This window comes from Actinia tenebrosa, unplaced genomic scaffold (assembly GCF_029948245.1).
Source record: "Actinia tenebrosa isolate PJP-AT-01 unplaced genomic scaffold, QUT_ActTen_1.0 PGA_scaffold3__52_contigs__length_22856419, whole genome shotgun sequence".
NCBI lineage: Eukaryota > Metazoa > Cnidaria > Anthozoa > Actiniaria > Actiniidae > Actinia > Actinia tenebrosa.
In genome coordinates this window covers 5,050,876-5,122,335 of record NW_028292580.1, presented here as the reverse complement: position 1 = coordinate 5,122,335, position 71,460 = coordinate 5,050,876, and the positions used below count along the sequence as shown (strand labels likewise).

The 71,460-nt window shown below is 43.7% G+C and overlaps 5 protein-coding genes across 5 annotated transcripts; 2 read left to right on the top strand and 3 right to left on the bottom strand.

The window, feature by feature from the left end:
* Positions 1 to 18,489: 18,489 nt before the first annotated feature.
* LOC148908140 (uncharacterized) lies at positions 18,490 to 20,828 on the top strand. Its single transcript, XM_089035449.1, has 2 exons — positions 18,490 to 20,183; positions 20,542 to 20,828. The coding sequence occupies exons 1-2, from the start codon at positions 18,561 to 18,563 to the stop codon at positions 20,710 to 20,712; spliced, it is 1,794 nt and encodes a 597-aa protein (XP_088891575.1). The 5' UTR covers positions 18,490 to 18,560; the 3' UTR covers positions 20,713 to 20,828.
* A 16-nt stretch (positions 20,829 to 20,844) lies between these two features.
* LOC148908139 (uncharacterized) lies at positions 20,845 to 22,664 on the bottom strand. The gene has a single exon (XM_089035450.1). The coding sequence runs from the start codon at positions 22,573 to 22,575 to the stop codon at positions 21,064 to 21,066; it is 1,512 nt and encodes a 503-aa protein (XP_088891576.1). The 5' UTR covers positions 22,576 to 22,664; the 3' UTR covers positions 20,845 to 21,063.
* Positions 22,665 to 25,348: 2,684 nt separating this feature from the next.
* LOC148908138 (uncharacterized) lies at positions 25,349 to 26,312 on the top strand. Its single transcript, XM_089035789.1, has 4 exons — positions 25,349 to 25,374; positions 25,467 to 25,537; positions 25,947 to 26,056; positions 26,148 to 26,312. Exons 1-4 carry the CDS (start codon positions 25,349 to 25,351, stop codon positions 26,310 to 26,312), a joined length of 372 nt encoding a protein of 123 aa, XP_088891915.1.
* A 3,143-nt stretch (positions 26,313 to 29,455) lies between these two features.
* On the bottom strand, positions 29,456 to 36,407 carry LOC148908137 (uncharacterized). Its single transcript, XM_089035788.1, has 2 exons — positions 36,237 to 36,407; positions 29,456 to 36,090 (listed from the first exon to the last, which is right to left on the bottom strand). Exon 2 carries the CDS (start codon positions 35,834 to 35,836, stop codon positions 29,456 to 29,458), a length of 6,381 nt encoding a protein of 2,126 aa, XP_088891914.1. The 5' UTR covers positions 35,837 to 36,090; positions 36,237 to 36,407.
* Positions 36,408 to 53,552: 17,145 nt separating this feature from the next.
* On the bottom strand, positions 53,553 to 56,652 carry LOC148908136 (uncharacterized). Its single transcript, XM_089035346.1, has one exon. It carries the CDS (start codon positions 56,427 to 56,429, stop codon positions 53,994 to 53,996), a length of 2,436 nt encoding a protein of 811 aa, XP_088891472.1. The 5' UTR covers positions 56,430 to 56,652; the 3' UTR covers positions 53,553 to 53,993.
* Between the last annotated feature and the right edge of the window lie 14,808 nt (positions 56,653 to 71,460).

Here is a 71,460-nt window from a genome sequence, read left to right as displayed (position 1 = left end):
ATAATACCCGTAGCAACAGCAGAAATAATACCACAGGCTGCCCCAACGCCGGCCAAAGGAACTCCAACAATTATTCCCGGCCCAGTAAACGAAGTAGCAACGCCGGAGCCCGTTAACACAACAGATATGGACCCTGAAGTTATCGCAATCTTATGTAGCGTAGTCCGGGCTCTGACGTACTTTTTTCTAACTTTTTCGTAGTGTTTTGTTTGCCCTTCCAAGTAAGCCAGGATTAAATTTGCTTTGTTGAGCCTGAAATTCTCCGCGTTTAGTTCGTTAGGTGTAGTATAGGGAACATCTGGGTACAACTGAGGTGCTGATGGTATAACATCCATTATATATACTAATGTACGACGCTTTTGGTAATGATATTGAGGAGCAGCCACATCACGATAATCGAGATTACTGGAATTGGAGGGCCTTTAGGAAGATGTTTCCGCATGCAGACCCTAGTAAGTTCGAAAGAAGACCCGATGGGATTTACTACCAAGGCTCCAGAATGTACAGCAATGCGGACTTGAGTCCTAAGCCTAAGATTTTGCCACCTGCAAAGCCTAACTTTCCTGCGAATTTGTTGTCAACAACGGAGGATTACCCATTTTACGACAATAAAGGCGGATCAAGCAAATTTGCTGAAATGGTGACTAACTTGGAAATTGACGTAGGTTCTGGAATGTTTAAGACGAAAGTTAGTGACATCTTTAGATTCACTAAGTTAAAGTTTACTTCCAAAAAGATGGTCGATAAATGGTTATCAGTAGGAGAAATGGGGCATTGGCCAATGCAATTGAACTTTGCTGTTTGGGCTGCAACCAAGGGGTGTGGGATAGCGGCCGACATGTTTGACATTTCGTTCTTGAGATTTCACGTAGCGTTTACGATGCGTAGGATATTGAAGGAGTTGGGTGTTCCACTACCAGGAGAAACGGCGTTTAGTGAATTGAGTAATGCGTATGATAAGACGGCATTTGAGCGCTTGAAGAACGAGTTTAAGCTTAAGGATCGAAGCTTTCGTTATAAGGACACCGGTAGGGATGGTATGGGAGTAGGTTACTACATTTGGGATGGTAAGCTTACGGAGGTATCGAAGAGAAACATACCGTATTTTAAGTTTGCCGACGATGGAGGTTCATCGTCTAAGAATAACCTACTTTATTACATACAAAATAAAGACGATTGTTGGGCGCCATTCTTTGCCGCAAAGGGTATTGGTTTGAAGAACCTTGCTAGGATTAACCGCAGTATAGAAGCATTCGTCTACTGCACCCTAGGAGCGCAGGTAAATACCCGCAGCCCCATCGTTGGTGCCCAGGGCGCCTCAGAGGAAACGCAACTAGAATTCCTAGCCCTGTTTGAGTCCGCAATAATAGAGAACGACATATCCAAGTCGGTGCAGAGATATCAATTAGCGGTGCAGCAATCTAAAGTGCGGCTGGTCTATGCTTTGAGTCCTGGTTGTTGGTTGATGCCTAGTAATTTGGTTATTAACACCCATTCCGTTGTGGGTTATAACAACAAACTGCAGCGAGCAACCAAAGACATGAAGTTTGGGGTGAATGATGTGAACTCTGACATGACCAAGGGCATTCCTCACTTCGTAGAGAAACCAAAAAAGGAACACGCAGAAAAACCCGAACCAAAGAAGAAGCCTCAAAAGAAGGTTATGCCAACCATACCCGAGGAATATGACCATAACCTACTAAAGGCCGGCGTAGCAGTTGCAAGCATTGGTCTAAGTTATTATATATGGCGATGAACAACCCCTACGTAGCTGGAGTAGATTGTGTCTATACGACTTACTCAGGCGAGAAAAAATACACCCAGGCATCTTGGGTTGATGTCACGGGCATGTCCGTGAATTTGAATTACTCAGGAAAGAAGTTAATCCTTTGCAGCATTTGCATTGGTACGAGCAGCCATGCCAACGTGGGCTTCAGGTTTCTGGATGACAACGGCATACTGCAACCCATACGCGTGAAGACGAACAACAGAGAGGCTACACATTTTTCAGTAGAGCCGCCCCCCACCAGCAACGAAAACTTATCGGTTTGGACTTTTCACATGGTTGCTGATTGTCATGGGTTAGTGAAGCTGCAAATGCGCGTAGATGACACCGGGAGCGTTTGCGTAAATAGTATGGAAAATCAAAGAAATGCGGTTTTTAATCACGCCACCATTAGCACTCTTACGGTATTAAGCTTATGAACCTGAAATATATGAACCCACATGTGAAGGAAGATTGGTTTCTTCATTACTTAGAGTATAAAAAATATACGGGGGGTGATAGTTGGCGCGACACTGGGTTGTGGGTTGAGGTTGGAGGCTTGGGATTGATTATTTGCACTATTAGCATTAACACGGGGAACAGTTGTAATGTTGGGTTTAGAATCCTAGACGAGACCAATACACCATTACCGCCTTATAGGATAAAAGATAACAAGAGGAACCCAGCCCATTTTTCGTTTGAACCCAACCCACGAAGCGGAGAAGACTTAACGCCCGTGACTTTTCATATGATAGCTAATTGTCAATATGCAAAGCTTCAAGTTCGCCCCAGCGATGCCGCCGGTGGCGTCTACCCCGGCATCCTCCGAATAAATAGGCAATATGAATGGGTGGACGACGCTTATAATCATAAGGCCATTAGCACCATGAGTGTGCTGCCGCTAGTTCCGCATTATCAAGGCGGTGCGAATACTATCTATACTTATCCCCAGTCGAGGATGCCTCGGGTGCCCGACGACGATAAGCCACCAGTAATACACAAGGATAAGATCAACCCCTCATCTTCTTCAGGAAGACCACCCCAATAGCGACGACCAAGACCCAAATGTTATTCCCCACGAACTTCAGCAGTTCGCCGCCGGTTCTTAATACCAGGCCAAGAACGCTACCGAGCAAGCCAGGAATGCTTGCTGCCATTTTTTTACCTAAGTCCGTTAGCCCATTGCCTAATTTTTTTCCCATCGCCTTTGCTCCTTTACCTACAGCATTAAGTGTGCTAAGGATTACACCTACCACGCTGGAAATGGCAATTGCGAATGCTAGCGGAACGCCATACTTTAAAAGACCTCTTAATACTTTTTCCTTGGTGGTAAGCCCCAGCTCCTTTTCCAATTTTTCCTTTTCCGCCTGCAATTCTGCGCGGCGTACCTCGAGGGCCTCCACTTCCTTTTGAGCTGCCTCCCTTTCCTCTTCGGGACGAGCCTGGTCCTCGATTATTTCCTGTTTTTCGGATATGTTTTTTTCCAGGTCTTCGATGGCCTGAGTCCTTTGCTGGATTTGCTCTTCTTTAATCTTGATTTCAGCAATCAACTTCCGCCGCTCTACTAAAGACCCCTCTATGGTGGTTTGTAATTTCCTAACTTCCTCCTGACTCATGTTTAGGTCTTTTAAGGCAAGCCTGAAGGCCTGTCGGTCTGTATCCCTTTCATCTAAAGCCTTTTCAGCTTCTCGTTTAATTTGCAGTATGCTTTCGTCTTTACTTTGACCCAGCCGCAGCAATTGCCTTTTATAGCTTAACTCCTTTTCCTTTAGCGTTTTTTCTAACACCCCCGTTGGAGCATGTGATTTCTTAGCCTCCTCCAAGGCTCTTTCTGCTTTATCCCGATCACGTAAAGCCTGATCTAAGTGTTTCGTCATTTCTTCCATTCTTACGTCTCGTTGACTAAACTTTTTCTCAGCATTAGCAAGTAGTCGACTTTGCTTTTCGTACGCCGCCTCTTTTTCTTCCAGCGCCTTTTGCAGCTCCTCGGCACGCTTTTCAATTTCAACCTTTTCGGTTAGGGCTCTCAACCTTTCTAGCATGCTTCTAGTAGCCTGCTGAAAGCCTTTTAATCTTAAGACGTCGCCCCTAACGTCACCATTCTCCTCAAAGAGGGGTTGCGGTTTCGTACAGCGGTCTTTGTCGGGAAATCTCAGGTCTTGGACGCTTATTAGGACTTTGTTTCCGCGTTCTGTGAGCCTTACCTCGTCAGCATCAAGGTGGGTGTAGCGCAGCTCTAGCTCCTGCTTTGCCCACTCTACGGTTTCCCGCTCGGCTGCTTCCGGCTCGTCTATGTTTTGAAGCTCTAAGTATTCGGGGATGGGTTTGCTTGGGTTTTTTGACTGCCACATGCGCCTTAAGGTGGCTTTGGCGCGTTCCCATCTACTACCATACTTATTTTCTAGGGCTGCGTCGTAAACTAGGGGGTCGGTTTCCGCGCCTTTAGTCCATGCGTCGAATTCATCGTCGTTAATATCGACTTGACCTTCTTCGGTAAGGGGATCGAAATCCGTTCCTTCTACTTCCATTATATATGATAAGCTCAAAGTTAAACCCAAACGTATTGCCTAAGCAAGTAGGTGGGCTAAAAGCAGAACGCACCTTTCATCGGGTCACATTCACGCCCAGCAGCGCAAAGCCTGGAGAAACCTTGTACGTGGGCGTGCCCCGTTTAACGGATAACCTAGTATTGGTACCCGGCACCCTGGCTTTAAGGTTTGACCTAGCGGTGCAGCCCAGCACCAAGGACAAGCGCTATACCGTCAATAACGTGGGCCCCAACCTTGTCTCTAAGATGAGAATCAAGTTCGCCGGGGAATCTCTCTTGGACTTGAACAGGTATGATTTGTACACCACGTATAAGGATCTGTGGCTAACGGCGTTCGACCGCGCGCAAAGGATAGAACAGGGAATTGGAAGCGTTATCCTTCGTAAGCTTCGCAGCGATACCAACCCGGCGCCTACGGACTCCAGCGCAGCAACCGCAGTAGCAGACGCGACGAGGGTAAAGACCGCTTATGGTAGCAAGTACGTTATCCCTTTGGATTTCGAAGTGATTACGAGCCATGGTGCGTACTACCCCAGGCAGTTATCCGAATTACAGTTTGAAGTAACCTTGGCGGACACTACGAACGTCATAGGAGGCATGGACACCGCAATCAGCGGTGCCGTCGATCCCTATTCTATCACCAACTTAGAGCTGCAGTACGAGACCGTGTACAGCGAAGATTTAGCACGTAGCGCCGGTATGGAATACAGCGCCGGGAAGGCATTCCTTTACGACCACGTGGTGATGTACAAGACGTTCAGCTTCTTGGATAAGACGGATGAGGTTATCAACCAAAGCATTAACCTCCCCCGAAGAAGTCTCACGGGGTTAATGCTGCTGTTTGCCAAACCCTACGAAGCCGGTAAGCGCGACTCCGAGGCCTTTCACAACCCCAACATTACTAACGTCGGCGTGAATATCAACGGAGTCCCAAACAAGGTTTACTCCCAAGGAATAAAACCTGAAGACGTCTACAGGGAGGCAATGCGTAAGTTTGGCGACCAGGTAAGTCCTGAGGAATTCTTTAATGATAAGTACGCGCTGTGGATCGACATGCGCACAACGAACGACGAAGACCTACATGGTCAGGGTTTACGTCTAGTAAACACCCAGGATGGTATAACATTGGAGATCAAGCGCACCAAGAACGCCAGTGCGAGCGACGGTGACAAAATAAACTGCTACGTTTTCGTGGTGTCTGACGCGCAGTTAAGCGTGGAAATGAATCAGCTAAAGAGCGTTGCCTATTAAAATATCCCTTACGTATAATATGCTTCGCGTATTCGAAAACAACGACACCAAACTGCAATGCATAGTGCAAGGCGACAAACTGTACTTCAAAGCAAAGGAGGTGGCTTTGGCGTTGGGCTATGAGCGCCCTAGAGATGCAATTAGAGCACACGTATCTGAGAAATACCAGAAAAGATGGGTCGATCTACAAGGGGCTTTGAATCGCCGCTCCCCTACTACGCAACCACATTCCGTGTTTATATCCGAGCCTGGGTTGTATGAACTGATATTCAGCTCCAAGCTACCCAAGGCTGTAGAGTTCCGCGATTGGGTCTTTGAAAAGGTTTTACCAGCATTGAGAAAGACTGGTAAGTATGAAATTGAACGGCGCTTCAACACCGCGAACAAGTTGGTATTTAAGATCGAAAATGAATTCGACCTGCATAAAAAGGTAGTGGACTACATTCGCAGGTTTTACCCCCAAATGCTCGTGACCCCTGGTCTAGGCGAACTGCAGGACGGCGACGGTAAACGCATAAAGTGCTGGCAGAAAGGATATCAACGGGGGCAACCCGACCTGCTTATCCTGAATGCGCACACCCATTACCGCGGCTTCTGCATCGAGCTGAAGACTCCAAAAGGCAACGGGGTATTATCCGAGGATCAACGCCGCCTCTTACAGAGGTATGAAGAAAACGGTTATAAGGTAATGATTAGCAGCCACTACGACGTCATTTGCAGGGAGATCACGGAGTATGCACAAGGAATTCGCCTGCCATGTAGGTGGTGCTGCAAGCGCTTTAAAAGCGCGCAGACTTTGGGAACGCATTTAAGGATATTCCATAGGTATAATGAACAAGGATAAATTTAACGAGTTAAAGTTCATACAAACGCACTGGCGCGATTTGGCGGTGGGGGAAATCTACGAGATAAAGAATTACGTGGTCTTTGAAGACATCGACCGCCTGCGTTTGGTCTTAAAGAATAAAAAAAGAATATACACCCTTTGGGCGCCCGATAGGATAAGGTACGCTATCGAAGGGCAGGACGTTACCCATGTTATGAGTCATGGTAAGAGGGATGGCAGGTGGGTATTCGACGTGGTCAAGTATGAGCCCGAGAGTCCTCTGCATAATTGAACTTCATACCTCAGCTTACTAGCGCGTCTGCTAAAGTCCGCTGCGCTTTAGGATCCGCGGAGCACCAATGCCCGACAAAGGATCCTTCGGGGAATACCTTGCCACAATGAAGGCAGGTGTATTTTTTCTCCTCACGAATTGCGGGGGTTTCAGGGATTATGCAGTCGCTTGGTAGTTCGCACGTAATACAGTCCATATATTGAAAGGGCGATTAGGAATCCTCCAAAGAATGCGGCTGCGTAGGCTAGCATATACCTTTAAAAGGGGTCCTTATTTTTATTGTTGTTTGGTTAAATGTTGATCCCTAACAAACAACAAGAAAAATAAGATCAGGATTTGAGACTCTTTGCACAAACCCTGCTTTACTATTAAAGGCCCCAAGAAATGCTATTGCGTATCATATATTTCAAAGAGTGTCTCAGAATGTTGACAATAAGGTTAAATCTTTGTTAAGGATGCCTGGAAACTATTTCAAAGAGTGTCTCAGAATGTTGACGTTTAGGTTAAATCTTTGTTAAGACAGTTGAAGATATGTTCCTCTTCTCTAACACAACCACAACGATCGCACTCCTGCCTCCAATACTCCCTTTTAGTCCACGGAACGCCTTCGGCGCGTTCAAAAGAGGGGAAAGTACGGACTATCTTCTTATGGTAATCTATGCGATTCCTTAAGTAATCCTCTTTATGCGGGCAGCGACACATCAAATCCGCACATTGGTAGCAATCCACGCCTTCCAAGTCGTAAGCGCGGGAGAGAAACCTATAATTCACTTCATGCGTTCTCCCGTGCGTCTGTAAACGTTGACGACTACTAAGTATCTTATTACAGAAACTACACTGTCTGGTTCGATTACAGACGCCCCTTTTCAGATGCTGCTGCATTTCGAAGGGGTTGTGGAATTCCTTATTACAGTCCTTACAAAGCCCACAAATGCTTTTATCCTGATGTTGTTGCATCTTTTGAACGGTGCTGAATTCCTTACCGCAATCCTTACAAACCTTACTAATTGGCTTCTTCGTGCAAACTCCATGCCGAACATGGTATTGCAGTCTTTGTTTGGTGCTGAACACCTATTTACACATCAAACAGTCCATATATACTTAACAGTATCTTAGCCTCCATTTAACATCCTTAACAAAGATTTAACCTTATTGTCAACATTCTGAGACACTTTTTAAATAGTTTCCACATATACTTAACAAAGATTTAACCTTATTGTCAACATTCTAAGACACTTTTTAAATAGTTTCCAGGCATCCTTAACAAAGATTTAACCTTATTGTTAACATTCTACGGGGGATATCGCATGAAGTCCTTAACGGACTCCTTAGCCCACGTTGCCATCGTTATCAGCGCGCCAAACCTTTCCGCGCGCTTCAGACCGCACATTTCATCGTACAACTCCTGCACGCGCTCTTTTAACCGGTCTATCTCCTCCCTTTGCATTTCTATGGTGTCTCTTTTATCTTTTGCGTCGGCGACAATTCTTTGCACTGCTTCCACTGGCTCCATATATATCAGGGAACAAGTTCCCTTCGAAAGAAGGGATATAATGAACCCAGACCACATGCCTTGTAACGCTTTGATAGTAGGACCTACTGGCTGCGGAAAGACCCAGTTCGTGGTAGAGCAGCTATTAGGACCCTTTAGATACCGTTTCGACTACATAGTGCTGCTCTGCCCCACCTACGTGAATAACCGCACCTGGACGGGCATAGGAGTGAACGATGACGACTTCTTTGTGGACATACTGGATCCTAACGAGTTATCCAGCCATCTTAAGTTCTGGCACAAACAATTCCCTAAAGATACGCAAACCTTGCTCATACTGGATGACATCGCCTGCGGGGACGACGTAAAAAGGAGCACCTCCGAATTAGTGAAGGTCGCCTTCAGCGGCAGACACGACAATATCAGCGTTTGGTTCCTCTCGCAGCAGCTTACCAGCGTCTCTAAACCCTTCAGGGAAAACATAGGCTCTCTCGTAGTATTTTATACTCCAAGTAAGTCTGACCTGGAAACCATCTTAAGCGACTACGGCGGTGAGATATCCAAGGAACAGTTACACGAATACATGCGGCACCTAAAAACGCACCAACATTCCAAGATGATCTTCTCTTTGAGGTTTCCGTGTTCCATAAAGATCGCAGATCTTTAAAGTCTTTGATTCCTAATGTATATGGACATTGAGCAGCTCTTAGATGAAGTCCCCACGCAGCTAGATGAAAGTAACCTCAAGGAACAACTTAACATCCTTGTGTCTTCGGGGAAGTGCAAAGAAATGATAGGCAATGAACTTACCCATGAGCAGGTTAACAAGTTGTCAGAAGAGGAGGTTAAGAAGTTCCATAAGAGGTATGAGGCCGCCCTTGCAAGTAAGACCACGGACGCCGTAGCAGATTCCGCCATCCGACGTGCGACTAAATTGCTTGGACTTGCGCGGCTTATAGACGACGTGGAGCAACTACGGAAGGACATAAGCGAGGACTATGTCATCGCACAAGAACTTAAAATAACCTGCGGCTGGTTGTCTTTGAAGTGCGGTAAGTTAATGGCAGTCGCCTCTGCGGCACTTCACGTAGCTCAGCATGTCGACTTGAAGGAGGTACTGGTGTCTTGGAAGGACTTCAAGAAGGACAGAGAAGTCGAAAAGGTCTTCCAGGCGGCACTTGCTGAGGTACCTGATCAAGTCGCCTCAAGTACCTAGTTAAGTCATCCCTAAGTACTTGGTCAGGTCGCGCCCAGGTTATTTCCAAGTCGTCCTTAAGTCATTCTCAAGTACTTATCAAGTCCTTCAAGTCCTTAGATATAAATGGAAGCAGAGCAGCCCCAAGAGGAGCAAAAGATTACCAAGGCTAAATCTCCAGGCAGAGTTGCCGCGGGAAAGAAGCTCGCGGAATGAACAGGAAGAACAAAGCCAAAAAAGAAGAAAAGGTGGAGGAAAAAGAAGAGGAATTCTTTATTAATCCGGGCTACGTCATTGGCGCGTTGGGCGTGGCCATTGCCGCTGGGAGCCTTTACTTTCAATGGCGGGCATCGCAAAAGGTGGAATTTAAGGCGCCTCCTGTCATACGCAGGGAAGAGGCCCCGGTAAGGAAATGTAGAATTCCAGAAATGGAGTAGATTTATCACCACGTACCGTGGCGACCTAGAATTCTTTTCACTATGTAATATAATGTCAACCAAATTGATTGACGCCGTCCAAGAAGCTGCTATCACAACCTCCATCATCGCCGGTATTGGCTGGGTAGGTAAGAAAGTCCTAAAGGAGGACCTTACTGAGGACCCTAGTAAAAACCTGAGTAACTTTGCTAAGATGACCGCTGCCGTATGCGGGGCTATCATGCTAAGAAATTACCTACAGAAGGAAAAGTACCTGCCAACGGTGTGAAAATCCCTGTGATTTTCTACTATATATGGCTAGCGTGGTCGCAGGTGGAGTTATTGCAGCTTTAGCATTCACTGGAGCTAATTATGGTGGTCAGTGTTTGGATAGATTAGTCAGAGGCGACAAAAGCGGAGAATTAGCCGCCGAAAGGAAGAGACACGACTTAGCGCTGGAGAAATATCAAAGGGACGTGGCGCCTTGGAATGAAAAAAGACAAGCTTACAGGGATTGGTTGGATAAGAACTACCAAGACAAAATGCAGGCGGATAAGAACTTCGAAAACACAGACTACGCCTTTAAGCTCTATGCGCAAGCACACCCCGCGGCATCGATGGGATTGAGAAAGCCCCAGTTTAAGGATTACTACCAGCCTTCTAAGAAACAAAAAGATAGTGAGTTGGTCTTCGTAGGAGTCGCAGGGCTGGCGGGAGGCGTAGCTTTGGCGTATCTGCTTTAAGGAAGGAAACTGTGTTTCCTGAAATATATGATTGTCTTTTTGGAAAGCGACAAGAATGACTTTACCACTTATTTGAATCCTCCCATCAAAGCCCATAAGGTTCGACTCATAAGTTGCTCTTTGTACAATTCTTGTCATAATCTAGTCAATAGCATGGTCACCGTACTTAAGGCGCCTGGCAAATATCAAGGTGAAATGCTACCCGATGGACATTACACGCCAATCACCTTTGCCAAGGAGCTCGCCAAACGCGGTTATACTCTCACCACGGGATTACCACACGAAATGACCCTCAAACATAATATGCCAAACTATTCAGTAACTTTTGGAAAGTTTGACCCATTGGGATCTTTATTATGTGCCTCGGGCAAGACAATTACCGACACAGCCATACCTGTGAAATGGAAAGTCGCATCCTCTTACGAAGTCTATTGCGACTTGGTTCATAGTTACAGCAATGGAAAAAAGTCTTCTCTTATGTCCAAGTTTCTGCCCAGAGGTAATCCATTTGACCCAGTAGAATACACTCCCATTTCTTTGAGCTATGACTTGCCTTGCGAATTGGTAGAAAGCATAAACATCACCATTAAAGTGGACGGAGAGACGGTGGATTTTAACGGGCGAAAGATCAATCTCGTCCTGGAATTCATATAATGGGTCGAACTGAGGACAAACTTAAGAGGATTTACTATGGGCCTGAAGGCTATTGGAAAGGAGCGTCGGCCATCAAGAAACTCGCGACCGCGGCCAGGGTATCAGAAGAAACGGCTAAGAACTGGTTAAAAAAACAAACCCTCTGGCAGGTTTATCTTCCCGTGCCCAAGTACATTCCCAGGCCCAGCTTTAGCGTAAATACCCCCAACGAAGTTCATCAGGCGGACTTGCTTTTCTTACCGCACGACAAGGTGAGAAGAAAGACCTATAGATACGCTTTGACCGTAGTTGATATCGCAAGCAGATACAAGGACGCCGAACCCATAACCAGCAAGGATTCTGGGGAAGTCGCAGAAGCCCTAGGTAGGATTTATAAGCGCGTCTTGAAATGGCCTAAGCTGCTGCAAGTGGATGCGGGGACAGAGTTCATGGGCGTGGTTACCAAGACCCTGAAAGACCACAACACCAAAATTAGGAGAGCCGAAGCTGAGTACCACAGGGGTCAGAGCATCGTCGAAAGATTCAACAAGACCCTGGCCGAGCGCCTCTTTGGGTACCAATATTGGAAAGAGCTGGAAGATCCCTCCAAACGCAACAGGGAATGGACTCAGAGGCTCCCCCAGGTCGTCGCGGCTTTAAATAACGAGGCGGCCAGGGCTACGGGAATGAAACCCAAGGATGCCATAAAAAAGAAACACGTGGAACACAAGTCCTACGTCAGAAGTTCGAGGGCGGTCGGACTGAAGGAAAAAAAGGTCCCCCGCGACATAGTGGTCCGATACCTCTATCAGCCGGGGGAACTCGAAGGTGGCAGTAAGAGAGCCACGGATCCTAACTGGTCCCTGGAAACGTATGAGATTTCGAAGTCCGTCACCAAGGAAGGGCAACCCGTGTTGTATTACCTAGATGGCCCAAGTCGTGGATTTGTCAAGGAAGAGCTGCTCATAGTCCCCAAAGACTCATAGTAGTGCTGCTCCACGCACCCGATTGCACTCTAGGCATGTCAGTCTTACGTTGCCTGTACAATGCCCGCGTTTGTTATTTATACGATCCACGGAGAACTGCTGATCGTCATTTGGGTCAAATCTCCATAGCAGCGGTATGTTACACTTGGCACACCTTCCCCTTTCCTATAGACGTCGTCCACGCATAGGTCGAACGTCATATTTTTTTCTTCGTCATGCCGCTTGTAGCGAAGGAGTTTCTTAGCAATGTTCTCTTTGGCTACGTCTTCGGGGGTGCGGTGGTAACGCAGTTGCGGACCCCAGGCTCTTTTCAGTTGCTTGGCATATTCTACACGGCTTACGGCGGTGTAGATAAGGTTGCTCCAACACAGCCGCTGGTCTATGATCCATAAGGTTTCTTTTATGGTAAGCCCTTGCGCGCTGTGGACGGTCATACAATAGCCCAAGCGCCAGTCTGGATGGGAGGTTATTTTTTCCACCTTTTCTATGGGTACCCAGGCTTTATCGTGCGTTACCGCATTTTGCAGTTGGATGTCGGTACCGGGTACGCAAACGTCGCGGCGCTGCATGCGGGTGTCGTGGGGTTTATGACAAACGGGCACGGGATGTGTAGGGAAGCGCTCTTGGTGTATTTTGAGTAAGTCTTTCTGTATGCGAGACTGTGCTGCGCGCTTACTACTTAGCACCAGATCTTTAGGATGCCAGGCGTATAGAAAGTCCTCGTAGGACTTCGCCCGTATGCGTTTGCGCAGTGTCTTGCATTGCTCGGCGTCACTGAGGCCCCTTAATTCCGCTTTCAGGTTTCTTACTTGATCCTTGCTGCGGTAATCTGCGTTAATTTCTTCGGAGTAGTCTACTAGATCTTTTAACCATTCGTGGGGCATCTCTCCGGCTATTGGAGGAGGCTGGCAGGGATCTCCGGCGAATATTACTTGACATTTCCCTCTTAGGAATTCTACAAACTCCTGCAGGATTTCTAAAGGAACGGTGCAAATCTCATCCCAAAGTATTACCCGTGGTATGTCGTGGATAGCTTCCGGTACCCACTTTTGGCCATTCCAACGAAAGGAGCTGTGGTAGGTTTGCGCGTCGTGGCCCATTTCGCCGAGTTCTCTTTCCAAGCAGTGCGTTAGCGTTAGCACCTTTATCTTAGGAAAGAGTTCTAACACACGCGTCGTCTTACCGCTGCTGCCCGTACCGTAAAGGTAAGAGAAGCGTTGGTAAGAGATTGGGTCCGCAACTGAAGGTAGGGGGTCCGCAGTGGGGGTTACGGAACCACAGGTGTGTTCTCCGTGATATTCTACGCGGCCTCTCCAAGCTTTGATTTCTTCATCTTTGACGCGCCATTGTCCACTTTCCGCGAGTTCGTCTTCGGTATAGAACTCCTTCATCTTCCCTAAGACGTGCGGTTTCACGTACAAGGAATCCCTAGCTACGCGCGGAACGTCCTCTTTGTCAAACCGTAGGAGCATTGCTAAGAGATTGATATGCGCATATGCGAGCATACTAGCACGCAGATGGTAATACTGTGGTCGATGGTCCTGGTAGTAACACAAAGCATTCCACTTACGTTCTCTCTGCTCGGCTTCTATGAAACAGTCCCATTTCTCCACAGACACCATTGTTCCTTGTTCATGGGCGCGCTTGATAAGGAAGCTTAGTTCGCCTTCGTCCGTTATTAGGCGTCTTTGCATATGTTTCTCACCCTCCTTAGCACCTTGCGTGAACTTTCCTATGACGATTCTTGCGGTTGGGTTGTGGTCCGGTAACCACTTCGTGAAGCTACTGTGGCAAAGTATGGCTTCATGCGCGGTATATCTTAGCAATTGGCGCTCTTCGAGGAACTTTAGCAAGGGTACAGGTATCCATTCTTTCTCCTGCAGATGCTTACCATACCAAGCGTAAATTATGGGGTGTAAGCCCTTTGCTAACTTCCAAGAGGTCAGTCTATCAAATCGTGTAGCCGTCGCGTCGTACTTACCATCTAAAGCTACGCGGAAGAACTGCGAGTCTGGGTGTCCGTAGCGGTCGTAATACTCCTTACAGTCTCCTAGGCCTTTGAATGACGCAGGGTAACAATGTTTCATATCTAAAGATACGTATTCTTCCTCGTCGTACTCCATGTTCCATAGACCGCCGTGGCCGTGTTCTACGCAGGCTTTGGCTATGTCTTTGAATTCTTTGGGGGTCGGTTTCCAGCCGTTTCTCTTTTTCGCGGCTAAGAAGTCCAAGCTGCGAGAGCTGAGGACCTCGTCTGAGAAGTCTTCCCCAAGGGTTTCACAGGCGCTTTGGATGCGCTGGTGTTCGATTTCCGGGCGATACAAAGTGCCGTCTTGGGTCATAAACTGGCTTCCTTCCGAATCCATTAACCATATTGAGTTCTCATGAATCAAGTCCACCAACGGGGAGGTTTCGTAGACCTTGGTTTCTTTCTTTCGCGGGAATCGAAGTTCTCGCCAAGCGTGTCCGTTATGCTGGTAGATGACTATAGGAGCACCTCTGCCGCCGTATTTATGTGTCCCAGGGTAAATATACCCGTCTGTGATGTCTTTCACGTGTATGCGCCTTCCTAAGGCAATTTCTAATTTCTTGATGTTGTCTATCGTAGCCCCAGCTTTGTAGGTGGCGTTTTCCCATTTCCTGATGGCTTCTTTTCTTTTCAGAGTTAACTTACCTCCGCGGGCGGAATCTTCAAAGAATTATCTTACCAGTTTCCCGACGCAGTTGCCGGGATGTCGCATTGGTTTGAGTTTCCTAACGTCTGGCTCTTTGATCTCATACGCACCGTAGATAACTACCGTAACAGGGTAAGCAACCTCGTAGAACAGCGCGTCGATGCCTACCAGCGCTCCGGGGCGCGTTTGCTTATTTAAGACAAACAGGTTCTGCTTACCAGACGCCCGAATAGGGTTATGGCCTCTTTCTATTACCCAGTCGCCGTAGTAATACTTTATAAACGTTAACTGTAAACGGTAGTTACCTTCAGGCATCAGGTCTATTATCTTTTCGGCTCTTTCTTCATCCATGATTTCTTCTGTGTCTCCTTCTGTGAATGTCGTGAAGGCAAAGTCGGCGTCCAGCCGATCCAATACCTGGGTTCGCAGCCTGCGTACAGTTTTGTTTCGAATGCTTTTGATGGCGTCCATCTATATCTAGGAAATATTTTAACCTTCGTTTACGACCTTACGCGGACGCATCCAATATTTCATAGGACGACATCTAAAAGCAGGTTTGGGAACCACGGGCTTTCTTGTCAACTCCTTTACGCATTCCTCACGCGTTGTCGTACAAGTTGTCACAATCTCACAGGGATCCTTCCTGCGTAGATGGGAAATCAGGCCACACTTTATGAAACTCCCATTACACCTCGGACAAACAAACTCTTTACATTCGTGCATCGTATATAGAACGAATATTTTAGCAGACACATAGGGACCTTACGGGTAATACCCGCGGCCGACGCACGTACGTGAGCGCGGGGAATGCCCACGTAATTCCGGGGGGTGACCGCGAGTCCCCCTACCTGCTGCTGTCCTGGGAACAATAAGGCTTTTAAACAAAAGTACCCAAATATTAAGATGGGCCAAAGGTACTTTGAATCATGCAAACCCTTTTTTTGTTATCCCAGCAAGATTGAATTTCTTCGATACTTTTGAACCAATTTTGTTGCCCCTTAAGGTGGCCTGGAAAGCCCATTTGTTCAATTTTATTTATTTTTTATCTTTTACATCCATTGAATTTATACTTAGATTTTATAATTATACTTACGTTATAGACATTTGTTTTTTCTAGGTTCTGGTTAAAAAATCCCCATTCCTCATGTTATTGAGCGAGATGCATTTGTGGTGATTTGTCCTTATTGTGGTTCACCCTTGGAGAGGGGTGGCTTTAAGAAACTTATCTTTCAATAACGCTTGATATGAATTTTATATGTGGCCTTAAAAAGAGCCGTTATCTTGCATAGATACCAAACATGACTGCCCAAAACGACTAGATTATATATTGGTGAAATTGTCAATCAGTGACGATGAAAACACACGACTGCCCAATCAGCTGGACAAAAGCCAAGAGATGCCAAAGGTAATTTTTATTGAATGATATTATTTTTCATTTTTTTTATCACAAACTAATACACAAACAATCAATTTGATTTTAGATAAATAGGTACAGGATGAGTTGAAAAAGATCAAAAGGGTGTCGTCTTTTTCTGCTTCACAGGTATAGCACATGCACTTCATGACATTTTCATTTAATATTTTTTCACAACAATTTCAAAACCTTATATTACTTGTGGTTGGAATAATTCATTTGTGAGCAGAGAGTGCACAGACATAAGAAATTGGCAGTTTAAAACGCTTTAAACAAGCAGTATCGTTATAGGAGAAATATTTTTAAAAAAATTCTAGACAAATAATTTCCTATTCTTACTTTCCAAATTATAACTAGGTTGATAGCGATGATGAGGACTCCTTTTCAAATGTTGGCAACGATGAAGACGGCGCTGGAAATCCTGAAGTAATAATTTTGGTAAGGAACAGTTCTTAACTTATCTCGTTCGGGGTTTTGAGAGGAGGTCATTTTTTTATCCGGTGAAAATTAGGAGAGGCTAGCAAAAATAACGCATTTGAAGGATAAAAGCTTAAAAGCTGGGGCTAGCAAAAACCTTTCACTTTGTCATCATAACGAAAATCTTGTTGACCTCCATCATTGACTATTTGAATAGCAAAGGTTTTTGTTTCAGCTCTTAGGCTACTGTATTCTGTATTTTAGGAAATATATACTTTAGGAAATGTGTACGTTTTTAACGACTGCATAATGAAAGGCGTGATATATGTACAGAACTGAGAAAAGAATTGTTGTGAAGGCAACGTTTCGAAAAATTAGCTCATACATTCATTCCATGATATCTTATAAATGATATCTCCTTTCCATAAAGGATCCCTTTCATTTCCTTTCCATAAAAAATCCCTTTCATTTCCTTTCCATAAAAAATCCCTTTCATTTCCTTTCCATAACAAATCCCTTTCATTTACTTTACGTAAAAATCGCTTTGATTTATTTTACATAACACAATCCCTTTCATTTACTTACATATAATTAATGAGTGTGTGAAACTGAAATGCAATTCGATACCCGACATCGTTATTATTAAATGTCAGACCCCAAGAATTAGTATCAGATCACAAGAATGGTCAGACCCCGAGAATGGAATACCGGACTTGGATAATAAAGTCAGACCACAAGAATGGAATACCGGACATGGATAATAAAGTTCAGACCCTGAGAATGGAAAGCCCGATATGGATAATAAAGTTCAGACCACGCGAACGGAACACCCGATATCGATAATAGAGTCAGACCTCGATAATGCAATACCCGATATCGATAATTGAATAACCGATATCAATAATAGCCCGGATGAATTTTGAACGGTTTCGTACGGCAGATATACCATCATGGGATCCACACATGCCTTCCCAATGTGCTAAATAGCATTTTCTCTGAATTGTATGATGATGCTCAATCCATCTTTAAAACTAACAAAAAAAATTGGAGCCAAAGCTTATACTAGCACTCAAATCATCCAAGCAGTCGAAGACTTAGACTTAGATGATGTTCTGAGTGTGGCCTCAGCCATGGCCCCTAGCAAGATCAACTATATCAAGAACAAGGTTAAACAAAGTATGAACTCCTCTGGTCACTGCTTCGACGACGCCTTTGCTAAGTATAAAACAACAACTGACAAACTAGATAAGTATCTCATTTACAGAGCACACAATGGCCACGATTGCTTTACAGCAGAGGTTTCAAGCTAAGAGTTATTGCCGAGTGGTCTGTAGCTGGAGCTGGAATGATATCAGTATTGTTCACCTGTGGTTGTAGGGTGTCTGATATGTAAAAGAAATCTAATCTACGATGTAACAATTCGTTACAATTTGAAGCCCTACCTTACCCGTATATGGCTGCCTGTTTGTAGCAATATTTAATCCTCTTGATGTGCCTTTGATTTAAACTTTATATCTGTGAATTTGAACATTATTTTCTGTGAATTTAAACTTGTTGATTTGAATCCAAACCGATTTTATTTGTGAATTTAAACTTTTGGATTTGAATTTAAACTTTTGGATTTGAATTTAAACTTTTGGATTTGAATTTAAACTTTTGGATTTGAATTTAAACTTTTGGATTTGAATTTAAACTTTTGGATTTGAATTTAAACTTTTGGATTTGAATTTAAACTTTTGGATTTGAATTTAAACTTTTGTATATTTAAACTTACTGGGGCGAGCTGCTCGGCCAGAGCACTGCCTCGTTGTCAAGTAGAGTTCCTGCCATCTTGGATTTTTATACCACGTTCATTTCGTATTGCTTTGCTTTTATAATACGGCTGCTTTTCATGATTAAAAAGGAATATGGAGGATGAAGTAAAGAAGAAAGTTTCCAAGCTACTGAACGAAGCTTCAGCCCTACTTTCAAATAACTCTGAAACGTCCACGCAACTTACCGACCCATCTACTCCTAGACCCACTTCGTCAACAATTCAAGAAACTTTGAGACGAGCTAGTAGCATGCTTCGTGAAAGTTCTTCTTCTGGTTTGTGCAGGAGATTAAATCGTCCAGAAAGATTGCGAGCAGCCTCTGGAGGCAACTATGATCGTACTAAGCAAGCTAGAGAAAAGCCTAAGAAAGAGAAAAAGGCGCTAGAGTTCGCTTTATTACGATGTTTTGATGATGAAGATGACGAGTCTCAACATTTGAAATGGGACTCCATTATAGCTTCGGGTATGTTGATGCTGGTGGAGGATGATGATGAAAGAGAAATTAGAAGAAAGATCGCGGAGTCTTTAAAAGAAAAATATCCTCTACTTGGGGAAAATAATTTCGATTTTGTAAAGGTACGGCACAAGGCGATATCAACCCTTCAGATGGGGCGTGGAACGGAATACAATTACCCCGTTGTTAAGAAAATGGCTGGTCAAGGATTATTGTATTTGAAAGTCAAAGATGCCTACCGATTCGTTTATGACTCTGATTCAGAAAATGACGAAGTTTTCGCAAAATCTGTATTTGAGTCGGAGACGTGCTTGGATAAGAAACCAAAGATTTCAAAAGAAGATAACACGAAAACTGCAGAGAATGAGAAAGATGAAGAGGTTCAAGAAATTCCTGCTCCTCAGAAGCCTCCTTATGATATTGCACCTGCCTTAGGATCTGAAATCCATGAGAAAGAGCCAAAACCATTGGATCCCCTTGTGAATGTCATCATAGAACAAGGACTGGCTGACCCTGTAGAGATCCTCAGATTTCTGCAAAAGGAGCTGGTAAAAGGTAGAGTAATTGATGCAGTGAGCGAATCGGATTCACATGATGGAGTGACAAATTCCATCTGTGTTGACAGACACAACATTTTAGAAACTACTTTTTCAGAGTTGTCCTCAGTTGAAAGTTTCAACTTAACGTTTGAGGTAGATTTTATGGGTGAGAAAGCAAGAGATCTAGGAGGTCCAAGGAAAGAATGGATACGCTTAGTAAACAATGCCATAAAGGAGAAGTATTTTGACAGTGGCCTTCGAGTGCATTTGGCAGATGACTACTATTTTGTGGGAATAATGATTGCAGTTGCCCTACTTCAAAATGGTCAACTACCAACTTACATGCCATCAGATGTCATTGAGCAACTAGCAACACTATCAAGTAATGAGTGCATTGCCAATATCCAACGGGGGTTAAACACATGTGGTTTGTCTCACATTTTTCAGTGTTTCCCAACTGTTCTCCAGCTGCTACGCCCACGCAAGAAGCAGCTGACACCAAAGATCCTACTTCATCTACTAACCCCAGAGTTTTCTGAAGAAGGGTCCACAGCACTTATACGGGAAAAGGAAGTGTATACCTTATTTGTTAAGTATGTGCGAGAAACTGGAAGCGGGCGTAGAGCACCAGTTACTCTGGAGTCAATTCTAATATTTGTCACAGGGGCTTCAGAAGAACCAGTCCTTGGGTTTGTTATCTCCCCATGTATAAGGTTTGCAAAGGTAAGGAAAACAGTATCCTTCAGAGATACATACAGCATACTAAATTTAGTTGTACCACTGTCCTCTTCAACTGTGCAAATGAATATTGAAACTCAACACAGTAAGAGAGCATTCATTTTTAGGAGGGGGAGCTGTATGAATCAGGGAGGGAGTCATTGAATTTTTACAAGTAAAAAGGTCATTTATTTATTCCATATAATTACATATACATGTATATTATTTTATGGTTGTTTTTCAAAACTTAGATAGCGGGTATCATTTTGAAATTTCACAGCTAAGTTAAGGGGGTTAGAATTTAGCACATGTCACATGCAAGTTTTCACATGTGTTCCTTTCCATTTTTTTGTTTTATCTACAGGATGACGGTGCACTGGAATCAGTACCATACCAATACATACCTACAGCACAAACGTGCACAAATGTTCTGCAGTTGCCTATTGGGTCATTGCAGTCAAAGCTACCAAGCAGTACAAGCCTCTTTGAAGTTTATGACATGGCCTTTGCCAATACACATTTTGGCACTGTATGAGAAATATGCTCAATTTCAAATGTCTTTTAATTTTAGGCAAACATTTAAGCCCCTTTAAGACTTCAACAAAGAGTTCATGTTCATAGATTGTTTAGATTGTTATCTCATGTTATTACAAGTGCGAAAAACACTTATTGTTTGATCTATAAATAATATTTTGAATCAATTTTCTCTATCATTTTGTAAAAATTTAAATTATATTCTCAATTTGATATTATAGGTTATCTAGTTGTTTTTACAAGCAATTTATGTACTTTTGGTAAATTCTAAGTTTACCCACCACATAGTTTGCATCTTGTTCAGTTTAAACATATTTGTTTGCTATGTCTGTATTTACACATGTCTGAGAAATCAAATATTCCCATAATCTTCAAGTTTGTGGACTATAAGCTGTAGAACTTGACAGTAAATATCAATCCCAGCATGGCTTGATGGATTATCCACTGTTACTTGACTCAGGACATAGTTTGTTATTTCATGTCTGTTGGGTATTTCAACAGGTTCCACGACAACACCATCGTCATCACCTGACTGTGGACGTGGACCACCTGGGTCTTCACCATAAAATTGGTCAACAACTGAATCATCCCAACCATTATTTAAATTTAATGGATGGCTATCATCTTGGATTCCATTAACCCATATTTGATTTGGAGTCCAATTATGTTCTGATGATAATCTATGATTGTTGAACATAGTAACGAAATCATCGAGGGCTTGGTTGATTCTGCTTGTAAAAACCAAGTGTAAAGCAAACACATGAATGGGGTTTTCAATGTTTAAAATTCCACTCATTTCCATTGCATAAAAGGTGTAGTAAAAGAAGTGACAGACGCATCTAAATACATCTCGCCATAGTCTCTCTATGCGTTGATTGCTTGTAGAGGACCCAGCAATAAAACTATGCCGACCTTCACCCCAGTGGGAAACCATTTCATCACACACTGAAACATTTTCAACACCATAATCTACTCTGATGCGTGAAGGCCATATGCCGCTGTTGTTTGCAATGCCTTCTTTGAAATTTTTTAGCACTGTCTCAGCTAAGTTATTTGTGCTGCACCTCAAAAACATCACCTTCCTTGACTTGCCATCACAACAACCATGGATTACAAATTTCCATCTAATGAGGGAGTGATGACCATCTATATGCCATAATGAGTTTGGCCATGGTACAAAGTACTTCCTCCTTGAAACAACAGTACCCCACCTTAACAGTGTATTATGTGGATCCACCCTATTTAAGGCAGCTCTTATTCTGCTTCTCTGAACATGTAAACCAAGCGATTGAAAATATCCAGACATAAATGGTTCACCTGTGGTGGAACCATGGCGTGAAATGTATTCTTTTATAATACCATCAATGTCATTATCAGAGATATTGGTAAATTTCTGTAGAGTAGTCAAGTTGTACTCCTCCACCCTGCGCATGATAGTCCATCGTGACACTCCAAACATTCTCGATATCTTAATCCATGAGAAATTAAGCCCACGTAGTTCTTCTAAGACTTCTTTGGGGATATGATAACCAGGCCTACCTGGTCTTCCACTGGATACAATAGACACGTCTAGCTTACTTAAAGTACTCTTCGTAGATTCTTCATACCACTTATTGTACATATTCATAAATTCCTTTTCAATGTCAGAATAAACTTGCTCCAACTCTCTCCATCTCTCCAAATCTTCAGAATCTATATGCGACACATGACGTATTTCATGCAGAAATTCCACTGCCTTTCCGACTAATTCCACATGAGCCAACAAGTCACTCAGAAAGGAATCATTTTTACTTCCACTTTGATTGATCAATGCCTCAGATCGGTCTAATATAGACCTCAAAAAGTGCTCAACATCATGAGCCATAATGAACGTGGTATAAAAATCCAAGATGGCGGGAACTCTACTTGACAACGAGGCAGTGCTCTGGCCGAGCAGCTCGCCCCAGTAAGATTAAATATACAAGAGTTTAAATTCAAATCCAAAAATTTAAATTCAAATCCAAAAGTTTAAATTCAAATCCAAAAGTTTAAATTCAAATCCAAAAGTTTAAATTCAAATCCAAAAGTTTAAATTCACAAATAAAATCGGTTTGGATTCAAATCAACAAGTTTAAATTCACAGAAAATAATGTTCAAATTCACAGATATAAAGTTTAAATCAAAGGCACATTCTTGTAACAATGTGGGGTTCAATGATTCTGTCGGACGTGGGCTGATCAGCGAAGATGTTGGCTTTGTGGGGTTTGGCTGAGTAGGATGAGGTTCATTCAAACGGAAGTTTCTCTTCAGCTTTGCCGATGATTGTCCAATTTCTGGTCTAGCTGCCAACAAAACCTTTCCTGCGTAAGTAGAACCCAATAAACGGCTATTGTTCGGATTGAGAACAAAACCTTTGTCGGGTTTGATTTTTTTACCCGTTTGATGTGTAGTACTATTTGCTGTGGATACCACGCTGTCTTCACTCTCTTGTACTGTATCCAGTGCGCTTTGATGTGTACTGATGTTTTCTGAAGATTTCTTTTGTACGACAGCTGTCTTCTCCTGTACACGTCGCAACGCCTGCTTTTTCCTTAAATTTTTTCGGCGCAGTGACCGTTTCTCCTTTGAACGCGTGCATTTCTTGACTGGTTTCATGATAACACTAGTAAATCATCTGAGAACGCATAGGGTAATTGGGCATTATTTCAATCCGGAATTGTGTACCACCCTCTAACAACCGATGACGTCAAACGTCGAGAAAAGGCGGGAAATGCAGTTGTTTCGGACCAACGTACCGGTAATATCTTATTCGTGCTTCTAAATATATTTCTCTGTACTAAAACTATCTTTCGTCAAAATGATTGGCCTTGAGGATGAAACAACTGTTGAAGAACTACGGAGAGAGGTGGAATTGCTAAAAGGAGAGATGAAAGCCCTCAAAGAATCGAGAATAGAAGATCAATGATCGCGAAGGCAAACAACAAGCAAGAAGCAAAACATCGACCATGACTGCTCTGTAAGTAAATTAAATTGTTGCAATACTTAGTGGAAGGACTAATTTATTGGTTATCTTGCATGCAGTCTATATTTCTGCGATTGATACATATGCTAAGGAGGAAAGTGAGTTTATTTTAGATTATAATTAAAATGTGCTTACTTGGGTAAATTTCGCGCGCTTTTTAAGATCTATAATTTATGCAGTGCATTAATCAGTAGCCGTTTCAATTGCGCATACATTATGAACACACTAAAGTCAATAGTAATCAATGTTTGACATCAATTCGGGCCTAGAAAATCTTGAAAGGCTATAGAAATCATTACAATCAAACAGTACAGTAAAAACCATAGTTCTTATGACTGGCGTACAAATATAATCATGTCAACCTAGAGAATAGAGTATTTATACTTGGGTTTCCTGTGGTCAATTACCTACGGACGACTGTTACACGGTCTTTCATCACTTCAACAAGATTAATGTCATAATATCTATATCACGTTAATTTTCTTTTGTCTTCGAGAAAATCAGTTTGATATCAAATTTTTGACATCAAAAAGACTGCAAAGTTTAAGATCACACTGATTGTTGTTACTAACGTAACGAAAATATGATTTTTCATGTCGAATATTTGGAATGAAATGAGGTTTTAGTCTCGTCGGACATGCGATGAAAGGAATTTAAAATCTATTTCTTTGCCAAGAGGCTTACCAAAAACATAATAATAATTTTTGCATCTTTGCAAAGTCACTATCATGGATGTGACATATATTTGACAGTACGAACGCCTTTCTTGAAAATAAAATATTGCATATCACGCTAGAGTGTATACCATCTCGTACATTTTTCAGCGTAAAACTAAGCGAGTTTTGTCCCAAAACAAAAAAAGGTGTTTATTCCTATATTATGTCATTCAATTTTTTATTTTTTTATTTTTTAGAAAGCAGTACACAAAGTGTACCGTCAGCTCTTAAAGAATGCTGACTTTAGTGAATGGAGCTTTCAATAAGGGTATAGTACCGTTTTCAACAAATCATATGAAATAAGTTAGTTCGTCTCATTCGACAGGCCATCCGTCTTTGAGCGGAAAGCTAGTCGGTGCAGTTTAGCCGTCTTTGAATGGCAGAACAGCATTGAGACATTTTAATTGAAGAGCATGTGTATGTAGGCATCAATAGATTGCATAGTTTGTCTCATTCGACAGGCCATCCGTCTTTGAGCGGAAAGCTAATCGGTGCAGTTTAGCCGTCTTTGAATGGCAGAACAGCATTGAGACATTTTAATTGAAGAGCATGTGTATGTAGGCATCAATAGATTGCATAGTTTGTCTCATTCGACAGGCCATCCGTCTTTGAGCGGAAAGCTAGTCGGTGCAGTTTAGCCGTCTTTGAATGGCAGAACAGCATTGAGACATTTTAATTGAAGAGCATGTGTATGTAGGCATCAATAGATTGCATAGTTTGTCTCATTCGACAGGCCATCCGTCTTTGAGCGGAAAGCTAGTCGGTGCAGTTTAGCCGTCTCTGAATGGCAGAACAGCATTGAGACATTTTAATTGAAGAGCATGTGTATGTAGGCATCAATAGATTGCATAGTTTGTCTCATTCGACAGGCCATCCGTCATTGAGCGGAAAGCTAGTCGGTGCAGTTCAGCCGTCTTTGAATGGCAGAACAGCATCGACGATTCCGGTAAGTCATCTGTGCATTTTCATTCTTTACGTTGCCTGCATGTTTTGTGCTGAATTCTGTTCTCTTGTCTTTCCGTGTACTTTTCCCCCTAGATTTTTCTCTGATAGCAACAGGGACACCTCGCGAAAACTTAGAAAAGAAGTGAGAGGTCTGTACGGAGATGGTACTTGGAAGAAATCCGCTTTAAAAGGTTAATTTAATGTTTATATTTGTATCGAGTTGTACAATTCTGTTCAAGGTACTTGAAAATATGCAGTGCAAACAAGACGCTATGAATTAAAAAGCACATCTCCTTGCCCTCAGATAAGAAATCCCTATTTTTAACTCCGCGCGAACCTAAATTACTTTTATCATTATGGTCTAAAAAAATCAAAACTTTTGAAAGTGTTTATATCTGCCGAAACATTGTCCATTTCAAACTCCAATAGAATCCTACTCAACTGCAATGCACTGAGGGTCAATGCCAATTTAATTTGCAGTATAATGCATTGGATCCAGCGAAGTTTTAACAATTATCGATATATATGTGTTTCAATTGTAAATCTTACAGTTGCTGTTCATAATATGTTCAGATTCTATTCACCGGCACTGGAAATCCCTGAGGGACGATCAAACAAGACGGAAAAACCAGAAGTTTATGGAGCATAGGAATAACCTACGACAACAACAACGAAAAAAACGGGTAAATGAGTGCCATCAGATGTTTTCCCTTCGTCTTACCTGAAAACACCGCTGATATTTAATAATACATAGTTCTATACTTCCTTTGACAGAAACTTGAAAGACGAAGAAAAGCTCTTGCTTCCGTTGAGCTGTCTACCGGCGACAGGGAAAAAGCAAAAGAGATAATAGAGGGGCCATTCGCACTTGAGTGCATGTCAAGCGAGGAGAGCTGTGACGATGAGGAAGTGGAAGCTGGCCCAGGTCCCAAGCCTTGAAAGACTCGTAGGCTGTCCTGGGAAAGATCGCGATTGCATAACATCAAAAAAGCGATTGATGATCATATCAAAAAGAATCTAACAGCGGCGCAAAAACGGCTTAGTTCCAGGACCATCATTGCAACTGAGAAATCGAATCGCACAAAGCCTAAGAAAATACCTTCTTGGGCAGCCAGAGAAGGCAATGAATGAAGTGAATGAAGTCAGATTTGTCTTCTCCTTTACGATTGTATAAAAGCGATATCACATAAGCAATGTTTTACATGCAAATGAGCTGCCCAGTGAAATAGCATGATAATGAAGTGAACCAGATGAGTTTTGTAAGCTAAAACATTACAACAATTGCCTTGTATTGGAAATATTATTTTTGACAAACTAAAGATCGATAGGACTTGAACTGTTTTCTAATACGGTGAAAATTGTATGATTCACGCATATCTCATTTTTAAACAGTAGTGAATATCGGACTGTTTTCCCACCTATACTATGCATGGTGCAATTTTTATTATTCACGACATCCAAAAAATATTGCTGTGCTTCAAGGACTTAAACAAAATTGAATATAGCAGTGTAAAGCCGTTTTTTGTTCATTATCATTTTTGTTAGAAAAGTTCAACACGTCTCTCGGCCATAAAAGTCACAAGCTCAGTAGTGCAAACAGCATGTGCACACTTCATTAGCATGCTATTTCACAGGGCAGCTCATTTGCATGTAAACATTGCTTATGTGATATCGCTCTATTGTATTGTTTCTATCGTATTAGAGTACATGTACAAACCCTAAAAGCTTGCAAAATTTTTCACTATTTAGTACAAATGGTACAAATTAAAATATAAAAAACAAAATAATTACGAAGTGAAAAAACATTCGACAGCAGGACGCGATCTTCAAATTACTAAATGTCCACAGTCAAATAATTAAATGGTTTAGTCAAATAATTGGCATAAAATATAACTATACATTACTGTTTATGATCCACGCTTTTGATGTTTATACTTTAAGTATGTCAGAGTATGTTGTCATAATTAAGAAGACATACACTATATAAGAGAAGCTAAACTCAGTGCCCATTCATCAGCATTGAATTGTCCGTTTTTCTCCTTGCATACTTTGCTTTTGTGATTCCTTTATTTTTTTTATTTTTTTTTGTTCATTTTTTCTTTAATGCAATTTGTACTTATATCGCGTATTTGTTTATTATTTCTTTCGCTTTCAACCTTGATTTCTATAATTTGTAAGCTTGATTTGTTGTTATCGCTAAATCTAAAGTAGTTATTGCATTATTGATTGACTATTAATTTATACAATTGTAATATTTATATATAAAATGAAATGCAATAAATTTTTTTTTTTAAATCCCCTCGTGGATAAATGTCTAAATACGGATTGCAGCAGTTGCGTGAGGATATGAATGAAGTGAATAGTAAAGTGAATAGTGAATTGAAGTATATAAACCACACAATCATGAAAAGTAGCGGCTTGATAAAAAATCAATACGGCTCTTATTGATGCGTATATAAGCCTTTCTTATTATGAGTATAAGTCTCTTATTCATGAGTATAAGCTACCAAAACATGAGTATACGTTACTCGTATACTTGAGTTTCAGATGACTTAAACTCAACGGAAACAGAGTGCGGTTTTTAGTGCGTTTCCGTAGTTTACGGTAAAACGGAAACATGAGATTACGACACGTTTACGTCAACTTATACAAATGAATAAGCAACGGAAACGTTAACTTATCCTTACGATTCCATCAGCTTTCCGTTGACTTAAATTGAGGATTTCGCACTGTGTGAGGACAGTGAGAATGAACTCACTCACTATCAGCGTGCACATGTAAGAAATGCTATAGAAAGTCTTTGTCTTGATGATGAAGAAAGAAAATATGCTTCATTAAAAGTATTGATGACAAAGCATATTTCCGACCAGGTACATCAATTGGATTGAGAGATGTTAGAAGTGGTGGTATATTCCAGCCATCTGATGATAACTTAGCTCGAGAGTTACCAAAGTATGACTGGGTGAATAAAGAAGTATATGTCACTCCGTCAACACATCGTATCTTTACGAAAGAGCCCACGAGTGTTGACAAGAAACTAACTTTTGTCATGAGTGAAGATGAGAGCTCTGTTTTCATGATACCAAAGGCTCAGGTTGGACGCAGTGGAAGCGTGTGGGCATCAGAGGACATGGAATTGCGATCGCAAAGGCCAGATCTTTATGAAGTGCCAGACCCGACTCCTTTCTCAATTGAGTTTCATGGTTATTGGGCAAGAATTAAAGATAAGATAATGCACTTTGCCTTGACTACCACTCAAGAAGATGTAATGGCAGTAACTACCAATCAGGACTGTCCTTATAGAACATATGAGAAAGAACGATTGCTTCATACTGTAGGATATCTTGAAAGAGCAGCAGAAATGGCAAATCCCTTCAAAATGACAACGGAAGAAATAAGGCTACCTGTACGGGATTTCTCAATAATATCGTATCAAAAAGAAACCACTGCCATAGTTGAGTACGCAAATCCTTTTTATTCTTGCACTATTGAATCTGGTAATGATCTGGTCAACTAAAATAAGGATTATCTATAGTTAGCCTATTGCTCTGTTTACAATTGTTGTTACTTATGGGAAAATGATTCACAAGGTGAAATACACAACAAAGTAATCAGTTGTGCTACAGATTAAAAGAAATACAATAAGGTTGAGGACTTACCAACGTTGGCGGGTCAGTTAAAACAATTACATAAAGATATTAATCCCGAAAGTTCGTCTTACTTCAAACGAGTGTTACACTATACTGAATTAAAAGGGTAGAACGCTAAGAGATTAAGTTAATCTCTTGTCAATCAAATAATTGCTGAATACGCTGATTACTATGGAAACAGCTACATGGCTCCCCTAAATTGGTAACAATTTACAAAAAATACCTAAATCATCAAAGTTCTTTAAACATATAAACCGTAACCAATTATAATATGTAAATGAAAGAAAAGAAAAGAAAAGAAAAGAAAAGAAAACATGAGTCCTCTATAAAGTCCCTATCCTATACTATGATGTCGGCTTTTGTGGACACCACCGTGGCTTGCGCTGGTTACTTGGTTGGCTCCTCGACGGGGATTCCCGGTCTGCTGTTTTCTTATTTCTGAAGCAATAGCACTAACTTCTGGATAGGTCTTTCCAAGACAGATAGCTGTCCATTTCTTTTGCCGCGTGGTGATAGGTTGGGGCTACCAACGAGCAGCTTCACCTTTCTCACAAGCCCGTCGTCGTCACGGATTACTTCTGTTATTCTGGATAGGCGCCATTGGTTGCGGGGACTATCGTCGTCCTTGATCAGAACGATGTCATCAGGTTCCATGTTGCGTCGTTGACGCGTCCACTTTTGCCGTTCCTGGAGAGACAGTAAATATTCTTTCCTCCATCGAGTCCAGAATTCGTTGGTTAGATGCTGGACTCGTCGCCACCACTTCCTGGAGTAGAGGTCAGCCTCTTGGAAATTCCCTGGGGGTGGTAGTATGACCTTGCTCTTCATCGTTAGGAAGTGGTTCGGTGTGAGAGCTTCTATCGGCGCGGTTCTACCGTCTACCGTCAGGGGCCGTCCGTTGACTACGGCTTCGGCCTCACACATGAATGTGCGAAGAGCTTCATCATTTAGCTGACTGCCACAGTTGGAGAGTAAGGCTGATAGAACGCTTCGCACCGTTCTTATCTGACGTTCCCAGACGCCGCCCATGTGGCTTGCGGATGGGACATTGAACTTCATTTCAATCCAATCGCAATTGGACTTCAGCAGTTCTTTCTTCACAGCCTCATGATCCATCTCAGTCAAGGTTTCTTGTAGCTCTCTGCGCGCGCCAATAAAATTAGTCCCTCTATCACTGCGGAGTTGTCGGACTGGACCACGGCGGCATATAAATCGTCTTAGAGCGTTGATGAATGAGCTGGTGTCTAGACTGTTGGCTGTCTCGAGGTGGATCGCTCTGGAGAAAAGACAGGTAAACAGTACGCCGTAACGCTTAAGTTCTTTGCGCCCTTCTTTAATGATCCAGGGACCAAAATAGTCCACAGCACAATAGGTGAATGGGGGTGTCGGCTCCAGTCTATCGCTCGGCAGGTTAGCCATCTTCTGTTCTTGCCCTGATGCTCTCAGCTTTCTGCAGGTAACGCAATCGTGGATCAGCTTTGAGACCATCGGGCCACCAGTGACTATCCAGTAGCCGGAGGAACGTATCTCGTTCAGGGTTAGGCCTCTTCCCTGGTGTTTGGTTGACTCGTGGCAGTTCTTAGCGATAAGGTATGAAATATGATTGTCCTTGGGAACTATAACAGGATGTTTGAGCCCGAAGTCGATACTCGCGTTTTTGATTCTGCCACCGACTCTCAGAATGCCATGTTGATCGATAAAGGGATCGAGGCGATACAGGTCTGACTTTCTTTTCAGTTCGCGCTGTTCAGCTCTGCTGCCGTTGGTGGGGTTCTCCCTACCAGTTGATAGCTCTTTCATCTCTGTGACATAGGCATCCTGCTGAACTTCTCTCAAGATAATACGCTCTGCTTCCTGGAGCTCTACAATTGTAGGGGTTGTGCCTATTGGTTGCATAGTACTCGTTGGAGTGGACTTCTTCTGAACTCGGTACCTCAGAATCCTCAAGTATTTCAGGCAGTTGGCCACGGCTCGTTTGGCTCGAAACCAGTCCGAGAAGTAGCCAAGTCTCTTCGTTAGTGTTGAACATTCCTTCACGACTGTGGAAAATGCGGACGACTTCTTAACCTCTTTATCATCTGCTGATATCTCGTACGTGTCGTTGGTGAAGTCTTGCCATTTCTCTTGGAGCTCCCATAGAAAGGAAGGTCCTTGCAACCATCTTGAAGTCCGTAAAAGACTTCTTGGACTCAGGCCGCGGGAGGCGTCGTCCGCTGGGTTGCTCCTACCTTCCACGTACTTCCATTGGGTAGGGTCTGTGTGGTCTCTTATTTGCTGCACGCGGTTCGCTACGTACGTGTGGAAACGACGCGCTTCGTTATTAATGTAGGCCTTGACTACTTGGCTGTCTGTCCAAAATACCTCCTTGTCGACTGGTAACGTCAGTTCCTTGTGAAGCATTTGGCTGACCTTTACCGACGTTACTGCTGCAGCAAGCTCCATACGAGGTATCGTTACTGGTTTCAGTGGCGATACGCGAGCTTTCCCCACGACGAATGAACAATGAACTTCGTCCTTCTCGTTCACCAGACGTAAGTAGGAACACTGGCCGTAGCCGTCAACGCTGGCGTCAGAGAAGTGGTGCAGCTCAACTATCTTGGGAGATTCAAATCCATCCGACTTGTGGCATCGGGGAATATTCATCTTCTCTAGTAAGGGCAGTTCTTCCCTCCACAGCTGCCATTCATGTCGCAACGAGCCTGGTATGTCATCGTCCCATCCCACGCCTTCCTTGCACAATAACTGGAGTATCTTCTTGCCTCGAAGCATGAATGGGGCGGCGAAACCTAGAGGGTCGTAGATGGAACTAACTGTAGACAGGATTCCTCTTCTTGTTAGGGGCTTATCCTTCAGATGAACTCTAAACTGAAAAGTGTCATTTTCTACGCACCATTCCACACCAAGTACTCTCTCGATGGGTAGAGCATCTTGATCCAAGTTGAGTTCCTTAACTCCTTTCGCCCTGTCATCGACTGGCACTGACTCTAGAACTTCTTTACTATTGGATACAAACTTGTGAAGTTTGAAGCCTCCCTTTGCGCACATCTCACGGGCATCTTTGATGAGTGACACGGCTTCGGCGGCCGTAGCGGTGGACATGAGTCCGTCATCTACATAGAAGTTTGTCTTCAAGAACTTAGCGGCGTTCTCGTGGCCTTGTGCATTGTCGTCAGCTGTCTTCTTTAAGGCTAGGTTGGCACATCCGGGCGAAGACGTAGCACCGAAGAGATGGACTCTCATGCGGTACTCCTTCGGAGTGGAACTCGTGTTTCCCTTATCCCAGAATAGGAATCGAAGGAGGTCGCGCTGTTCTTCATTTACGCGAACTTGACAGAACATACCTTCGATATCGCAGGCGAAGCATACTGACTCTTGACGGAACCGACATAGTACGCCCGCAAGAGTGTTCGTTAAGTCGGGGCCTTGGAGTAGATGTTGATTCAGAGAGTGGCCCTCGTACCTGGCTGAGCAGTCGAAAACGACTCTTATTTTGTCTGGCTTCTTCGCATGGTAGACACCGTGATGAGGTACGTACCATACCCTTTCGTAGTGGTTCGGTGCCTCTTCTGCATAGCCCTTTGCTAACATGTCCTCGACGAAGGTGACGTAATCTTGCTTATACTTTGGATCCTTGTCGAAACGGGTCTTCAGTTGATTCAAGCGTACCTCTGCGAGCCTTCGGTTGCAGGGAAGACTCAGGCCGTCTACTCTTAATGGTAGCGGCATCTCATAGTGGCCGTCCTCGGTTTTGTGGATCTGCTCGGTCATCATCTTCATAAACCTTATATCTTCTTGTGATAATGACTTGTCGGAGCATTGCATTTCAGGGAACTCGTGCTCGAACATCCTTTTCACGGCAAGAGGGGTCATAACCTCCTTGTGAGATGGGGGCTGCGGGATAAGGAAAGACGTCCCGTGGTCCGTATCCATCCTCTTAGTCGCGACATAGTGACATCTAACGCTGCCTTCTTCGCAATCACTTCCTACCACCTCTGCGCCTATGACACCCCAGCCGAGAGCTGTGCGCATAGCGTACGGGTCAGTTGCATTCCCAGGGACAACTTGTCTTGGCTTGATAGCGCGAACACAGTTGTTGCCAACTAGGAGGCCGATCTTTAGTTCTTCTCTGTATGGTGGTATCTGGTCCGCTATTGGTTCGAGGTGTTTCCACCCCCTTGAGATCTCCGGTCTTGGTATCTGTTCGCGTCTAGCAGGTATCTGATTCCTTGAGTACGCTCTTGGAAGAGGTATGTTAACTTCTCCGTCCTGGCGAGAGACAACCAGTCCTTCGATTTTTCTTGTCAAGATATTTTCGACGGAATGCATTGTTCCTAGCTCCAATGTTATTTCCGGACCAGACAAGGATAGTTGAGAGCAGGCGTCGTCTGTGATGAAACATGTGTCGCTCTGGTCATCCAAAACGGCATACATTTCTACCTTACGATCCTCGTTATCTTGGTGATATACCCAAACGGGGACTATCATGGAGGTCCTGGCGTTGTTGCAGTCATTCAGGTGACAGACCTTGATACAGTGGTTGGTTGCTTTAGCTGTCTCTGAGGCTGGTTTACTTGCATCAACTTTAGTATCAAAGTGGAGCAGGGTTGCGTGTGATTTCTCGCAAACACCGCATTCGGCCTTCTTCCTGCAGCGTCTTGCCATGTGCCCTTTCGTAAGGCATGCGAAACAGACGCCTTTCGACTTGCAGACCTCCACTCTTTCCTTTGGCGACTTTTCAAGAAAGATTTTACAGCGCTCGAGTTCGTGAGGCTTATCGCAGAGGGGGCACATGCGCACATACGAGTTGTTCGATGAGTTGTTTGCCCTTTCTTTTGTGATCTCGTGTCTTGAAACGGAAGTAGCGAAAGTCGATCCTTGTGAACGTTTGGTTTCATTCCTTAGGGCGTTTCGTCCTGCTAGGTAACCGCCCTTTTCTTTGTTCGTGTCTAGTTCTTTCTTCGTAGCTGATAGTGATTCTAAAGAGAACACTGGATGTGTTGCATCAGAGGCGGCATCCTGAACGAACTCCACAAGGTCATTGAATGTATACTCGCTCTTCTTGGCTTCAATCCTCTTGGCGCTCTCCCTCCACCTGTTGCAATAGTAAGCTGGCAGTCTTGTAGCGAGCTGACGAATGAACATGAGGCTATTAAGCTCCTTTAAGTAACCAACTGTTTTCATGGTTTCTTGCGTCATCACAAGGAAGTCACTTAGCTCTTGGAGTTCCATCCCCGATTTGCAGGTTGGCCAACTGAACAGCTTCTTTCTGTATTCTTCGTAGATTCTATATGGATTGCCATAGCGTTCTTTCAACATCTTCCTGGCACGAGTATAGGCATCTTCCGTGCGAAGTCCGAGCAGCCCATTGATGGTTCTTTGGGCTGCTCCCCCTGTATACTGCCCGAGGTAGTAAAGCTTACGACTTGGGTCGCCGTCTTCTTCTATCAGAGCCTCGAAAGCACTCTCCCACTTTGGATATTCTAGTATGTCGCCTTGGAAGATTGGTGGTTTTGGCGCTGGTAGCATGAGACGCTTCAGGAGATGGACTTGCTGTCTCTGGATTTCGGTGCTTTCTCTTTGGATGGACTGAAGCTGCCAGGAGATGTCCATTGGTGGCGAGGTGTAAGACGTCGCTGGAGTGGAGCTGGCTCTAAATTGGGGTGTGGCCGGATCGATAATTCCACTCATACGAGGGTTCCTTATGGGTTGGAGTCTCGCTTGTATTCCTGTCGATCCGTTTTTCTCCAGAATTGCTCCTAGGTCTATTTCATCCGTTTCGCGTTGACTTGGACGCCCTATGTGTAATGGTTCCTTTGCTTTGGCTTCCTCAGTTGGGTTTCCTGTGTACAGCGTTTTGACTTCAGCTGCTGGGTTTCCTGTGTACGACTTCTTAACTTCGGCAGCTGGGTTTCCTGTGTACTGCCCTTTAACTCCAGCTGCTGGGTTTCCTGTGTGTTCATATTCTGTTTTCTTGGTGGGTGGCGTGACTTCTTTGGTAACAGGATTAATGACGTCGGATACGTCACGTTTGTTGGTGGTGTATTGACTAAGCTGGGAGATATCCCACGGGTCTTGTATTGCTGTGGGGATGGCTATCTCTCCCTTCCCAGCTTCAGTTTTCTCGTCCTCGGCGTCTTTACTGAGTAATCCTTTGATGGCTTCTGCGGCGTTTAACTCTCCTCGGAGCTCCTCCTCTTCTTCAAGGCGTTGTAGTTCTCTTTGTTGTCGTTTTAATTCGTCTTTTTGCCTGTCAATTTCCTGTCGTCTCTGCAAGCTTCTCATTTTCTCTTTTAGCGTCGTGGCTTCGATTATAGCTTGTTTTGCGATCGATAGGGCGTTAGATCTCGACGTTCTCGATGAACGACTGCTCCTCTTAGAAGATCTCTGTGATAGCATCTCCGATCTCTCGAACTCTAACTCCTTTTTCTTTGTTTTTAAGTCGGCCATACACTCCAGGGAGGACTCCCACAGCGTTGTAAATTGACCGTCGTCTTTGTTATCTTTATCATCACCCATCTTTATCAAGAGGTCAAGCACTTGGTCGTTAATAGCTCTGAATCTATTCATTTCCATTTCTAGACCGTCAATACTGGCGGTAAGCTTTACAAGATCAGAAGGAATTCTCAGTAATTCATAAGAATCCTGTATTCGTTTATTAAGATCCTTTCCTGCCTTGGTTCTCTTCTTTTTTGCGTTTTGTAAGTCCATTTCAAGACCCTTTTCGGTACGTGTTCGCAAGCGACATTCCGATCGTGCTTCGCATATTTCTGTGGTCGTGCTTTCCTTCGTAGTTTCTTTCTCTGGTTCCAACATTATGCAACGTTTACTTTAAAACGGCAGTTATTTCACATTAACTATAAGAGTTTCACATTTAGAGTTTCACAGTTTCACAAAGGAATCGTTGGTGAATATAGAATCACTTATTGACTTATCTCTCGGTGGATTCCCTCGTTGTTGACTGTACGGGATTTCTCAATAATATCGTATCAAAAAGAAACCACTGCCATAGTTGAGTACGCAAATCCTTTTTATTCTTGCACTATTGAATCTGGTAATGATCTGGTCAACTAAAATAAGGATTATCTATAGTTAGCCTATTGCTCTGTTTACAATTGTTGTTACTTATGGGAAAATGATTCACAAGGTGAAATACACAACAAAGTAATCAGTTGTGCTACAGATTAAAAGAAATACAATAAGGTTGAGGACTTACCAACGTTGGCGGGTCAGTTAAAACAATTACATAAAGATATTAATCCCGAAAGTTCGTCTTACTTCAAACGAGTGTTACACTATACTGAATTAAAAGGGTAGAACGCTAAGAGATTAAGTTAATCTCTTGTCAATCAAATAATTGCTGAATACGCTGATTACTATGGAAACAGCTACACTACCTGCTAACGTTGAAAGCCAACTGTCTACAATAATATCTCACTTCAAAATTTTAAGTGCAAACACCAATACTGGACAACAGCTTTGGATGGAGTATCAAGCTGTTGTTAAAGAATGTGAAGATATTCTGAATAAATTCAACAAAATTAAATTGCCAACTGTAAAACCAAGAGTCCTAGAGCTCACTGATGCAGGACCAGCTGTTGGGTGCAATAACGGTGCTGTACAATATCGATTAGTTGAAAGAATTCTCATTCATGAGCTAGACCAACTGGTACGTATCCATAGATCAAGAGGAGACAGTGGACAAAATGATGCAGAACGTACCAATGCAGCAATTGGAGAGGCATTAGCAACTGGAGAGACACTGGATTGGGAGTACCATAAGAGATTCGAAGGAATGACAGAGAATGAAATAGAAGCTCTGACACTTCAAGAATACGTGGAACTTGAAGCTGAAAGAATGGAGCGAAATGCTTGGAGGGCTGCTGCTGAATTGGCAAACAGAGTGGATGGGGAGCCAGCACCAAGAGGTTTTTTATCCTGCACTGTCACTCCAACTGTAAAGAATCAGTTCTTTTGGGATAAACAATATTTAGAACAATACATTGCCAGCAAATCAAAAGCTGCGAACTCCAAGTCACCTGGTCAAGGCTATTATAGCTATATTGAATGTTTCTTTCAGAAACACTGTAAAATAGGAGAGCTTCATATCGAGTATGTCAAAGGTTGTTGTGAGAGTCTCACCTCGCCACTGTGTGACATCTGCCAGTCTTGGTCAGGTCCTTCTACTTCACCAGTTCCTCGACCGTATCCAGACTCTTCAAAAGAGGGCTTCCACTACCTTCCTGCAAGTAAAACACCGACTACAAAGCCTGACGGAGTTTTGAGAGATGTAGATGACTTTCAGCCTCGTGCAAGGATAAAAGACCTATATCAAATGGGAGAGCTGACATCTTCAGAAGAAGAGCAGATCAAAGAGTTCTCTAGGAAATACATTGTTCCTGAGTGTCTTGTGCGTAAATATGTATTACACCTAGAACATTTAGATCTGATGAAATATTAATATTAATATTAAGAAGAGAGAAATGGAACTTAAAGCATATGGTGATTATAAGTGGAAAGAACTATTTGAAACCAGAAAAATATGCTCTCTTCGATTGAGTGAGCTTGATAAATATCTAGATTATGACAAGTTAACAGCAAGAGCTGAAAAAATGAAGGATAAAGTGTCACTAGTGGAAGCACACATGGCAATGTCAAATTTCACTGTTTTAAGTCCTGATGAAGATGTTGAGCTGCAAGAAACCGAAGAAGATTCCGAGGATGATGAAGATAATTTTCATGCTTAACTGAAATTTACCATATACCGTAATGGAATCAATTAAACTCCTTGTCCTCGTCCTCATTATAAAACAAAACATGGTACTTTTAGGCTTAATTTCTAAAGTTTAAACAGTGTCAGGCTCCATAGAGTGGTACAAGATTTAAGACTTTGAAATTAAGGTAAATTGTAAGTTAAACCTAGTTACTTCCCATTTAATTCTTTTCATTCCAGGTATTTGTCAAGGAAAGTAGGAGCCTCAATGAGAAGCGGATGACTCCACCATTATTATTGAAGATGATGAAGGTATATATATTGTCAGGGAAAATACATAGGGTGTTATAAGTGATGCGAGCTTCTGTGTTCCTTAGCTCTGGTTAGTTGGTGGGAATGATTGGGAGCGGCAACCTCTGTGTCTGGAATATGTGTCTGTGAAGGCCACCTCCTTCGAGAAGGAGGTGATATACAGGGGTGACAGTGTTCGATTCTTTATTCATATTAATTCATATTAATCATCTCGAGCATTATGAGAAACAAAGAAACCTCTTATCAAGGGAATAAAAAATGGTCTGAAACTGATAAACGTTATGGCCAAGGTGATAAGTTCTTTTGACTGTAACAGAGGGAAACCATCAACATTGCTTTAATAATACTACGGGTCTCATCGAGCAGCAGCAGTAAGGGGGACTCGCGAAATCCAAGTTACTAAGCATTGAATTTCACGGGTATTACCTGCGTTTCAGGCCCCTCTAAATGTATGCGTCCGCAGCGGGTATTACCCACGCGATGATTCCCTTACTGCTGCTGTGTTTGCGAAATCTATGTATTAAGTTAAAATATTCGTTTCAAATACGATGCACGAATGTAAAGAGTTTGCTTATGACTTCTGTATAAAGTGCTTGAAACCCAAGTTTGTACCTAGTAAACCAAATAAGTATATTTGTTGTGGTAAAAAAATGCAAATAGAAGACGACACGTCAGCACAGTGTTACGAGTGTGGTAAGAATATTCGTAATGCCGTACCAAATGCTACCAGAGAGCAGTATTACGCCAATGGAGGTCGTAAGAAAACACCTTATAAGAGAATAAAATACTTTAGGGACTGGATGAGTCATATCCAAGGTTATCGACCTGTATATTTAGACAACGAAGTAAAGAAGAAAATCATAGACCACTTAGGAGAGCCAACCCCGCAAAGTCTAAGGAAGACATTGAAAAAATTAAAGCTAGGAAAATATTACAAGGCTATTCCCTATCTTTTGTCTGAAATTACCGGTAAGTCTATTCCCGAGGTTTCTGATATGGCAAGAGCCGAGTGGATGTTTTGTCGGCTGGATAAGGATATTCCTTATTACCCTGACGTAATTTACGAAATATTTTACAAAATAGACCCCAACCACCCCCGGTTGGGATGGATTCCAAGAAAATAAAAATGCAAAACTGGCGTTCGTTTTGCCAGAAACCCCACTGGGGAATGCATCAAACATCAAGCTATCCCCGGTGGTGTTTTTCTTGCTTTTTTCTGACTTTAGTTTCTCTTTCTTACGACCCACCAGAGAGTGAACTCCGGACAGCGTCCCGAGACACCCCCTGACTTTTCCAACTTTTCCTCGCGAAACCCCCCATCGCGGGGTTGAATCGCACTTTCTATCTTTTCCACCCCTCCCCCCGCGGTTGCTGTGAGCGGGGGAGGCTTTTTTTTCACTCACAGCAACCGGTCCAAATGCGTCTACAGCGAGGCTCGAACTCGGGACTTTAGGCCTCCCCAGCTCCAAAGTCCCACGATCACAAGCGAACGCCAGACACATCTGGACGCTTATGTATGTGAAAATTATTATATTTATGTCTTACACTCTAATTTGCATATGAACCAGACAGCCGGCGTTCGATATGTAAATAGAATCCTGTCACGCTTTTTGCAAAGCAGATGTTTACTGAGCAAGCTTTCTTTGAAGCTCTTCTTTTGCCTCCTGGTAGATCTTTTTGCGACATTCCTCGGAAAGATCTTTTACGACTGTTTTTTTATTCCTTATGTCCGACTTTAATTTCTCGTATTTGTCTTCTTCGGCCAGAATAAGCGAAAATTCTACATCATCTATTTTACGGTCACGCAAAGCCTTTGAGACAAGATCGGTAATTGTATTTACTTTAGCCCTTGACAGAGCTATTGTCGTGTCATGCTTGGATATTTTGCTTGACAACCGTTTCATAATGCCCGTAGCAACAGCAGAAATAATACCACAGGCTGCCCCAACGCCGCCCAAAGGAACTCCAACAATTATTCCCGGCCCAGTAAGTAGTATAGGGAATAGGGGTTCCAGCGCAATCTCAACACGGGGTAAGACCCGCGTCAAAAATCCGTCTACGGACGACCCCCACTCCAAGTGTGGTTGAGGGCAACAGCGCACTTAAATATGTTAGTCTATATATGGAGTGCGAAGAATGTAAGAAGTTCGTTAACGACTTTTGCATAATTTGTCTAAGACCTAAAGTTATCGTACCTAAGCCCAAGGGTTTCTGGTGTTGTGGTAAGAAAATGCAAATAGAAGACGACACGTCATCACAGTGTTACGAATGTGGTAAGAATATTCGTAATGCCGTACCAAATGCTACCAGAGAGCAGTATTACGCCAATGGAGGTCGTAAGAAAACGCCATATAAGAGAATAAAATACTTCAGGGACTGGATGAGTCATATCCAAGGTTTACATCCGGTATATTTAAGCGACGAAGTAAAGAAGAAAATCATAGACCATTTAGAAGAGCCAACCCCGCAAAGTCTACGGAAAACGCTGAAAAAATTAAAACTAGGGAAATATTACAAAGCTATTCCCTATCTTTTGTCTGAAATTACCGGTAACTCTATTCCCGAAGTTTCTGATATGAGCAGAGCCGAGTGGATGTTTTGTCGGCTGGATAAGGATATTCCTTATTATCCTGACGTAATTTACGAAATATTTTACAAAATAGACCCCAACCACCCCCTCTTGAGATGGATTCCAAGAAGATAGTGGATCTTATGGCATAAGATGAGTAATTAGCATAAATCTTATGGCATAAGATTACGCGTAATTTCCAGACTGTCGTTCGATATGTAAACGAAATCCTGTCACGCTCTTTTCAAAGTAAATATTTACTGAGCAAGCTTTCTTTGAAGCTCTTCTTTCCCTTCCTGGTAGATCTGTTTGCGAGATTCCTCGGAAAGATCTTTTACGACTGTTTTTTTATTCCTTATGTCCGTCTTTAATTTCTCATACTTTTCCTCTTCGGTCAGAATAAGCGAGAATTCTACGTCGTCTATCTTTCTGTCACGCAGAGCCTTTGAGACAAGATCGGTAATTGTATTTACTTTAGCCCTAGACAGAGCTATTGTCGTGTCATGCTTGGATATCTTGCTTGACAACTGTTTCATGATACCCGTAGCAACAGCAGAAATAATACCACAGGCTGCCCCAACGCCGGCCAAAGGAACTCCAACGATTATTCCCGGTCCGGTAAGCGAAGTAGCAACGCCAGAGCCCGTTCACACAACGCATATGGATCCTGAAGTTATCGCAATCTTATGTAGCGTACTCCAGGCTCTGACGTATTTCTTCCTAACTTTTTCATAGTGTTTTGTCTGCCCTTCCAAGTAAGCCAGGATTAAGTTTGCTTTATTCAGACGAAAGTTTTCTGCGTTTAATTCGTTAGGTTCCTTAGGAAGTTCAGGATAAAGTGGAGGTGCTGATGGTATAACATCCATTATATATACTAATGTACGACGCTTTTGGGAATGATATTGAGGAGCAGCCACATCACGATAATCGAGATTACTGGAATTGGAGAGCATTTAGGAAGATGTTTCCGCATGCAGACCCTAGTAAGTTCGAAAGAAGGACCGATGGTATTTACTATAACGGCTCTAGGATGTACAGCAATGAGGATTTGAAACCTACGCTGGTCGATCAGATAGACACTCAGCTGAAGCATCCTAAGATCTTACCGCATAAGCCTAAACCCGTGCAAGGTTGGTCAAAGGAATTATTGCTGGGTACCAGTACTTATCCGATACCCGCGGTGTCATTCGATAAACACCCAAGCCTGGACTTAACGTTGAACATGCGGGTCTCTAACAATCATTCCTTTCCGTTAAAGGTGCGAGATATCTTCAAAGACGTACCCATTAATCATACCACGGCGAAAGAAGCCCACGAATGGTTAAGTGGTCCTAACATGCGTTATTGGCCGCAGCAGTTGAACTTTGCAGTTTGGTGCGCCACCAGTGGCTGTGGGGTAAGCGCGAACTTGATGAAGAATTCAATATTCATGTTTCACTTCCACTTCACGGTTAGAAGAATACTACATGAAATGGGTGTTATTGCGCTGCCGGGAGATGCCACGTTTTATCCAAGAGATAATAAATACAACGTTCCGGCCTATGACAGGCTTTGTAAGGAGTTCGGTGTTGTAGGGAAGGATTTTAGATGCACTGTCGGTGCTAACAATGGTCTAGGGCACATTTGGGCTTATTGGGGGATTGGTGGACACGAGCTAAGTGATAAGGAAGTTCATGCGTTGAATCTACGATGGAATACTGGGTATCACAAAGAAACTCACGACAGTAGCACCTTCTTTGAACCAAACGCTAAGACCACTAAGGAAGTTAGAGACGGACCTCTGTTCAAAGACGAGGGTGGTAAGTATCGTGGGGCTAACCCGCTAATCATCAAAATAGTCAACGACGAGCAAGCAAAGCAATATTTTAATTTCATACCCCCAGAAGGCAAAGGACTAACTAGAGCTGGTCTTGCTCGTTTGAATCGCAGCATAGAAGCTTACGTGTATTCTATCCTTGGAGCTCAGGTAAATACCCGATCGAGTATAATTGGAAATACCGGCGCCGCAGAAGAGACGCGGGCCGAAGCCTTGATCTTATTTGAAAGTTCAATCTTGGAGGGTGACATTAGCAAGGGCGTACAGCGTTACCAACTAGCTATACAAAATTCTAAGGCGAGGTTGGACTATGCAGTAGCCCCGGGTTGTTGGTTAATGCCTAGTAATTTATCTATAAATACTGGTTCTGTAGTAGGATACAACAACAAACTTCAACGAGCTACTAAGGATATGAAGTTTGGGGTGAACGACGTGAACTCTGACACTCTTAGGAACATTCCCCATTTCGTGGAGAAGCCAAAGAAGGAGCACGTAGAGAATCCTGCAGGGAAACCAAAAAACGTAATCAAGAAGAAGGTCCTGCCTACGATACCTGAGGAATATGACCATAACTTATTAAAAGCCGGCTTAGCCGCCGCGGGCGTTGGTCTGAGTTATTATATATGGCGATGAACAACCCCTACATGGCTGGAGTAGATTGCGTTTATACGACTTACACAGGCGAGAAAAAATACAACCAGGCATCTTGGGTTGATGTCACGGGCATGTCCGTGAATTTGAACTACTCAGGAAAGAAGTTAATCCTTTGCAGTATTTGCATTGGCACAAGCAGTCACGCCAACGTCGGCTTTAGGTTCCTGGATGGGAATGGCGTACTGCAGCCTATGCGCGCAAAGACAAACAACAGAGAGCCTGTGCATTTTTCCACAGAGCCGCCAACGAATAGCGCTGAGAATCTATCGGTTTGGACTTTCCACATGGTGGCCGATTGCCATGGGAGGTAAAGCTGCAAATACGCGTAGACGACACCGGAAGCGTTTGCATGAATAGCACGGAGGATCAAAGGAATAAGGATTATAACCACATGACCATAAGCACTTTGACGGTAATAAGTCTCTAGAAGGGAATTTATTTCCTGAAATATATGAATCCGCATCGAAAGGAAACCCATTATGCTCACTACTTAGAGGAAAAAATATATGCAGATCCCGGTTGGTTTGATACTGGGATATGGGTCGAAGTTGGGGGCATTGCGTTAATTGTTCTTACTATTGAGATTGCTACGGGGGTGGCCGCAAACGTAGGGTTTAGGTTGGTTGATGAGAATGATGAGCCTTTATTTCCTTATAGAACTTCGACTAATAATCGGAGGGTTGCTCATTTCTCGGCGCAGCCATTTACATTTAGCGGTGAGGCACTTTATCCGACTACGTTTCATATGGTGGTCAATTGTAAACATGCTAAGTTACAAATTTACCCCGATGGCGGCAGTAGCGATGGAACAAAAAATGGTAGGGCCACCATAAATGGCACAACGTCGATTTCTACTGGCATTGACGATGCAGCTTGGAGTCATAAGCCCATTAGCACCATGAGTGTGTTGCCGCTAATGCCGAATTATCAAGGCGGTGCGAATACTATCTTTACTTATCCCCAGTCGAGGATGCCTCGGATGCTTGACGACGATAAGCCCGACATAACATACAAGGACAAGATTAGCCCTTCATCTTCTTCAGGAGTACCACCCCAATAGCGACAACCAAGATCCAAATGTTATTGCCCACAAACTTCAACAGTTCGCCGCCGGCCCTAAGTGTCAGGCTAAGAACACTACCAAGCAGCCCAGGAAGGCCGGCTGCCATCTTTTTTCCCAAGTCCGTCAGCCCACTGCCTAATTTCTTTACGCCCGCGCCCGTAGCCTTAAGCGTGGATAGGATAACTCCTACTACGCTCGAAATAGCGACCGCAAATGCCAGCGGAACGCCATACTTCAAAAGGGCTCTTTTTACCTTTTCCTTGGTGGTAAGTCCCAATTCTCTTTCCAGGTTGTCCTTTTGCGCCTGTAATTCCGCAACTCTCTCCTGAAGGGTTTCTACTTCCTTTTGGGCAGCCTCCCTTTCCTCTTCGGGGCGAGTCTGGTCAGCAATTATTTCCTGCTGCCGCTCTATTTGCCCCTCCAGGTCTTCGATAGCCTGATCTCTTTGCCGGATTTGTTCCTCCTTGGTGTTAATTTCAGCCATTAACCGTCGCCGTTCCTCTAAAGAGCCAGCTATGGTGGTACGTACGTTCTTAGCTTCTTCCTTGCTTATGTCTAGGTCTTGCAGGGCAAGTTCGAAGGCCTTTTGGGCTTGGTCCCTATCGCGTCGAATTTGGGTTCTTTGGTCTACCAACTCAGCTATTTCTTGATTTTTAAATTCGACTTCCCTCCTATGTGCGTCGGCAAGCCGCTGGTTTTGCTTCATGTATTCCTCCTCCCTTTCTTCCAACGTTTCCCGCAGTGCTTCCACTGAGGCGCCAGAGCTTTGGGCTTCTCCTAAGTCCTCCCGTGCTTTGTCTAATTCGCGCAGGGCCTGATCCACCTGATTTCCTATTTCTTTTATTCTTTCATCTTGATGGGCGGACTTCTTTTCAGCATCGGCAAGTAGCTGACCTTGCTTTGCATATTCTACATCTTTTTCTCTTAACTCCCTTTGCAGATCCGCGGCACGTTTTTCCGCGTTGGTCCTTTCGGTTAAGTTGTGCAGCCTTTCTAACAGGCTTCTAGTAGCACGCTGAAAGCCTCTTAATCTCAAGACGTCACCCCTAACGTTGCCCTCCTCATCAAAGAGGTTTTGCGGTTTTGTCCAGCGGTCTTTGTCGGGAAATCTTAAGTCTTGGACGCTTATGAGGACTTTGTTTCCCTTTTCCGTGAGCTTTACGTCGTCAGCATCAAAGTTGTCGTAGCGCAGCTCTAGCTCTTGCGTCGCCCACTCTATGGTTTCCCGTGCGGCTGCTTCCGGCTCGCCCATGTTTTGAAGCTCTATGTGCTCACGCGGAAACGTGTACTCGCGTGCTTTGGGATGTCTTAAGGCCTTTGCAATCCTATCCCTTAGGGAATCGTCGACTTGTTGGGTGGGAAGCAGCGGTTCTACGTCACCGTCGTTAATGTCAGCCTGACCTTCCTCAGTGGTGGGGTCAAAGTCGGGGTCTGTTCCTTCTACTTCCATTATATATGATAAGCTCAAAGTTAAATCCCAACGTATTACCTAAGCAGGTTGGCGGGCTGAAAGCAGAACGCACCTTTCACCGGGTTACATTCACACCTTCTAGCGCAAAGCCAGGGGAAACCCTGTACGTAGGCGTACCCCGCCTAACGGATAACCTAGTCTTAGTTCCTGGCACCTTGGCTTTGAGGTTTGACCTAGCGGTACAGTCAAGCCCCACAGATGAAAGGATTATCGTTAACAACGTGGGTCGCAACATTGTTTCTAAGATGCGCGTAAAGTTCGCCGGTAAAACCTTGCTGGACTTAAATAGGTACGATCTGTATACCACGTACAAAGACTTATGGTTGACAGCCGTTGACCGCGCGCAAAGGATAGAACAAGGAATTGGTAGTGTCATTCTACGTAAGGTTCGCACACCTACGAAAACGCAACCTACTGACGGCAGCGGAGAAACCGCAGTGGCAGACGCAAAGCGAATAAAGACCGCCTATGGTAGTAAGTATGTCATACCACTGGACTTTGAAGTAATCACGAATCACGGTGTGTATTACCCAAGACAGTTATCCGAGCTACAGTTTGAAGTAACTTTAGCAGATGCTAATAACATCATTGGTGGGCTAAGCACTGCACTTACCACAACAACCCCATACTCTATTACCAACTTAGAGCTACAGTACGAAACGGTATACAGCGAAGAGCTGGCCCGTAGCGCTGGCATGGAATACAGCTCCGGCAAGGCATTCCTTTACGACCACGTGGTGATGTATAAGACGTTCAGCTTCCTGGATAAGACGGATGAGGGTATCAACCAAAGCATTAACCTCCCCCGAAGAAGTCTCACGGGGCTGATGTTGGTGTTTGCCAAACCCTACGAAGCCGGTAAGCGCGACTCCGAGGCCTTTCATAACCCCAACATTACTAACGTGGGGGTCAACATAAACGGCGTTCCAAACAAGGTTTACTCCCAGGGGATAAAGCCCGCAGACGTGTACAGAGAGGCCATGCGCAAGTTTGGCGACCAAATTAGCCCTGAGGAATTCTTTAAGGACAAATATGCGCTGTGGATTGACATGCGCACCATTAACGACGAAGACCTACATGGTCAAGGCCTCCGTCTAGTAAATACGCAGGATGGCATAACATTGGAAATCAAACGCACTAAGAATGCCTCCGCGGGCGACGGTGATAAAATAAACTGCTACGTCTTCGTCGTGTCTGACGCGCAACTGAGCGTAGAAATGAATCAGCTAAAGAGCGTTGCCTACTAGGCTCGCGTTCCTTGAGCCAAGCGAAAGGATAAAAAATATCCCTTACGTATAATATGCTTCGCGTATTTGAAAACAACGAAACCAAACTGCAATGCATAGTGCAAGGCGAAACTTTGTACTTCAAAGCAAAGGAGGTGGCTTTGGCGTTGGGCTATGAGCGCCCTAGAGATGCGATTAGAGCACATGTATCTGAGAAATACCAGAAAAAATGGGCTGATCTACAAGGGGCTGCGAATCACCGCTCCTTTACTACGCAACCAAATGCCGTGTTTATATCCGAACCTGGTCTGTACGAACTGACATTTAGCTCCAAACTACCCAAAGCCGTGGAGTTTCGCGATTGGGTCTTCGAAGAAGTCCTACCCGCGCTAAGGAAAGCGGGTAAGTATGCGATGGACAAGCGCTTCGACGGTCCAAACAAGTTAGTATTTAAGATCGAAAATGAAGCCGACCTACACGCGAAGGTAGTCGACTACATACGTAGGTTTTACCCCGATTTCATCATAGCGCCGGGTCTTGGCGAGCTTCAAGATTCAGACAGCAAGCGAATAACCTGCTGGCGAAAAGGCTACCAAGCCGGTCAACCCGACCTCTTAATCCTAAATGCGCATAAGAAATACCGCGGGTTGTGTATTGAGTTGAAAACCCCAAAAGGAAACGGCGTCTTATCCGCGAAGCAATCTAAGAAAATCTCACAGCTTGACGTAAATGGTTACCTAACGATGGTTAGCAACGATTACGACATTATCTGCCGTGCCCTGATGGATTACGCGGATGGCATTCGTATTCCCTGTAAGGGCTGTGTAAAGCGGTTTAAGTCCTACGCCACTTTGAAAACGCACCTAAAGATATTCCATAGGTATAATGAAGCTCAGCTTGACTCACTGGCGTGATCTTGTCCACGGTAAAGCATACGAAATAAAAAATTACGTCGTCTTCGAAGACATCGACCGTTTACGGTTAGTCCTCAAAGACTTAGAAGGCAAGGAATATTCCCTTTGGGCGCCGGATTGCGTGCGGTACGTAATTCAGGGCGAGGAATTCACCCACTTACGCAGCTATGGTAAGGTAAATGGCCGATGGAAGTTTGACATTGAAAGAAGAGTTACTCCATCTCCTCTTTGTAGTTAAGCGCGTCTGCTGCGCTTTAGGATCCGCGGAGCACCAATGCCCCACGAAGGATCCTTCGGAGAATACCCTGTCGCAATGAAGGCAGGTGTATTTTTTACGCGGCTTACGAGGGGTAATGCAGTCGGCAGGTAGTTCGCAAGTAATACAGTCCATATATTGAAAGGGCGATTAGGAATCCTCCAAAGAATGCGGCTGCGTAGGCTAGCATATACCTTTTAAAAGGGGTCCTTATATTTATTAATGTATCTTCTTTTCTTCTTAATAAAGAATCAAAGAATATTAATAAATATAAGAGTGCATTTTGAGACTCTTTGCGCAAACCTACTTTACTTACGGGCTTTCCTTACCTCCATGTTTTGAGCAGGCCAATCATCAAAACGATCCAAGTACTCCTTAAAACCGCGGGGACAATGCTGCGGGCACAAGCACTGCCAGATATGATCATCTCCTTTCCTTAAGCCGCCACACGCGTCACAGGGCGCACTCCAATACTCTGCGTTCTCCCAGCGCGTACCTTCGGCGCGGTCGAACTCCGTAAAGCGTTGGTCTATTTCTTTCTTACGAAGAGTTAACTTCCTTATGGTTTCCACTGGGCAACATCTCGCAGCGATATCACCATGCTCCTCGCATACGACATCCAAATCATAATTACCACGACATCTATGTTGATGCCATGCGTCCGTGAGACCTTCATCGCAGCGCGCACACACATCCTTTAAACACACCCTATTTTCTTGGTGGTATTGCAACATTTGGGGCGTGCTAAAGAGCCGATTGCAATCAGCCCAGCGTCTTTCCTTAGACTTCACACACACCCTTCCTTCCACGTGATATCGCAGCGCCTGTTTACTGCTAAACTGCCGGCTGCAAGTGTCACAGGTGGTGACGTTCTCCACCTCTTTAAAACATACCTTCTTTTTTTGGTGATATTGCAAAGCCTGTTTGCTACTGAACTCCCTGTCGCAATCCTTACACTTCATTATATAATAAGAATTTATTAACCCTTATAAGGGATACTTAATAAAGTCCTGCACGCTTTCTTTTGCCCAACCGGCCATCGTCAAAAGCGCACCAAACCTCTCCGCGCGCTTCAGGCCGCACATTTCATCGTACAACTCCTGCACGCGCTCTTTTAACCAGTCTATCTCCCCCCTTTGCATTTCTATGGTGTCTCTTTTATCTTTTGCGTCGCCGGCAATCCTTCTTACTGCGTCCACTGGGTCCATCGTATATATAATGGATCCGAACCATATTCCCTGCAATGCTCTGATAGTAGGACCCACCGGCTGCGGAAAGACCCAGTTCGTCGTGGAGCAGCTATTAGGACCCTTTAGATACCGCTTCGACTACATCGTGCTATTATGCCCCACCTACGTGAATAACCGCACCTGGACGGGCATAGGAGTGAAAGATGACGACTTCTTTGTGGACATACTGGATCCTAACGAGTTATCCAGCCATCTTAAGTTCTGGCATAAGCAATTCCCTAAAGATACGCAAACCTTGCTCATACTGGATGACATTGCCTGTCGGGATGATGTAAAAAGACGCACCTCCGAATTAGTGAAGCTCGCCTTTAGCGGCAGACACGACAATATTAGCGTTTGGTTGCTCTCGCAGCAGCTTACCAGCGTCTCTAAGCCTTTTAGGGAAAACATAGGCTCACTTGTCGTATTTTATACTCCGAGCAAGTCTGACCTGGAAACCATCTTAAGCGACTACGGCGGTGAGATATCCAAGGAAACGTTGCATGAATACATGCGGCATTTAAAGACGCACCAACATTCCAAGATGATCTTCTCTTTGAGGTTTCCCTACACGGTTGGAATCTATGATTCCTAATGTATATGGACATTGAGCAGCTCTTAGATGAAGTCCCCACGCAGTTAGACGAAAGTAACCTTAAGGAACAACTCAACATCCTTGTGTCTTCGGGGAAGTGTAAAGAAATGATAGGCAAGGAACTTACCCATGAGCAAGTTAATAAGTTGTCAGAAGAGGAGGTTAAGAAGTTCCATAAGAGGTACGAGGCCGCCCTTGCAAATAAGACCACGGACGCCGTCGCAGACTCCGCTATCCGACTTGCGACTAAATTGCTTGGACTTGCGCTGCCCATAGACGACGTGGAGCAACTGCGGAAGGACATAAGCGAGGACTATGTCATCGCCCAAGAACTTAAGATAACCTGCGGGTGGTTTTCTTTGAAGTGCGGTAAGTTAATGGCAGTCGCCTCTGCGGCACTTCACGTAGCTCAGCACGTCGACTTCAAGGAACTTACGGCCTCTTGGAAGGACTTTAAGAAGGACAGGGACGTTGAAAAGGTCTTCCAGGCGGCACTTGCTGAGGTACCTGATCAAGTCGCCTCAAGTACTTAGTTAAGTCATTCGCGGGAATTGCCCAGGTCGCCTCAAGTACTTAGTCAAGTCGTCCTTAAGTACTTACTTAAGTCATTCTCAAGTACTTATCGAGTCCTTCAAGTCCTTAGATATAAATGAGTGAGCCAGAGTCGAAGGTAGAGCATCCCTAAGAGGAGCAAAAGATTACCAAGGCTAAATCTCCAGGCAGAGTCGCTGCCGGAAAGAAGCTCGCGGAGATGAACAGGAAGAACAAAGCCAAAAAAGAAGAAAAGGTGGAGTAAAAAGTAGAGGAATCCTTTATTAATCCGGGCTACGTCATTGGCGCGTTGGGAGTCATCATAGCAGCAGGTAGCCTTTACTTACAATGGAAGGCAGCAAAGCCAAAGGTAGAATTAGAATCCGTGCATGCGACGCAGGAGCCTAGAAGCAAAATACCCGTGATGGAATAACCTTCTCGCTTTGTAATATAATGTCAACCGCGTTATTGAAAACTGTTGAAGAAGCAGCTGTTATTACTTCCATCTTTGCGGGTATTGGTTGGGTAGGTAAGAAAGTGCTCAGAGAAGACTTTACTGAAGACCCAAGCAAAAGCTTCGCTAATTTTGCTAAAATGACCGCTGCCGTGGTTGGGGCTATCATGGTAAAGGATTACCTACGGAAGGAAAAGTACCTGCCAACGACGTACCTCGTTAAAATCTCTGTGATTTTCTAATATATAATGGCTAGCGCGGTCGTAGGTGGAATTGTTGCAGCTTTAGCATTCACTGGAGCTAATTATGGTGGTCAGTATTAGGATAGATTAGTTAGAGGTGATCGCAGCGGAGATTTAGCCGCCGAAAGGAAGAGACACGACTTAGCGCTGGAGAAATATCAGCGGGACGTGGCGGCTTGGAATGAAAAAAGACAAGCTTACAGGGATTGGTTGGATAAGAATTACCAAGACAAGATGCAGGCAGACAAGAACTTCGAAAATACAGACTACGCCTTTAAGCTCTATGCGCAAGCACACCCCAACTTTAGGTTAAGAAAGCCTCAGTTCAAGAATTACTACCAGCCTTCTAAGAAACAAAAAGATAGCGAATTGGTCTTCGTAGGAGTCGCAGGGCTGGCGGGAGGCGCGGCTTTGGCGTATCTAATATAATGATCGTCTTTTTGGAAAGCGACAAGAATAACTTTACCACTTACTTGAATCCTCCCATCAAAGCCCATAAGGTTAGGCTGGTTAGTTGCTCTTTGTACAATTCTTGGTATAATTTAGTCAATGGTATGGTCACCGTGCATAAGGGATCTAACAATTATCAAAGCGTAATGCTACCCGATGGACATTACACGCCAATCACCCTTGCTAAGGAGCTCGCCAAGCGCGGTTATACTCTCACCACAGGGCTGCCGCACCAAATGACCTTCAAACATAATCTTCCTAACAATTTCTCGGTAACCCTAGGAAAAGCTGATGCATTAGGATCTTTACTAGGTGTCTCAGGCAAGGAAATTACCAACACAGCCATACCTGTGAAATGGAAAGTCGCATCCTCTTACGAAGTCTATTGCGATTTAGTCCATAGTTACAACAATGGAGAAAAGTCTTCTCTTATGTCCAAGTTTCTACCCAAAGGTAATCCATTTGACTCAGAAGAATACACTCCCATTTCTTTAAGCTATGACTTGTCTCATTTGGTAGAGAGCATAAACATCACCATTAAAGTGGACGGAGAGACGGTGGATTTCAACGGACGTAAGATCAATCTCGTCCTGGAATTCATATAATGGGCCGCGTAGAGGATAAACTAAAGAGGATTTACTATGGGCCTGAAGGCTATTGGAAAGGAGCGTCGGCTATTAAGAAACTCGCGACCGCGGCCAGGGTATCAGATGAAACGGCTAAGAACTGGCTAAGAAAACAAACCCTCTGGCAGGTTTATCTTCCCGTGCCTAAGTACATTCCCAGGCCCAGCTTTACCGTAAATGCCCCTAATGAAGTTCATCAGGCGGACTTGCTTTTCTTGCCGCACGATAAGGTGAGAAAAAAGACCTATAGGTACGCTTTGACCGTAGTTGATATCGCAAGCAGATACAAGGACGCGGAACCCATAACCAGCAAGGATTCTGGGGAAGTCGCAGAAGCCCTAGGTAGGATTTATAAGCGCGTCTTGAAATGGCCTAAGCTGCTGCAAGTGGATGCGGGGACAGAGTTCATGGGCGTGGTTACTAAGACCCTGAAAGACCACAGCACTAAGATTAGGAGAGCCGAAGCAGAGTACCACAGGGGTCAGAGCATCGTCGAAAGATTCCTCAGGTGTATTAAGGCCTGGTAAATAGTTTCAAAATATCCCCCGCGAAGCTTTTTCCTTTGCTGGCAAATCCAAGATGGCGGATGCTTAGGGATACACGCGGCCGAAGATTCAAAATGAGATTCGAAGCGTTGTTTGCTATGAAAGGTATTTTTCTTTCTTGGTTGTACAAAGCTGAGTTTGTATGTTTGAAGATGGGAACAACAGAAGTTCATGAGATATGATGAATGAAGGTGAGTGATACCAAGTTGTTGTTTTAACTTGACCTTTTAAGGTCAATTAAAATTTTAAAGATTCGAACGCAACGGTAATGAAACCGTATTATCACGAAGTTTGCATTTTTGTTTGACTCTGCTACAAGTCGAATTGAGAAACATTAGAGCCGTTGAAGGTTAAACACAATAAGGCTTATCCAAAGCGATGCAAATCTTATTCACCAAGCTTAGTAAGAATGTTTTTCAAATTTTCCATTGTTTTTTTTTTTTTTGCCCGGGTTTTTTTGCTGCTTGTTTACAAGTTGAACTTATAAATCTTATATGTTTTGCGGATGAAACAGGTCACAATACCGAGTTCTTCTAACCTAGGAATTGTTGTTGCGTTGTATTTTTATCAGTGATTGCCTCCAGAAATTTGCTACAACACTAATTTTGTATTTGCTTCCAGACAATGTAATATTGCTGGGTGTATTTATAAGCTATTTGATAGGCTTATAATACATTAGCTTGTCATCATAATTGGTGGACAAAAGTTGTCGTTTCTCATGGTAAGTTTCGTACATTATCAATTTAATTGATCTTTGTTTTAGTTTGATGTCCCAATCTATAGCTGGATTATTCCCTATATACAACCCATAACATGATGATTCTAACTTTATAAATAAATAATTTATTTAGAAATTTTTTGTGCCCTCAAAAGTATGTAAAAAATTAATAATACATGCTTGATGTATATACAAAATCGTTTAAAAATGTGAAAATAGCAAATCATGTTTCATCTATATACAAAGTTATTTAAAATATTATACACTCGAATGCAAAAATAACAATACATGCTTCATCTATATACAAAGTTATTTAAATATTTATACAATTAAATACAAAAATAGCAGTAATGGATGCTTTCTCTATATACAAAGTTGTTTTCAAACATATTCACTGCAGTAGGTAGTTGTGTTTGTGAATGCTTCTTAACATCTGTATTTAGTCATTGGTGTGAATAGTTCTAACAGCAGCTTCATCTAGAAATACTATCTTATTAATCTCATACAAAAAAATTATTAATTTAATATACATGATGTATACATATAATGGCCCTTTTATATTTCTTGAGACATGTAAACATCATACTACCTATTGGAAGTGTACAGTTATTTTCCATAATTTAAGAAGTTCTGAAGCTGTTTTTAATTGTACTTTCTTTGTTTTGAACTCATCTACTTGTACTACAGGCTCTTCAGCATCGTCAAGGAATGAGCTCAGATGTTTGAAAGCTTTGAGAACTGCAATTTGGATTTTCACAAGGTGAGTTTCATATCTTTCAATGTGAAACCTTGATTTGGAATTATGTCTTAAATTCTCTCTTAGTTTGTCATACTTCAAAACTTCCTCACAGGGGCCTAGCACTGTACATAAGGCTTTTGCTGTCTTGGAGTTGAGTTGTTGATTGTTTGTTTCATCTGAATTCTTTTTCTTTTTGGTTTCTGGTGTACATTCATTGACCTCAGGAAATGAGTATGGCCTTTTACCATGTAGTTTGTTTCCTTCTTCAGCAGTTGTTGGTGTTTTATTTACAGCAGTCAATACATTCTCTGCCCCTCTGGTCTTGTCATCACCCAAGACACTTCCATGCATTTCTTCAGTCATCTCTTGATGTGCAGCCATTTGTTCTTCTTCTGATTCTATGTCACATGTAGTTGTAAAGGCTTCTCCATCCATGTTGTCCTCATCATCAGCCAAGGCATTACCAACATCACTGTCTTCTGTTATTAGCTGAATCATTTGCTCTGTAGAAATGGCATTGTCATCCTCATCATCAGGCACAGTTCCAGAGCAATAGCATGTTTCAGGGACATGCCACTTACCCTTGGCATCTCTCAGCTTTGTTGCTGGAATCTTGACCTTGCTCTCTAGGCATTTGTTCCAGGAAGTGTCTAGATGTTGTTGCTCCTTCTTTATTGTACTTGATCGAAAATGATGAAGCTGTGGTCCCTCTTCTCTGAAGCTTGTTTCATCATGACCATCAAGGAATTCTATTCCACCAACAGCTTCTTTCCACCATACTCCTTCTCCTGGCTCCAAATAGTCTGCAATGAGCTTCAGGTGTGCCTCCCAGTCCCCTGCATATTTCATCAGATCAGTTGTGGGCACAAAGGTATTTCCCATCCTTGGAAGAGACTTAGCTAGTTTGCTGATCTCCCTTTCTTCTTTGAGAACATAGTTTAGACCAGGTTTGGATGGATCTTGTTTGACATGAAGAATGGCATTCTTTGGCAGATCTTGTATTCTCCTGCTCCAAGTCTTGGAAGTGATATCTGATATCTTCTCAAAAAATCTTTCAAACATTTCAGCATTAATGGACCTGTGGGATGTTATTCTAAGAAGCTGTGAGGAGTGTGTGATGCAGCTGTGGAAGTACAATCCAAAAAGTTTTCTGTAGCTCAGGGACTTTGGAGGAGTCAGTACTCTTCGGCATTGAATAGCATGCCTCCAACAAAGGTTGTGGAGGCGTAGGATCATCTTGGGGCATCTCTTCTCATCCTGGCTATAATAGATCTCAGCCATTTCACACAAAGTTACAAGTAGAAGTTTAACTTCCCGGTTGGCCAGTGGGTAAAGGGCAATTGTCACATAAAGAAGTGTCTTTCTGTAGTCCACACCTCTAAGTTTCTCTTTACCTAGCTGTACAGAAAGGATTTCCTTAAGCTTGATCAATGTGTCAATGTCTGTTATGTGATGAGGCAGTTCTTGCAAGATGTTTTTGATGTGGTTCATCAAACAATGTAATGGTTCAAAGCACAGCACTTCATACATTTCCAGATTGAGATCTTGAACTGAGGCATTATGGTGTAGCAATGCAGGCAGTCTAGTTGTTCCACCTAGTACTTCTGCTAGCTCTTTCTGTAGCTCATTCTTTTTCCCTTCATCAGACATACCCCTAGCTCTAAGCTCAGCTTTGAGTTCATTGACTTTCAAGTCCTTGAATGGATGCAGTGAATTCTTTCTCCCAGCAGGACCAGCAGTAATCAAATTCTTTTTCTCTTCTAACGTTTTATATTTCCTCTGGAAGGAGTATTCCATATCACAGCTAAAATTAATATCACCATCACAACCTGGACATCCATAGTGGCCCCCATGTTGAGTTCCATCTTCCATTTCTGCTGCTGGATTGTCCCCATTCATGAATCTCATGACATCCTTTATTCCTATTCCAGATTCAGTTGTGATATTGTCTTTCAATTTCTTTAAGTCTTCCTGTCTTGTAGGCACAAACTGCATTTGGTCCTCTACTGTTGATCTACTGGGACCCAGTATATACAGCTGTGGCTCTTCAATTGTGGCTTGGATGTCTATACTTCGGCCTGTCTTAGTAGCAAACTCTTCTGTGCTTAAATGAATTGCATTGTCATACAGTTCTCTTACGCAGAACAGCATATGCCCATGATTTGCCACTGTTGAGTGGTCATGCCATGTTAGCCAATGTCTTTGGCGCTGCAATTTCTTTAAGCGACTTCTCATTTCTTCAGTGTCATCTCCAGTTGTTTCGTTAATTCTTTTCAGCTCACTCATTATTTCTTCTCTGGTTAATTTGTCATATGAACTGTCATCTTTGATTCTGAGTAGATCCTTGTTTCTAACGAGTGCTTCAGATCTAATTTGCTGTAGGGGGATTTTTCTTGCAGAGACATTAGTCTTTTTTTGGATAACTTCACCCTCATTACTAATAGCTAACTTAACTATTTCGGTTTGTACCACTGGGACTCCAACATCATATGTCCCATCCTCAATTAGTTGCTTGATGGATGCCCGGATCTTCTCATTGGTGCAAGGAACTGGAACTGATATCTCACCTCCTGCCTGCTTCTTCAGTGCTCGTCTTACTCGAAATTCTGTAAGCCACATATAAAAGAAATTACTATATTTCAACTCACAGTACATCATATAACTAAGCACACATTATTATTGTTTAAGATAGTAAAAAAAAACCTGCACATGCAATAATAGAAAAACAAAGTTCATATTTGTTTTATCCATTCCCTCATCAACGTTTGAATTTCCCATTCCCTAATAGAACAAACTTATTGTACTGGAGCTTACCGGTATTTAAATATATTTACCACAGGCATCCCAACTACATTGATGACAATTCAAAATCAATGATATATAGATTTTAAATACCTTTTGGACCATCCTTATTTTCAGGCTTATCAAAATTTGCCAGGTTAACACCTTGAGTTTTCTGCAGTAAGGTCTTCAATATTTGACCACCATTTGGAGGAGTGGAGTCTTGCCCTTTGTACCGTATCTTGTACACCCTAGCCTTTTCAGACCAGTTTACTTGTTCATGCGGCCATGAGTTGATGTCTATCAAAAGCTGATCGATATCACCTGTAATGTTTTCTAGTGCAGGAATGTGGGACCTCTCTTTTATTTTAGGGGGTGTTGTACTTGCCCTTTCTTGTGCCTGTTCTGGTGTTTCAAATGACTGTGCTAATCGGCGTTGTTGTCTTGCATTGTAGGATTCCCTTAAATTTAGGTGCACACCAGTGTCATTCTCCATTAAAACCCTGTTTTCAACATCTCTCTTGGTCTGTCGAAGCTTATTCCTTTTTTCTTTTTTCTTTTCCACAGGGGAAAGTTTTCTCTGAAGACCAGCATCTGGGACAAGAACTAGTATTTCCCTTAGTGTCTTTCCAAAGTTTTCTTTACATTTTTCATTGTATGTCGAATAAATTGTTTGTCCAACAGACTTCAGCTGTTTTTTTGTTGCCTTTAACCCTTCAGAAAGCAGTGTATGTTTTTTAGAATCTGTGGCAATACTGGTAAGCGGGCCCCTTTTACCTAACATGGACATTTTTTTCAAAGGATACGCTGCTTGATACTGTGAGTTATAGAGTTGGCAAGCCTTGCAATATGTTATCGAGTGTGCTTTTCGTGTTTCGCTGGTCATCATCTTTCCCTGATCAGACCAGTTTGTCATCGAAAATTGAGACAAATACAGCTCCTTGTCTTTTTTGTTTCTCCAGTTAGCAATTTGCTCATCTATTTTCCTCGCAACACGGTTAAATTCGTACTGCGTTAGGTTAAATTTTGCATGGCCACTGAAATGTTCACTGTAAAGTTGATACCTTTCATGCAAAACCCTTGCCCCAAACTTTGCCTTTCCCTCATTAAAGGCCTTTTTTATAGAACACAGGCTCTTGGTTTCTCGAATGCACACTCTAGCCCAGGCACATTCTACTTTTACAGACATATTGAACTTAAATATTGTTCAAGTGAATTAATTATCCTTGAAGAAAAGTAAATTGCATAAACCATATAGCTTCTAAAGAAGCTGTATGCAAACTAAACTTAGGTCTTCAACTAAATTAATCCCCCTCAAACAAAAATAAGTTTGAAAAGAATTGATATAGCTTCTACGGAAGCTGTTTAAACACAAGTAATTACTTGTAATAAGGGTATGACTTCAACAGACTGTCTCGTAGGAGATCCCTTTGCCTCGACTAAACCGATAGAATTGAAGAGAAATTTGAGGCTCTGTTTGCAAATTGACGCGCGTTGCAAGGTTTTCCCGCCTAAAACTCAAATAAACATGAAGATATTGAAGAATATTTAACATTTTAATAGAGCAGAACTTTTATTTGTTAGTAAACGATCACTCAAACATTGTGGTGTGCATAACCTTTTTCAAATCAAAATTACCTGTCTAAAACTTCCAAAAAGGAATATCTTTGCTCATTTTATAATAGAAGAGGTATCAAATGATTGAACCATGCTCGTAGAATCATCAATATTATCTGTATTTTATGAGCAATTTGAAATCAAACATAGAGGGAATCGAAGGTTTTCGTCCGCCATTTTGAAATTGTGCCATTTTTTCGCTTGGGGAGGTAAGACGAAGATTTTAAAAGCTTCAAAACCAATGGGGTTTTATATCCCCTCTCTCCCCTGGATGGGGAATTTGACTATTTCGGGCCCATTCCCAGCTCGGTATGCAAACCAAAATGGCGGCTCCAAGAAATGGTTAGAAAAAGCAATAGTTTTTCTAAAATGGGGAACATTTAATCATATAAAATCATGTAAATTTATATTTTTCTGAAAAGTAGCATGGTTGTTCTTTATAAAGACGCCTTTCAACTTAGTCCAGAAAGCTTCGTTTCCAAACAGTAAAAGGAAAAGATGCTCAAAATAGTAATTTACTCGTGACTTTGGAATTTTTCTTCATTTATCTACATTGTAGTCAACCTTAAAAAGCGTATTTGAATTATTCAATTACATATGAGTACATAAGGGCCGGATAAGGCAAAGTTAAAAGTCTTTAAATTTTCCCCATTTTACAATTCTTTTCACCGAGTTTTTAATGTAGTATTTTTCAAGAAATTTTACAGACAAGGGTTGCCATAGCAACGAAAATGAAGAAAAAGACTTCATTTTGATATGATTAATAATATATGTCAGTTCGGTGAAGAAAAAATTATTTAGGGGTTAGAAAATTTTTTTTTGATTTTTAGCCTCGTTTCCATGCTAAGGTCAGGCCTTAATACACCTGAGTCAATAAAACCTTGGCCGAGCGTCTCTTTGGGTACCAGTATTGGAAAGAGCTGGAAGATCCCTCCAAACGCAACAGGGAATGGACTCAGAGGCTCCCCCAGGTCGTCGCGGCTTTGAACAACGAGGCGGCCAGGGCTACGGGAATGAAACCCAGGGATGCCATAAAAAAGAAACACGTGGAACACAAGTCCTTCGTCAGAAGTTCGAGGGCGGTCTTCCCCCATGAAAAAAAATTAGGTAATGTCACAGTCCGATATCTCTACGGACCGGGTGAATTAGAAGGAGGATCCAAAAGAGCTACGGATCCTAATTGGTCTTTGGAAACTTACCAGATCCGAAGCGTAATAGCTAAGAAGGGTCAGCCCATCTTGTATTATCTTCACGATGGCCCCACACGTGGGTTCGTCATGGAAGAACTGCTTATCGTGTGATGTCCGAATGCTATCGTATGCACTCCGTCATCACACATCCATCGCTTACCGTCAAATGCAGACAGCGACACCTTCTCCTGCGTGACGTTATGTATCTGATGACCATAGCTGCGCAGGCTGTTCATCTTATGCCGCTGTTCCTTGCGTGTTCGTAATACGTTGAGGTAGGACTCGTGCGTAATGTCCTTCTTAACCACGTACTTTTTTACGCATTTAGCTTTCTTTTCTACGCCGTCTAACTTTAGCACGCTGTACATCTTTGGTTTCAGACCCACGTACTCTACTATGGGTTTTCCTAACATTTCGTCTTTCATCTTCCCAATTACCTTCTTATTCTTCGCAGAGTAAAGGAAGTGCTCCTTCGGGTAACCGCTGGTGTCGTACTCGTCTATGTCGGGGAGGCAGTCTTCGTAAACGTCTTCCGTTTGCACTTCTAGAATTAGGGAGTCGGTGTCTGTGTACAGGAGGCGACAGCGGTCTCCGTACTTTGGCTTAAGCTTATCGTAGTAGAACTCATACATAAGCAGCTTCGATAGATCCAGCACCGTAAAGCCTGTGTAAACGGGCTTGTTTAGTAAGAGGTTTGCCCTTTTCATGTGAATCACGTAGAAGTTCAGCATTTCTACGTATCTAACGAAGCCTGGCTGTGACACGTATGCTTCTGCTTCCTCTTTGGTGCTGACTATTTTTACGCTTACGCGCTTGCGGATGTTCTCCATTGTCTTTCCGAACACGCTGTTGTTCATCAGTTTGAAGAGGTTTTTCTCGAAGTCATTTTTCGCTGCGGTACGCTTTTGCGTGTTAAAGTCAATGTAGGGGCGCATCCAGGGTTCCTGCGTGAATTTTAGGACTCTGTGGATCTTCTCTACGCGCATTCCGTGTCGCACGTAGAACTGCAGGTTGCGGTAATGTACCACATACTTCTTCTTATCCATCAGGTTCATAGTTAGTTTCCTGTACGGTTTGTAACCAGGGCACATTTGCTTTTGCAGCGGACTTAGCTGCTTAAATGGTATCTCTATCGCTTCTGGTGCTAAGGGGAACTCATTGTGTTCGTCGTGCAGGCGCTCTGGGTACTCCAGATCCACTTCTAAAACGTAACCCTTGTCTTCCTCCTTTCCTACCTGCATGTAGAAGTCTATCGGCTTCACTGGATCCCATTCGAAGTCTCTCACAGGTAGGTACTGTGACATTGCCCAACCATAAAGGTTATTCGCATCCAGGTAGTAAATGTATGTGGTTGGTTTCTCTGGGTCGTGCTCTACTAAGGGGTTGTTTGCGCGGGCGTAACGTCGGCTGGGCCCGCATACGCCGCCACGAATACCGTCTTCCATAAACCGATACATGTCGTATTCCGTTAGGAGATCCAACTGCGCATTTGTCTTCTTTAACAAAGCACTCCAGCTGAGCCCAGGAGCCGTGTAGAAATTAGCGGGATCCAATCCGTAATATTCAATAGCCATCTTTCTGAAGCTTTGGAAAACATCTGCAAGCAGCACTACGTCAGACCTTAGGTAGATGTCGTGGTAGTCCCCCATGTTCTCACAGGAGTACTTTTCCCACACGTCTAACGCATGCTGGTACTCCTCATCCTTTATACTGGACTCGTTTAGGGTGCTGTAGAAGCGATCTTTGGGTGGTAGGGACTCTTTGAATCGATCCCAGGAATCCATGTATTCGTATGGGTAGACTCCTTTCCTTTCCGCGCCATATTGACTGGAAATGGGAAAGTTGGTGTTATACTTTACGAGGTTTGCTAAGGAGTCCGCCATAAACTGCTGCGAATCTAAGAACTTTAGCTTACCCACAGTTACGGACATGTAGCGCTTTTTGTTGTTGGGTATGCATTTGACGTCGGAGCCGTCTGTTCCTTGTAGTAGCAAATGGGAGTCATAACCGCGGAGGTTGTGAAAGAACACCGGAATCTCCATGTCTGGATTTACTTTGAAGTTTATATTGCATTTCCAATGAACCGCTCCTCTGTATTTACCCGTGATGTGGCAGTGATCCCTAACCTTATCCACATAGAAATCCTCAACAAATGCTTTGTGGCAGTGAATGCAGTGCGTGTAGGGCTTTCCCGGCTTCTTACCTTTCTTAGCATACTTCCCGCATTTAAAATGAGCTTCTCCTAGATACTTTCCATCTTCATCCCACGCTTTCTTGGCTCGTCTTCCAAACTGAAGAAGCGTATGTTGACAAATGTGGCATTTTTTTGCCTTGTTAAAAGCCTCCTGGTTCTCTTTGGTAAATTCCATCTTCTTTGGACGTCTTAATTGTTCTCTAATCTCCCCCTCCTCTTCTCGCAATGCTTCTAGAAACTCATTAGCTGCGTTCTTACCTCGGTAAATCACAGGAGGGTTTGCTTTACCGTCTGATCTGACTACTATGTAACCAAAGGAGCAGATCTCGTGTAATCCTACCTTATTCGTGGCACCACGTTTCTGCTCTTCCTTAGTTATCAACGCTTCGAAGTCTGCATATATCATGTAAGGCACTTGCATCTGCTTTTGATGGTCTGCGTATGAAAGCTCTTTGTTGGTGGGTATCTGGATCCGTTGCGCCACTTCTTCGACTCCGCGGCAGATCTCATCGTGTTTCTTTAGGGCATTTAAGGATGTAAATGACAGCAAGCAGCAGTCACAGAAGTACTTTTTGCCTTTGTGCTTAGTATGTCTGTAGAATAGTCTGCTAATGTGTTTAACCCATGAGTAGTGTCCGCCGTGGTAGAATAAATGTACGCGATCTCCTTTACTTTTTGACAGAACTAACGGTACTATCGTCTGCTCTCTGACTCCGTAAACGTTAATTGCTAGATCGTTTATTTCCTCAAAAATGGGGATGTCTATCAACTGCATGGGAAATTCCACACCATCCCACTCTAAATCGTCCGTGGGATACTTACTTGTCCTACAGGGATCCTTCTCTGCTGGATACAGTGCAGACCTGATTGCCCACATAAAGCATCGATCGTCTTCATTCTTCACGTTTACAATAGCCTTCTTCCTTTCTACCCACGTTGGTAGCGGTACGTAACTCCCCCCTCGTATGGGTACGTACCTGGCCATACTTATCTCTATTCCTTCAACCTCCTCTACTGTCCAACCCGATCCTTCTTTCGTGTAGTTAGACAGCGACTCCATTATTGCTTCTAAGGCTTCACTTAGTGAAGTGTGACCTATCCAGATTCGTGGATTCTAATATCACTAACGACTTTGATCGCAACATTGCTGTCGTCATTACCTCGTCTTTTGACAAACTTACTTCTACCATTATGCTCGCTTTCAGGGCTCCTAATTCTTCTATACCTTTTCGGAGAGTCCTTTTAACCTTCCTTTCTGACTGACGCCAAAACTGTCTAACGTCAATCTCACCGTTACCGGGTATTGACACTGTGCTGAAGGTGCTTTGGGATTCCATCTATATAATAGGAAATATTTTATACCTAATACCAAGCACTTTTTAGGTCGTCGTAGTCGTACTCACAGTCCTGACAATGCCAAAACAATTTAACCTTAGTCTCAAACTTCTTACCACATCCACAATCATAACTGCTCATACACTTCGTCTTCATTTTCAAATGCTTTTTCAAATCCGCTTCTTTCTTAAAAGTTCTCTTACATTCTTCGCACTCCATATATAGACTAACATATTTAAGTGCGCTGTTGCCCTCAACCACACTTGGAGTGGGGGTCGTCCGTAGATGGATTTTTGACGCGGGTCTTACCCCGTGTTGAGATTGCGCTGGAACCCCCATTCCCTATACTACTCCAGTAAGCGAAGTAGCAACGCCGGAGCCCGTTAACACAACGGATATGGACCCTGAAGTTATCGCAATCTTATGTAGCGTACTCCGGGCTCTGACGTACTTTTTTCGGACTTTTTCGTAGTGTTTTGCCTGCCCTTCCAAGTAAGCCAGGATTAAATTTGCTTTATTCAGACGAAAGTTTTCGGCATCCGTTATTGGTGCCGTAGTGTGATAATTGGGAACATCTGGGTACAACTGAGGTGCTGATGGTATAACATCCATTATATATACTAATGTACGACGCTTTTGGGAATGATATTGAGGAGCAGCCACATCACGACAACCGGGATTACTGGAACTGGAGGGCCTTTAGGAAGATGTTTCCGCATGCAGACCCTAGTAAGTTCGAAAGAAGACCCGATGGGATTTACTATAACGGCTCTAGGATGTACAGCAATGAGGATTTGAAACCTACGCTGGTCGATCAGATAGACAATCAACTGAAGAATTCTGGTTATATCGAACATAAGCCCGTGCATGTCGAACCTAAACTTAGTTGGTCAAAGGAATTATTGCTGGGTACCAGTACTTATCCGATACCCGCGGTTCCATTTGATGAACATCCAAGCTTGGGCCTAACGCTGAATATGCGGATCTCAAACAACCATTCCTTTCCGTTAAAGGTGCGAGATATTTTCAAAAACGTGCCCATTGTTCATACCACCGCTAAGGAATCTCATGAATGGTTAAGTGGTCCTAACATGCGTTATTGGCCGCAGCAACTAAACTTTGCTGTTTGGTGTGCCACTAGCGGCTGCGGTGTAAGTGCAAACTTGATGAAGAATTCAATATTCATGTTTCATTTTCACTTCACGGTTAGAAGAATACTGCATGAGATGGGAGTTACCGCTTTACCAGGAGATGCTGCGTTCTATCCAAGAGATAACAAATACGACGTTCCGGCCTATAACAGGCTTTGTAAGGAGTTCGGTGTTGTAGGGAAGGATTTTAGATGCACTGTCGGTGCTAACAATGGCTTGGGGCATATTTGGGCTTATTGGGGGATTGGCGGGCACGAGCTAAGCGATAAGGAAGTTCATGCATTGCAGTTGCGATGGAACACCGAGTATCATAAGGAAACTCACGACAGTAGCACCTTCTTTGAACCAAATGCTAAGACCACTAAGGAAGTTAGACGGACCTCTGTTCAAAGACGAGGGTGGTAAGTATGCAGGGGCCAATCCACTGATTATTAAGATTACCAACGACGAGAAAACGAAGCAATATTTTAATTTCATACCCCCAGAAGGTAAAGGACTAACCAAAGCCGGCCTTGCTCGTTTGAACCGCAGCATAGAAGCTTACGTGTATTCTATCCTTGGAGCCCAAGTAAATACCCGATCAAGCATAGTGGGGAATACCGGCGCCGCAGAAGAGACGCGAGCCGAAGCCTTGATCTTATTCGAAAGTTCGATCTTGGAGGGCGACATTAGCAAGGGCGTACAGCGTTACCAACTAGCTATACAAAATTCTAAGGCGAGGTTGGACTATGCAGTAGCCCTGGGTTGTTGGTTAATGCCCAGTAATTTATTTATAAATACTGGCTCTGTAGTAGGATACAACAACAAACTTCAACGAGCTACTAAGGATATGAAGTTTGGGGTGAATGACGTGAACTCTGATACTACCAAGAGCATTCCCCATTTCGTGGAGAAGTCAAAAAAGTCGCATGAAACGAAGCTACCCGTAGTTAAGAAACCATCGAAGAAGGTCCTGCCTGCGATACGTGAGGAATATGACCATGACTTATTAAAAGCCGGCTTAGCAGCTGCAAGCATTGGTCTGAGTTATTATATATGGCGATGAACAACCCCTACGTAGCTGGAGTAGATTGTGTCTATACGACTTACACAGGCGAGAAAAAATACACCCAGGCGGCATGGGTTGATGTCACGGGCATGTCCGTGAATTTGAACTACTCAGGAAAGAAGTTAATCCTTTGTAGTATTTGCATTGGCACAAGCAGCCACGCCAACGTGGGCTTCAGGTTCCTGGATGACAACGGCATACTGCAGCCTATGCGTGCGAAGACGAACAACAGGGAGCCTGCGCATTACTCCGTAGAGCCCAACCCAGCCAGCGCCGAAAATCTATCGGTTTGGACTTTCCACATGGTCGCCGATTGCCATGGGAAGGTAAAGCTGCAAATGAGCGTAGATGACACCGGGGGCGTTTGCGTAAATAGTATAGAAAATCAGAGAGATACGGTTTATAATCACAAGACCATTAGCACTCTTACGGTGGTGAGCCTTTAGGAGGATCTTTGATTCTTGAAATATATGAACCCACACGCGAAGGAAGATTGATTTCTACATTTTTTGGAGGAGAAGGACTACTTAGAACAGCATTGGCATGACACCGGGCTGTGGGTGAAGGTTGGGGGCCTGGGATTGATCATGTTTACCATTAGCATTTCGACGGGGTATTCGTGTAATGTCGGGTTTAGGATTGTCGATGAGGATAACCACCCATTACTACCCTACAGAAAAAAAGATAATAATAGGAACCCAGCTCATTTCTCGTCGGAGCCCCCACCGTTAAGCACAGAAGACTTAACGCCGGTAACTTTTCACATGATAGCCAATTGTCAATATGCAAAGCTTCAGGTTCTTCCCAACGACGTTGCCTACCTTCGGATAAATGCCGCCCCGTCAAAAGATCCTCCAACGAATGCTGTTTGGAATCATAAGCCCATTAGCACCATGAGTGTGCTGCCGCTAGTTCCGCAATATTAAGGCGGCGCGAATACTATCTTTACTTATCCCCAGTCGAGAACACCTCGGGCGCCCGACGACGATAAGCCACCAGTAATACACAAGGATAAGATTAACCCTTCATCTTCTTCAGGAGTACCACTCCAATAGCGACGACCAAGATCCAAATGTTGTTGCCCACGAACTTCAACAGTTCGCCGCCGGCCCTAAGTGCCAAGGAAACAACCGAACCCAGCAGCCCAGGAAGACCGGCTGCCATCTTTTTCCCCAAGTCCGTTAGCCCATTGCCTAATTTCTTTACGCCTGCGCCTGTAGCCTTAAGCGCGGACAAGATCACGCCTACTACGCTCGAAATAGCGACCGCAAATGCCAGTGGAACGCCATACTTTAAAAGGGCTCTTTTTATTTTTTCCTTGGTGGTAAGCCCCAACTCCTTTTCCAGGTTTTCCTTTTGAGCCCGCAATTCTGCAAGGCGTACCTCGAGGGCCTCTACTTCCCTTTGGGCTTCCTCCCTTTCTTCTTCGGTACGAGTTTGGTCCTCGATTACTTCTTGCTGCCGCTCTATTTGCCACTCCAGGTCTTCGATGGCCTGATCTCTTTGCCGGATTTGTTCCTCCTTAGTATTGATTTCAGCCATTAACCGCCGCCTTTCCACCAAAGAGCCAGCTATGGTGGTTTGTAGGTTTTCGGTATCGTCTCTAATTAAGTCTAACTCTTGCAGGGCGAGGTTAAGAGCCCTTTGAGCCTGATTTCTTTCACGTCGAATTCGGGTTCTTTGGTCTACCAACTCAGCTATTTCTTGATTTTTAAATTCGACCTCCCTTCCATGTGCGTCGGCGAGTCGTTGGTTTTGCTTCATGTATTCCTCCTCCCTTTCTTCCAACGTTTCCCGCAGCGCTTCCACTGCGGCGCCAGAGCTTTTGGCCTCCTCCAGGTCCCTTTGCGCTTTATCCCTATCGCGCAGGGCTTTATCCAACTGGTTTCTCATTTCCATCATTCTTTCGTTACCGAACTTTTTTTCAGCATTGACAATTAGCTGAGTTTCCTTTGCGTATTCTTCCTCCCTTTCTTTTAACGTTTTTTGCAGTTCGATAGCGCGTTTTTCTAGCGCAATCCTTTCGTTCAATGCTTCCAAGCCTTCTAACATGCTTCGGGTGGCCTCTTGAAAGCCCCTTAGTCTTGCCACGTTGACCTTGACCGAGCCATTTTCGTCGAAAAGGAGCTGTGGTTTCGTCCAGCGGTCTTTGTCGGGATACCTCAGGTCTCTGACGCTTATGAGGACTTTGTTTCCGCGTTCTGTGAGTCTTATGCCGTCGGCATCGACGTGGGAATAGCGTTGCGCTAGCTCTTGCTTTGCCCACTCTACGGTTTCCAGCGCGGTTGCCTCCGGCTGGTCCACGTTTTGAAGTTCCAAGTACTCAGGAATGGGTTCATTAGGCTTCTTAGATATCCACTTATCTCTTAAGGCAGCTTTGAAGCGTTCCCATTTACCACCATATTTATTGTGTAAGGCTGCGTCGTAAACTAGGGGGTCGGTATCCGCGCCTTTAGTCCATGCGTCGAATTCGTCGTCGTTAATGTCTACTTGACCTTCTTCGGTAAGGGGATCAAAGTCCGGATCCGTTCCTTCTACTTCCATTATATATGATAAGCTCAAAGTTAAACCCCAACGTATTACCTAAGCAGGTTGGCGGGCGGAAAGCAGAACGCACCTTTCATCGGGTCACATTCACGCCCAGCAGCGCAAAACCAGGAGAAACCTTGTACGTAGGCGTACCCCGCCTAACGGATAACCTAGTATTGGTACCCGGCACCTTGGCGTTAAGGTTTGACCTAGCAATACAACCAAGCACCAAGGACAAGCGCTATACCGTCAATAACGTGGGTAGGAACCTCGTCTCTAAGATGAGAATCAAGTTTGCCGGGGAATCCCTTTTAGACTTAAATAGGTACGATTTGTACACCACGTATAAGGATCTGTGGCTAACAGCCTTCGACCGTGCACAAAAGATAGAGCAGGGAATTGGAAGCGTTATCCTTCGTAAGCTTCGCAGTGAAACCAACCCAGCGCCTACGGACTCCAGTGGAGCAACCGCAGTAGCAGACGCGACGAGGGTAAAGACCGCCTATGGTAGCAAGTACGTTATCCCTTTGGACTTTGAAGTGATTACGAGTCACTGGTGCATACTACCCCTGACAGTTATCCGAGTTGCAGTTTGAAGTAACCTTGGCGGACACTACGAACGTCATAGGAGGCATGGACAGCGCAATCAGTGGAGCCGTGGATCCCTATTCTATCACCAACTTAGAGCTGCAGTATGAGACCGTGTACAGCGAAGAGCTGGCCCGTAGCGCTGGCATGGAATACAGCTCCGGAAAGGCATTCCTTTACGACCACGTAGTGATGTACAAGACATTTAGCTTCTTGGATAAGACGGATGAGGTTATCAACCAAAGCATCAACCTCCCCCGAAGGAGTCTCACGGGGCTGATGTTGGTGTTTGCCAAACCCTACGAGGCCGGCAAGCGCGACTCAGAAGCCTTCCATAACCCCAACATTACTAACGTAGGAGTAAGCGTTAATGGCGTTCCAAACAAGGTCTACTCACAGGGAATAAAGCCCAAAGACATCTACAGGGAAGCAAAGCGCAAGTTTGGCGACCAGGTGAGCCCCGAAGAATTCTTAAGGACAAGTACGCGCTGTGGATTGATATGCGCACAACGAACGACGAAGACCTACATGGTCAGGGTTTACGTCTAGTAAATACGCAGGATGGCATAACATTGGAGATTAAGCGCACCAAAAACGCCAGTGCGGCCGACGGCGACAAAATAAACTGCTACGTCTTCGTGGTGTCGGACGCGCAGCTGAGCGTAGAAATGAATCAGCTAAAGAGCGTTGCCTATTAAAATATTCCTTACGTATAATATGCTTCGCGTATTTCAAAACAACGAAACCAAACTGCAATGCATAGTGCAAGGCGACAAGCCTTATTTCAAAGCAAAGGAAGTGGCGTCTGCGTTAGGATACGAAAACACCAAAAAAGCTATTAGTGACCACGTCTCTGAAAAACATAAGAAAAGGCTGAGTGAGTTAAGGGTAACGAATCGCATCCCTTCTACTATTCACCCACATTCCGTGTTCATATCCGAACCTGGGTTTTATCAATTAATATGTAGTTCAAAGATGCCAAAGGCAGAAGCATTTCAGGATTGGGTATTCGAAGAGGTCCTACCCGCGCTGCGTAAGGACGGTCGATATGCAATAGAAAAGCGGTTTGACGGTCCAAACAAGTTGGTATTCAAAATAGAAAATGAGTTTGACCTGCATAAAAAGGTAGTGGACTACATCCGCAGGTTTTACCCCCAAATGCTTGTGAGCCCTGGTCTAGGCGAACTGCAGGATTCGGACGGCAAACGTATAAAGTGCTGGCAGAAAGGATATCAACGCGGTCAACCCGACCTGCTCATCCTGAATGCGCACACCCATTACCGCGGCTTCTGCATCGAGCTGAATACTCCAAAAGGCAACGGGGTATTATCCGAGGATCAGCGACTACTCCTACAGAGGTATGAAGAAAACGGTTATAAGGTAATGATTAGCAGCGACTACGACGTCATTTGCAGGGAGATCACGGAGTATGCAGAGCGCCTACGAATTCCTTGCAGGTGGTGCTGCAAGCGCTTTAAAAGCGCGCAGACTTTGGGAACGCATTTAAGGATATTCCATAGGTATAATGGACAAGGATAAATTTAACGAGTTAAAGTTCATACAAACGCACTGGCGCGATTTGACCGTAGGGGAAATCTACGAGATAAAGAATTATGTGGTCTTTGAAGACTTGGACCGCCTGCGCTTGGTCTTAAAGAATAAAAAAAGAACATACACCCTTTGGGCGCCTGATAGGATAAGGTACGCCATCGAAGGGCAGGACGTTACCCATGTTATGAGTCATGGTAAAAAGGATGGCAGGTGGGTATTCGACGTGGTTAAGTATGAGCCCGAGAGTCCTCTGCATAATTGAACTTCATACCTCAGTTCACTAGTACGTCTGCTAAAGTCCGCTGCGCTTTAGGATCCGCGGGGCACCAATGCCCGACAAAGGATCCTTCGGGGAATACCTGGCCGCAATGAAGGCAGGTGTATTTTTTACGCGGTTTGGGTGTCGGCGGCTTACAAGGGGTAATGCAGTCTGCAGGGGGTTCGCATGTAATACAGTCCGTATATTGAAAGGGCCATCAGGAATCCTCCAAGGAATGCGGCTGCGTAAGCTAGCATATACTTAGGGGCTCTGCAAAGGGCTTTCAAAGGGGGTCTTCATTATTCTTGTTGTTTTGTTGAGGTATTGTTGATCCCTAACAATCAACAAGAAAAATAAGATCAGGATTTGAAACTCTTTGCACAAACCCTGCTTTATTATCAAAGGCCCCTTACTACTTTCGAGCTTTCCTTACCGCCTCATTACTGGCATGCCAAGCATCAAAGCGATCTAAGTACTCTTTAAAGCCGCCTTGGCCCTCACACAAACACTGCCAAATATGTTGTTCACTTCTTTGACAGCCGCAGCGCTCACAAAGCGCCTCCCAATGTTCCCTGTTCTCCCACCTTACGCCTTCGACGCGGTCAACCTCCGCGAACGTTTCGTCTATTTCCTTTTTGCGGCGCGTTAACTCCTTTGTGGTGTTGACCGGACAACATCGGGCGGCAACGTCGCCGTGTTTTAAACATGCTACGCCAACCAAGTCGTACCCGAGGCATCTATGACGGTGCCAGGCGTCGGTAACCTCCTCGTCGCAGCGCACGCATACGTTCTTTAAACAAACCCTTTTATTACGATGGTACTCCAAAGCCTGCGCGCTGCTAAACTGCTTATCGCAGTCTTCGCAAACGGTAACGTTGTTTACTTTCTTACTGCATACCCGTCTTTCGACGTGATATTGCAACCGCTGACGGCTGCTAAAACCCCTTTTACATTGCTCGCACTCCATTATATCTATGTGTTATTTAGGCCTCATAAGGGATACCGAATGAAGTCCTGCACGCTTTCTTTTGCCAGCCCGCCATCGTCAAAAGGGCGCCAAAACTTTCCGCGCGC

Excerpts from the sequence above, each read along its gene's own strand:
- LOC148908140 (XM_089035449.1), top strand. The coding sequence starts at position 18,561 with ATGGAGGATGAAGTAAAGAAGAAAGTTTCCAAGCTACTGAACGAAGCT. Across the intron at positions 20,184-20,541 it reads CATGTATAAGGTTTGCAAAG|GATGACGGTGCACTGGAATC; the intron begins GTAAGGAAAACA and ends TTTTATCTACAG.
- LOC148908139 (XM_089035450.1), bottom strand. The coding sequence starts at position 22,575 with ATGGCTCATGATGTTGAGCACTTTTTGAGGTCTATATTAGACCGATCT.
- LOC148908138 (XM_089035789.1), top strand. The coding sequence starts at position 25,349 with ATGGCAGAACAGCATCGACGATTCCG. Across the intron at positions 25,375-25,466 it reads GAACAGCATCGACGATTCCG|ATTTTTCTCTGATAGCAACA; the intron begins GTAAGTCATCTG and ends TTTTCCCCCTAG. Across the intron at positions 26,057-26,147 it reads AACAACAACGAAAAAAACGG|AAACTTGAAAGACGAAGAAA; the intron begins GTAAATGAGTGC and ends TTCCTTTGACAG.
- LOC148908137 (XM_089035788.1), bottom strand. The coding sequence starts at position 35,836 with ATGTTGGAACCAGAGAAAGAAACTACGAAGGAAAGCACGACCACAGAA.
- LOC148908136 (XM_089035346.1), bottom strand. The coding sequence starts at position 56,429 with ATGAGTGAGCTGAAAAGAATTAACGAAACAACTGGAGATGACACTGAA.